The 72,089-nt window shown below is 43.9% G+C and overlaps 1 protein-coding gene and 1 long non-coding RNA gene across 2 annotated transcripts; both read left to right on the top strand.

Annotated features, from left to right (window-relative positions):
- Positions 1–21,727: 21,727 nt before the first annotated feature.
- Positions 21,728–45,838, top strand: LURAP1L (leucine rich adaptor protein 1 like). Its single transcript, XM_028713040.2, has 2 exons — positions 21,728–22,701; positions 45,057–45,838. The coding sequence occupies exons 1-2, from the start codon at positions 22,438–22,440 to the stop codon at positions 45,432–45,434; spliced, it is 642 nt and encodes a 213-aa protein (XP_028568873.1). The 5' UTR covers positions 21,728–22,437; the 3' UTR covers positions 45,435–45,838.
- Positions 45,839–57,850: 12,012 nt separating this feature from the next.
- LOC144326038 (uncharacterized) lies at positions 57,851–64,073 on the top strand. Its single transcript, XR_013391196.1, has 4 exons — positions 57,851–58,017; positions 59,205–59,557; positions 61,773–61,932; positions 63,960–64,073. It is a non-coding gene; the product is annotated as an uncharacterized LOC144326038 (long non-coding RNA).
- Positions 64,074–72,089: the final 8,016 nt, after the last annotated feature.

Here is a 72,089-nt window from a genome sequence, read left to right as displayed (position 1 = left end):
ATTCAATATTTGGAACGATTTTCAGACAAAGGACTTGAACCTTTCATTTTAAAGAAGACACTGTTGTAATATGTGCTGTAGTTTTGAATAATCACAGACTATTTAAATAATCTTTAGCTCAGTCCATAAAGCATGGGTTCAAGTCCCACACTGGGTGAAAGATTCCTCCATTGCAAGGGGGTTGGATTAGATGACCCTGTGGTCTATTCCAATTCTACAATTCTGTGATACTATGACATTTCAGTTGTTCGAGGCTGCCATGATGTGAGGCATGAGGGGCAGGAATGCAAGACTGGGGTAAGGGTGTTGGTGTTGGTAGCAAAGGCCGACTCACAGTCAAGGTGCTGCAGGCACATACTGGGACGGGGCCAAGGTTAAGGCAGTCCAAAGTTGCCGGCAAACGATCAACCCAAGTCGCATCTCAGGCCGCAAGCAAGAGGTAGTCTGAGTAGCCAACAACAACAACAACAACAACAATTTATTATTTATATCCCGCCCATCTGGCTGGGTTGCCCCAGCCACTCTGGGCAGCTTCCAACAAAAGATAAAAAAAAAGATTTAAAAAGATTTTTAAAAGATTTAAAGATTAAAACGTCAGTCATTAAAAACTTCCCTAAACAGGGCTGCCTTCAGATGTCTTCTAAATGTCAGATAGTTATTTATTTCCTTGACATCTGATGGGAGGGCATTCCACAGGGCAGGAGCCACCACCGAGAAGGCCCTCTGCCTGGTTCCCTGTAACCCCGCTTCTCGCAGTGAGGGAACCGCCAGAAGGCCCTCAGCGCTGGACCTCAGTGTCCTAATGCATGAAGGAGCTGAATATTTGTTATGTTTTATTCAGTGCTTTTTTTCTGGGGGGATGCAGTGGGACACATACCCCTAAGCATTTTGTGAGTCTAAGTTTGGCCTCATTGAGGGGCAGTATTTCAATATGAGTAGGAAAATGAGAGTACCTCAAAAAAAAATTAGGAAAAAAAAAGTACAGTGATACCTCGGGTTAAGAATTTAATTTGTTCTGGAGGTCAGTTCTTAACCTGAAACTGTTCTTAACCTGAGGTACCACATTAGCTAATGGGGCCTCCCGCCGCCGCCACGCGATTTCTGTTCTCATTCTGAAGCAAAGTTCTTAACCCGAGGTACTATTTCTGGGTTAGTGGAGTCTGTAACCTGAAGCACCTGTAACCCAAAGTACCACTGTGCTGTTTTTATCTATTTCATTAGCTGTTTTGAATCTGTTAGGGTACACCCACACCCACACACGCTTACCTGAGAAGAGCTGCCATGAAACTCAGTGGCATTTACTTCTGAGTAGAAATGCTGATGATGACATTGTGAATATGCTATTACCAGGGCAGCCCTAATTGCCATGTAGTCAGTGTATTTTACAGTGAATGGCTAAAGAGCCTACTAAGAGTTGTCTAGTTCGTCCTAGTTTGAAAACCCAGGTTTGGTTGAATAATGCATTTTTAAGCAGAAAAAAAAGATTACACTATCCATAGAATCAGAGAGCTGGAAGGGACCCAATGGTCATCTAGTCCAACCCTCATCCAATGCAGGAATCTCAGCTAAAGCATCCATGACAGATGGCCACCCAACCTCTGCTTAAAAACCTCCAAGGAAGGAGAGCCCACAACCTCCTGAGTGAGACCGCCAACTTCCTGATGTTTAGTCAGAATCTCCTTTCTTGTAACTTGAAGCTCTTGGTTCGAGTCCTACCCTCCAGAGCAGGAGAAAAACAAGTTAGCTACATCTTCCTTCTTTTTTCTTTCTTTTTCATTTCAGGAATGAAAAAAAAAAAAAGGTTTGCTTAACCCTAGACAACAAGTCATTGGAATAAGGTTTTGCTTTTCTGAAATATGATTCAGGTGCCTTGCCTCATTTCAGGGTAAACGTTGCCATTAAACCAAACATATTCTTATATTGCAGCACTGAAAATTGTAAAGGCTCTTGAGAAAGACATACGCAGAACACACAAATCTGCAGCGGTGCAACGTATACACCATAATGATGTGCTGGTTGATGCTTGCACTGTGTTGGAAGCCAAAAAATAAAATAAAAATGTATTCTTTTGCATTATTTGCTTTTTTTCATGATGTTCTTGATTCCAGAGCACCAGATTCCACCAGTCTGATGTCAATAAAAAGTCAAAGAGCACAGCTCGTTTTTAAATACCACAAACTTCTCTCCGTCCCGCCCAAAGGAATTTGAGAGGCTTTGCAAATAAATCATTTGCTCATTAAGCATTGCTCTGGCAAGTAGAGTCCTCTTGTGTGTTCTTTGGGTTCTCATGGATTGTGATGTATAATTGCTGTAGTCAGTTTATGCATTGATGACATCATTTCCCAATCTCTCTTTTCTATCTCTATCTCTCTCTGATGTGAATTTAACTATTTCACAGGCAGCACTATGCAAAGCTATCTCAAATAGAGATGGATGAGGTCCCCTCGGGGTTGATTTGGGTTGGGACAAAAGTGCAGAAGGAAACAAGGGTGGTGATGGAAGTCCTACAATTAAAATCCAAGCTGTAAAATAACCTGGGCGTCTTTACGCTTGCATTATTTTTATTACAAGTTGCAGAGATTTGTATTTTGAAGCCAATGAATGATGACGCTTGGTGACATCTCCAGCCATTCATGAGGCTTGTCTTGTCTTCTTTCACTTTCATTGAAAAAAATGCTTGTTTTCTGAAAGGCAAGCTAAGAACATAGCAGAGGTATGACGGCAGGGACATATTAAAAAAAACATGAAATACTGGCATGGAGAACAGATCTGACTATGAGATGGATGATCAAAAGGGAATGCAGTTCATGGATTTAGAATAGGCAAGGACCTGGACAGCATTTATATTTCTTGGAAGCCCACTTTGAGAAGGGGCCAAAGTAAATAAGCTGAGATTTAATCTTTAACCACAAGTGTTACTTCCCCCCAAACTTCTCTGGTGGGAGGGCAAACTGTGGGTTGATTCTAGTACAGGGACCATAAGTTTTTGACCTCAAGTATAGACCAACAGTTATTTAATAAGAGTTGAAGGGCCCCCAGGGCAACCAGGTAACTGAGAAAAGAAACCAAGGACTCTTGTAGCTTTAATGTTTGCATAGGATGTGAAAATTTGGCAGGTGTAACCAGACCAGAGCTGGAACATCTTTGGAGGACTTTTCAAGCTCAAATTGATCTGGGGGCTGGGAGGAGAAGAACTGATACATTTTGGTGCCTGACACAATGGACAAGATGGTGCCTCCTCTCCCTTACATGTTCAGAATCTGACCAGACTTGAACTTGGTTCTTTCTTCAGTACTGATGATGGGGCATCTTCCCCTCTACCTGAGGGCAATAGGCCAGTTCGTCAGAGGTAGAGAACTTGTGGGCAGGTAGAGAACTTTGTGGGCACGGTGGGATAAGCTGTTCTTCAGCAGCTCCCCCCCCCCCCCATGAAGCTACTTTGCTCTTCAGAGATGACCCTGGAAGTCACAAAACTGCCCACGTGCCCTTTTCACCTCCCTGCTTATGTAACCCTTGCAGCAAATGGAAACTTTCATGCTCCCTCTCAAATGTACATTTTCCAGCGTTCCCTGTGGGATCATAGGCACTGGCGGAGGAAGAGGAGTGGGGGGGCAGCGCGATCCCAGTAGGGTGCCATCATGGCTGCCCCCCGCCCTGCCCCTGGGACATGCGGCAGCCCCGCCCCCACCTGCTCTCCACCACCCACCCCCCCCCGGTGCCGAAGCATGAAGCTCCACCACTGATCATAGGAGCCAACTCCTAGGGGCTGAGGTTCCTTCAGAGGGGCGGAGGGACAATAAAATATTTTAGGTGGCTACCACCCAAAAAAGTTAATAGGCATTCAAATGGTGTGTGTGCACCCCATCATATGATTGCTTATGCAGGGTGGAGCTTACCTGGGCCTGATGGGAACTGATTGTTGGAGATGTGTGGAGAGACACAGGTTGCCCATCGATGCAGCAAGCAGTGGATTTCAGTACAGTGCTTGCTCCTTTGGTTATAAAAATGGACTGTAGTCCCCATTTTATCTGGGATTGGAACTGGCCTGAGTTGAACAAAACATGCCTGCCACTGCCACCGTGTGCAGTTTGAGCCGGAGACTTCAAAAGCCTATTCATCAAGCTATGCAAGACCCGTAATTTCTATAAATGCATATTATGAGTTGTGTTCTTTAAAGAGCAATGAACTAACTATATAATTTGGCAACTTTCAAAGGCAGACCTAGGCCCTGTAATAATACTGGAATCGGTAACAGAAATGATATGTTTGGAGGGTGTAAAATGATTACTCCCTTAGGTGCAGTACTAAAATACTTATTTGGTCCATTTAGCAAGTACAAATAACAGCTGCTCGATACAAGATACGGTTTATGGAATGCAGCACAACTGAGTGAAAAGATAGGCCTTCAGGGCAGTTATGGAGAAGAAATTCTTTTGCATGCATTATCTGGTTCTGATCATCCTAAAACTAGATGTTATGTTGGGACCATTCCAATGTTCACTGAGTCCAGCCTTCCTTGATGAAGCTGTGGCCAGGCCAAAATCGATTCCCCATTGCTTAAACAGCAAAGGCTAACTAGAAGGGCTTTCCCCTTCACTCCTCACTTCTATCCCTAAATAGAGTTCTGATGGGCTAGCCAAAGCCAAAGTATGGCAAAATATAATAAGAACTGTCCTATTACAAGGCCATTAAAAGGGGGGGGGAGGCTTTGAGAGCTCATTTGTTCCCATGGGATTTTTTCATATATAGCTGTGTGTGTGTATATGTGTGTGTGTGTGTGTGTGTGTGTGTGTGTGTGTGTGTGTGTGTATGTATATATATATATATATATATATATATATATATATATATATATCGCCATGATGCAACCGATCAATGATGCAACTCACTTGAGGTCAAAGAAAACTTTAACTTGTTAAGTTTGGATGTGCATCTGAAGTCCTGGGCATTTGTCCAAACCACGAATGAAAGGAGACAGTATGGGTTGTTGTTTTTTAAGCATACATGAAATCTACAACTTTTAATTTATAGTTCCTAAGAGAATTGTAGTAATATAGGCCATTCGAGTGTGTAAAATACATGCTGTCGGTGCACATTTAGTTTGTCCATTGGATAGGTACATTTTCTAAACACCACAAAATGCTCCGTGATTACATATGCTTCCAAAATAACTCTCTCTAATGTCATTATATCTAAAATGAAGGGCTTTATAAGCAGTTTAGGGCATATATTATCTTTGTTCAACTCAGGGGGTGGGAGTGAGGGACTTCATCAACACAGAAGAAAAGACATGGGAGGGTTCAAAGAAATTTATTACTACTACTACTACTACTACTACTACTACTACTACTACTACTACTTTATTTATACCCCGCCCATCTGGCTGGGTTTCCCAGCCACACTGAGCAGCTATACTACATATAAAAGCATAGTAAAATGTCCAGCACTGATCACTACTCATAAGTGGAGAGATGAGGAACTAATTTATTATTCTAGATCTCTCTGTATATTGCACCTTCAACAAAAATTTCCCCGGTTTCTTACTTATAAAAAAACTATAAAACAATTAACAAATGATGCAGGTGCAAACCAAGATAAAGGCACCAGAACTACAAAATCATATGCCCATTGCTGTGGTGTTCATTTGGAAAAGAACTGTGGGTTGGATCCAGCTCATTTTTGCTCATTAGACAAGAACTAGCTGGAACTCAGGGTTCCTCAAGATTTGTTTATTAAACAGCCATCCTAATTTGCTTCCACAGAGGTTAGGCTGTGCCCATTCATGACTGAGCATTTGTTCTGATTTGTTTGAGGGTTGGTTATACAATAGTGAGCATGCACCCTGAATTCATCCTGATTGGCCTAAGGGCCAGATACAGCGAAAAAGCCCCATCAGTGGAATGTCCTTCAAAGACTATTGCAGATACTGATATTGGACAGCATAAAGCAATTGGATGCATAAAAACTGACTCCTTTGGAAATAAAAATTGTCCAGACCAATAAATATGATTCAAAGCTTTACTAACGAGAACTTCTTCAAAACAGATACAAAAACAATCAATGATACATCCAGAAAGTTGTATAAAGCACATGCATATTCAAAGAGGCAGCTCCCTTCAAAATGAAGATTTGTAATTGAATATCTTAATCACATGATATAAGGTTAAATACTCACGTGAAAGAGCAGAGACCATCAACAGTTAACTAACCTGCTTCAATGGAATTTTCCAATGCTAAACATTTCAGCAATATAAATACAGGCATTCTCCATTTCAGTGTGCAATTAAACAATTGTACTTCACAAGGATTTCCACTAGTGCAACTGGTCTGCCCCCCCCCATGGCTACCCACACTACCCTAATTGGTTTGGGGAGTTGGCATATCCCCTGTAGCAGTGTGCCAACAGAATGATCTGCTTAGCACTACATTTAATTTATCCCAATGACTTGTTCATCCTGTCACTTTCCTAACTGCAAAAAGTCCATGTTTGTTACTTTAAGTGGGTTTGTTGTGACAGGGCAACAGACTGCTTTAATACACTTTAATTGTGCAAATCTAAATTCCCAATATGCACTGGAAACCCTCCTCCAAAATACTGACAATCTAGAGGTGGCCTCACTTAGGAATACAAAGAGAGTTTGCTAAAAAAAAATGGGAATTCCTTCTCTTCCGCCATTTTGTTTGTTACCACTGCATTGGACATGTATGTTATATTCTGTTGGTGGCAATTTCTATAACATTATTGCAACACATACAAATTAATTCAGCGCTATATGACATGGAGACAGATTTGGCTAGTGGTTCAGACAGCCTTCTGCATCCCTAAAGAATACCTCACATCTATGCTCTGGAGAGACATTAAGCATGCACAGCTTCTCCAGCACATTGTGTAATGGCTATGGCTATAAAAGGAAAAATGGAAACTTCTGAGATCAAGAGCTGAAAGACAAATGATGTGATGTATTTTAGGTTTCACCAAGTTTCTCTAGGGGTCATTACTTCCAGAACACGACTGCTGCATTGCTTAATTGATTTAAGTTCTGGGGTTTCAACCAAAGATGTGGCTACAGCACAGTGACCTGAAGTTAAGAGGGATTAACAGGCCCAGACTCCCACATCATGGCTTCAGGTAGTGGGAATGTGAAGCTTCTGCTATCTTTGAAAATCTGGCCAAGTTCAGTGAAAGGTGTAGAAGTTCAGTTGACCAGAAATTTACAAAAGCCTGAGTCCTACATCACAATGTAGAAGGAATGGCTGTGAGACAGGGATTTGTTTATCACCAAGTGCCTATTATTTTCTGGCTGATGACTACAGCATGAAGTGAATGACTCTTACAATGTGAGACCGCAGACAGGCTTTCATCCCTCCTCATGTCATGTCAGATGAAATCCTTTTGAATGAGTCCACTTGCACATTTTCCAGCCAGATATAAAACCTATTCCTGAGGAGTATGGGTTGTAAAGGGGGAAAGAAATGGCGAAACATAAATACAGTCATACCTCGGGTTAAATATGCTTCAGGTTGAGCGTTTTCAGGTTGCGTTCCGCCGCGACACGGAAGTAACGGAACAGGTTACTTCCGGGTTTCACCACTAACACATGCGCAGATGCTCAAAATGATGTCACACGCATGCGCAGAAGTGGCAAATCATGACCCGCGCATGCGCAGACACGGGTTGTGTTCTGCTCAGGATGCGAATGGGCTCTGGAACGGTACCAGAGGTACCACTGTATTGCAAGACTTCATTGATGCAGAAATCAAATTATTTACAGCCTTGTTTGGATTGTGCCTTAGATTTGAGCTTCTATCATCACTGGGGCCAAATGAATCAGGCTGGGGTGTAAATGGTACCACAACATTCTGTACCATGTATCGCTTTCTCTAAAGGTGTTGAAAGTTTAAGTATAGTTAATAAATATGTAAAACTGAGTAAGGTTAATGCACCATTAATTTTACAAACATCTGTGTAGGAAATAAAGATACAACTTTGTCCTCTAAATCCCCGCCCCAAACAGCTGAACTTGTTCCTCCTTTATGTTTCATTTGAGAAAATACCCCCCAGGTTATCATGCAGAGGGTACACATACTATGCTATATAAAAGGTAAAGGTACCCCTGCCCATACGGGCCAGTCTTGACAGACTCTAGGGTTGTGCGCCCATCTCACTCAAGAGGCCGGGGGCCAGCGCTGTCCGGAGACACTTCCGGGTCACGTGGCCAGTGTGACATCGCTGCTCTGGCGAGCCAGAGCCACACACGGAAACGCCGTTTACCTTCCCGCTAGTAAGCGGTCCCTATTTATCTACTTGCACCCAGGAGTACTTTCGAACTGCTAGGTTGGCAGGCGCTGGGACCAAACAACGGGAGCGCACCCCGCCGCGGGGATTCGAACCGCCGACCTTTCGATCGGCAAGCCCTAGGCGCTGAGGCTTTTGCCCACAGCGCCACCCGCGTCCCACTATGCTATATACATTTGATTTTATTGATGTTTTTCAAAAGCACATTTGAACTATTCCAATTGATACCCCCCATAGGCAGCACTGAGTGAATTTCATGGATTGATAACACCAGCCAGCCACCTGTAATTGTATATTGTTACCGACGACAATTGGAAGTGATGGAATAGTCACCTGCCAGAGCAACATTATATCCACTTTAAATAGAGATGAGCAAGTGGAGAGCATCTGGTACAGACAACTCTCACCATTTCTCCAAGAACATGTTAAAGTGGCATCTAATGGAACATGATCTACAGAAAGCTGCTGTCCCTTAGATTCTGAAGCCAATGTTGTGGTCTCCAGATTTTGTGGACCACAACCCATCATCCCCAACCGTTTGATATGATGTCCACCAAGGCTGCTACTCCACCACGCTGTGTGGCCAATATCTCTTTGCCAAGGGCTCAAGAGGTGGGGGCACCAATACATCATCTTGCCAAGGGTACAAAGGAGCCTAGGTATGGCTGTGGCTGCCTCTGCTCTAGAAGAAACCTTGCTTTCTGTAAGCAATGTTTAATTCAGGTGAATTTTCAGAAAATTTAAAAATCTGTTTATTATTAAATGTGGATGTTGGCTTCAGAAATTCAGGACTCAATTGATGTTATTGTAAGGGGGTGTTTCCTGGTTGGTTCTCTAACCCATTCTTATTTGGTCAAAAGAGACTGTGAGCTCTTTGTCCATAGATGCTCCTCTTATTACCACTTTTAGTTTGGATCTGGTGGTAAAGGGGAGTACTGTATTTTTCCGTGTAAGTTTCCCCCCTAAAAATTAATGTCAAAAATTTGGGGGTGTCTTATTCACGGATAGATCTCCCCCCAATTTCTTAAATCAGAGTCCCCCAAAATAGGGGGCATCTTATACAAGGGGGCGTCTTATAGATGGGAAAATACGGTATATGTAGCAATATGTTAGATTATTTTTGCCCCAGGGGTCACTAACACAGTGGCCTCCAGATATTGCTAGACTGTTACTCCCATCATCTCTGACCATCAGCCCTACTGACTGGGGCTACTAGGAACTGAAATCCAACAACATCTGACAGACACAGCAGGCATCCCTCTGCTCATAGGAAAGCCATTCTGATCCAATGAAAATTTGCACCAGTGAAACAGGGAGGGAGGTGATTTTTGCTGTTAACCCCTTGCAGTGCCATCTGCCCTTCATCTGATCCAGAGATCCAGGAAGATCACCTCCCTCCCCTTTATGCTGATGGGAGCCTCTCCTAGATCAGTCTACTTTTGATCACTGGAGGGCCACCAGTAGATCTAACCCTCTTCTTTCATCTGCCTCCTTTTGTTGCACTCCCAGGAAGACACCTAATGAAATGTCACCTGCAAGCCAAATATTCTAGGGCTGCCATATTTTGAAGAGCAAAAAAGAGGACACATCTGCTGGCACCAGGGGGACGGGCTGGGGAAGCGGGGGGGCAGGAGCAGGTGCATTCTACAATGTCCCTTCAAAATATACAAAAGCAAGGACCTGGTCCTTTCCTGCATCGTGCAAAACTCACACAATATGTATATGTTGTGCACTTGGTTGTCTAGTACTGCATATACAACATAAAAAGTAGGCCGCTGCCACACCACTGGGCATTTTGGCAATTTTAAAAAAATCCTCCCGGACAGAAATTTTACCCAGAAAAAGAGGACATGTCCTGGAAAAAGAGGACATATGGCACAAATGTTAGGGGCGCAAAATTTCAACACCCGGTGCTGCCTCAGTACAGCTGTGCATTTCTGTCGCTGGGCTCCATTGAAAATGGATTCTCCATATGAACGAGGAAGTGACCTCTCCTGACAATGCAACACCTTTTCTTGTCTCTATGCCTGCAATCTCCTGAGTGATGTGGACACCATTAGACAGCTGAATGCACATGTGTACTCCATCCGTTTTTCTAGCCTCCACGCAGCCCAAGGTGCTGGCAATGCACTACGCCACTGCATGCAGCAACAATGCATCCTGGTTGCAACGCCTTCCTGAGGTGGGTCCACCTCACAGGAATATAGTTGTACTGAGCATTAGAGCCCCTGAGTCTTTCCACACACTCCTCTTTTATTCTTATTACCAATGAGTTACGAAACAGATATGAGCAGTGGCGCAGCAAAAGCACTTTCCCCCCTTTTTTTGTTGCAAGCGACAGGAATACAAAACTCCCTCATGGTCTGTGAAGCTATACAGAGTTGTGGGTGTAGAACAATACAGAAGAGCAGTAATTCAATGGCAGTGATGGCAGCAATTGTGTAATAGTCAATAGCTGCCTTTGATAAATCAGCCACACAAAGTCTATTTATAGCAATAGTGGACGGATGGCATGGCTGGACAGCGACACTCACCTGGCATTCTGCTGGCTGCATTTTTACTGCTTACCAGGAGGTAGAAGCTGGCATGGTGCAATGGCACAAGAGACAGGAAGAGAAAGAGAAGGAGAGAGAGAGAGAGAGAGAGAGAGAGAGAGAGAGTGTGTCCTGGATTGGCTCCACTGGATGTTTGCCCCTTGCCATCACCTCACCTGTTCTCCTCTACCTCTACCTCTCAGCACAATCGACTGGAGGCCTACAGAGACCAGGTAGGAAGGGGCTTGTGTCTGCCTCCTGAAACAGCATGTGGAGCCATTCCCAGCCATGCTCCTGATGGTGGGCTGGAAGAGATCCACTAGCTGAGAGAGCAGATCTGTCATGAGATTTGCTCAAGGACCTAAGCTTGCCATGCGAAGTTGGGTCACTGCTGCAGCTGAGGAACATGGGAAGCCGAGTCACATCATTGGACCATCTACACTGACTGCCAGCAATTCTCCAGACTTTCAGACAGGGAAGTTTTCCCACCCCTATGTAGAGTTGCTGCTTTTTTGAACTGCAGTACCTCCACAGGGCAAGGCTGCAGCTTCAACAGATGACTTCATCAGGAATAAGCACCAGAGCTTGGTGCATCACAGGGCAGTCTGGGATATTTATTCAGAAGTAATTCTTGCAGCATAAAGATATTCCCAGATGAGGTGTTATCGTTCGTTTCTCCTGGATGGTGTGAACAGATCCACGGGCTTGATAAACAGAGCATGAAAGATGGAAACACATGATAACTCTCTTACCCTCTTTTGCTAAATAAAAAGAACACAAAAACCGCAATGAAGGAAAGAAAGTAGGTAATGATGTTTTCACCAAAACTAATATAGCAGCTTTGATGACCTTAAATATCTGGAATGAGATCTTATCTCCAACACGGAACACGTTCCCGTGCCAAACTCTCCTTTAAGCTGAAAATGCTTTCATTAACTTAACCAAGATGACTCAGAGAGTTAAGTAGTATCTGGTATGACTCAGGATAGACTCCAGCCATAAAATTTTATCTGACCAAGCAAATGCCATTCCTGAATTCAATAGGCGTCGGCCAACTCAGCAAGCTGAAAAGCCTGTCACCCTCCGGTGGAGGAGCTTGTATGAAAGTTAAGTCCCTGGGTGTAAGAATTCTTTCTGCTGTTGCTTGAGATTTCCCAGACAAAAAACTGAAGACTTAGACTACAGTCCTAAAACCAGCATAAGCTTCACTGAAATCCATAGGACTTACTTCCGAGTAGACATGGTTAGGATTGTGCTGTAAGCCTGTGAGACATAAGGCGCCTCCAGATGGCCTGTTTATGGAACATTCAATGAATGTTTGCTTGCACAAAGCTTATCCAGAGTTAGACCATGTCCTATATTTATATATCCTCCAATATTTCTCCAAGGAAAATAGGGACGTCCTATTCCATCATCATCATCATCATTTTATTATTTATATCCCACCCATCTGACTGGGTTGCCCCAGCCACTCTGAGTGGCTTCCAACATATACAAAAACATAATGAAACATTAAAAAATTAAAATCTTCCCTATACAGGGCTGCCTTCAGATGTCTTCTAAAGGTTGTATAGTTACTTATTTTCTTGGCTCGGGAGTTGCATAACTCCACACCCTCTAACATTTCTCCGATGATAATATTGGACATCCTAAGGAAAAGCGGGGCATTCTGGAATCAAATCCGAAACCAGGACAGCTTCTGTAAATCTGGAACTGTCCCTGGAAAATAGGACCACTTGGGGGGGGGGTCTGTATTTATTCCACACCCTCCAAGTGTCCCTATTTTCCAGTGACAGTTCCAGATTTACAGAAGCTGTCCTGGTTTCAGATTTGATCCTGGAATGTCCCACTTTTCCTTAGGGTGTGCTTATTTTCATTGGAGAAATGTTGAAGGGCATGGAATAGCATGTCTCTATTTTCACTGGAGGAATGTTGGATGGTATGTTATTCTGAATTGCTTGCACAGTGTTTATAAATATTCCTGCTTATCATTTGTCCATTTCACACTTTTCTGTCATTTTCCTCTCACTTTCCTAGCTGCAAAGAGTCTGTTTGTTTGTTTTAAGTAGATTTGTAGCACCGAGGCAACTGAGAATTTTTTTCCACTTCTTGCACAAGCCTACTTTTCTGATAATAATAATAATAATAATAATAATAATAATTATTATTATTATTATTATTATTATTATTATTATTATTATTATTTATACCCCGCCCTCCCCAGCCAAGGCTGGGCTCAGGGCTGAATTGTTGTGAAGCTGAATCCCTCCTGCAAAATATAAACAGCCTGGAGATGACCATTACTGTATGAACAGCACATACCATCACTCCCATGTCTTCTTGTCGCAAAGAGCAGCTTGGCTTCCCTTCAAGGCTTTTAGAAGCTTGTTTCACATGGAGCCATTTTCCTTCATATACCCTTAAATCTGTATAGTGGCTTCATATCCACATCATGAAAAGATAGATATGGTTGATCACACAGCCTTCTGGACTAAGCTCCTTTCCAGATACATATTTCCTAATCCTCCCAGATGTCACCAGCGTAACACGATTCCTATTAAAAACACCATCTCTCCCAAGCACTTGGCCTTCTGGCTTACTGAGCACCAGTGAAGCATTTCCATCCCAATTTCACAGTTGTGCCACTATCACCGCAACGCCAGGATGAGTCTCTTGCATCTCACACCCCTCCCCCTTTCGAGGATTTGGAGAAGAAGCGAGAAAAGGAAAAACTGCAAGTCACACACGCGTGCTTCCTCACTTCTCAACAACTCAAACTGGCATCAGACATCTTGACTCCAGGTCAGGATGGGCTGGTTATTGTTTATTCACGAGGAAAGCCACTCCTGTTTGATCCAGAAGGTAATACGTGCCATGAATGATGAGCTATCTAAGGGCTGCTTCAGAGATGCATATTTATCACCTGAAGACTTCGGCATCAAGTAGTGACTTGCGTGGGTGAATGAGTCATCGGGAAGATCAAACACCACAGACAGAATTTCACAGTGCCTCACCTAAAGCACTGGGCTTTCCATTGGTTCATACATTCTGCTGAAAATCATCATGTTTATAATTCAGCTGATAAGAAACAAGTTGTGTGCATGGACTTGTGACATAGGAGACAACTCCTAAGGGCCTGGGTCCCTCTGGGCCCCCCGATAAAATATTGGTGGGTATTGCCATTGAAATAAAGGGGTGCACCGCATCTTGTGATCGATTATGTGGGTTGGGGCTTAAGGTAAAGGTAAAGGTAAAGGTACCCCTGCCCGTGCGGGCCAGTCTTGACAGACTCTGGGGTTGTGCGCCCATCTCACTCAAGAGGCCGGGGGCCAGCGCCGTCCGGAGACACTTCCGGGTCACGTGGCCAGCGTGACAAGCTGCATCTGGCGAGCCAGCGCAGCACACGGAACGCCGTTTACCTTCCCGCTAGTAAGCGGTCCCTATTTATCTACTTGCACCCGTGGGTGCTTTCGAACTGCTAGGTTGGCAGGCGCTGGGACCGAGCAGCGGAAGCGCACCCTGCCGCGGGGATTCGAACCGCCGACCTTTCGATCAGCAAGCCCTAGGCGCTGAGGCTTTTACCCACAGCGCCACCCGCGTCCCCCCAGGGTTGGGGCTTACCTTCCCCCAATATTTTATTCAAGTTGGTGCCCCTGACATGTGAAGTAATCTGACCTTGGCATGGAGGGATAAAAACAAGAGACTCTGGTAACCAAGGTAGATCCAAAAGTGTAGAAAGAGTAGCACTGTGGAACTCGCAAGTCTTTCAGAACATGTGGGGAGAAAGAAACTCCCAGTTTCTTTATGTTTCTCAACATTTATTGATTGCCCTGTGCAGTAAGACTATGGTAATGAAATATACTGGGCAGTTATTAGGAGCAGGCTTTCTAGATGAATCTGTATTTTTGTTTGGTAGGCAGTTGCTTCATGATATTTGTTCTCTAGGTGGCAGAGTGTTTGTTCTCTAAGTGTTTTAAACATCAAATCTGTGATGGAAGCCCTCATCACAAACTGATAGAAATCAGTTCAAGAAAATTAATTGCTTAGATATGAAATGTGAGATTGGCACGTCTGTGTATTAAAGCTTCCTGCATTTCAAGTGTGATGTTTTATTGTGCTTTTACATGTGTTGGAAGCCACCCAGAGTAGCTGGGCCAACTAGCAATGATTGCATTTTTTCCAGCTGGAACTCGGTGGAACTCAGGTGGGGTGCTATTGCCATATGAGCGCTGCATCCCATAGTCAAATTTGACTGGACTTACCGGTAGTTGTCCTGGGGTCCTTTACCTGTACCTTTATAAGAGAACAAGGGAGGTGTTCATGGTGAGTTCCGGCACCTTTTTTCATAGAAAAAATAGCACTGAATATTATTAATCATCATCATTTCCTTGCTGGGCGCTTTCCACCAGTGAAATATGGCTGCTTAACTAAGGCCTCTTAGGAACCCAAGGAATTGACCTACTAATGGCTTTTGACCCACCAGTTGAAGACCAGTGACCTATATTGACTGGCAATGGCTCTGCAGAATTTCAGACAGTGGTCTCTCTCCCAGTCCTGCCAGGAGATGCTGGGAACTGAATTTGGGGGCTCCTGCATGCAAGGTTGGGGACCTGCTCAATTGAACATCTTTTTTTTTCCCCTCATTCAAGAATGGTTAGGTCTGAGCCTACAATTTTAATAAGTGTCAAGAAGTGTAATTTGGAGCCACACAAAGCAAGTCTATTTGATTACATCAGTGGGAAAAGGAAGAGTTGAAGAGCAGAGGCTGCCTCCAGAAAGGAGCCAGTCCCCCCCCCCCCCGCATCAATATCCATTTCAGCATGATGTAATGCCAGGTTAAATATCAACTCAGCTATCCTCTGAGAAAATCTTTGACCCCAAACTAGTAGGAATTTCTCTGAAACAGACAAAAGAAAAAGGGGAAATAAAATCTTCCGTGGAGCCGTGTATGTGCTGCTGTTAGGTCAAGACACAATTCTAACACCCGCTGTTTAGACTCCCCTTCATCTCCTGCCTCTAAGGATCTTCCAGAAATCACTTTATAATGGGCACCCAAAGCTCAGCTGGAGAAAAGAAAGTGAATATAATGCGGAAGTCTGGAGCTTCATGGGGAAGGCTGAAGGAGTGATCAAACATGACCTGGCCAGCTGTTAAACTCAGAATCACGGCCAGCTCTACCATTAGATAGTGTGAGCCAATGGGCAGCAGGTGCATTAATGTCAGCTGCCATGACCACCAACTGGGATGGCTTTAAGAGGGGATCCCACAAATTGATGGAGGGCAAGGCTCTCCGTGGCTGCTAAACCTGATGGATAGGTTCTATCTCCGTTGTCAGAGACAGCACGCTTCTAGATACAAGTTGCGAGGAAATGCAAGAAGAGAAAGTGCTTTTGTGCTTAGGTCCTGCTTGGGGTCGCCCCCCCCCCCTCCGGCATCTGGTTGGCTACTGTGAGAATGGGATGCTGGACCAGATGAGCCACCGATTCAGGCAGCTCACCTTCTGTTCTTATAAATGTTTAATGGCATCAGCAATTTCAAGGATAGTTATAAATGCTGTGAAAAGAGCAAATTTCTGCTAAGACTAAACCGAGAGTGACAGCGTGGTAATTCAAAACGCGTCCATCCACTTCTGTCTAGCTGCCACTTCATGATATCAGGGAGGGTTTTAGTGTCAGTCCTTTGTCCAAACTTACCTTCCTTATCTTGTCCTTTTTTTGGGCAATGCCTGTTTCTTCCTTCTTTGGAAAGGCTGCCCGTGAGATGTGTGAGTAAACAGGAGCTTTCATGCTCCTCTGGTCGTATCATCACATGCTCTGAGATATCCCGTGCATCATCAAAGTTTTGCCAAACAATAGATAGCTGACTGATTCCAGTGGGAATTTTCCACAAAGGCGAGATTCTGAATTATCTCAAGCCAGGGTGGGGCATCATTTTCAGCCGGGTGTGAGCATTCCCTTGTGGGAAATCTTCCAAAGGCCACATGCCAATGATGGGCAGGACTACGGGCAAAGGCAGGCAAAACAATAGAGGCGATTCTTTCCTTTATTTAGTAGTCCAAATTCCTGCCATGCAGATTCAGAGGTTTCTGCACACACAAACACCACCCCCTGTCTCTTCACCCAGGTAAGCAAACCAAAAGGCAATGTCACGGTTCAAGGACAAAATCCAGCCAGGCAAAAATGGTCAACAAGGTTGTGGAGCAGAGCCAGGGAAAGGTGTGGCTTGTAGAAAGAGGCATGCCTTGGGAAGGAGTCCCAAGAGACTGATATACAGGTCTGTTGGGCTGCATTTGGGCCTGATGAACTCCCCACCCCACCCCTGAACTAAAGGCTATACTGCCCCTAGCTACACAAAGCAATAACAAACCTAGACAGCATCTTAAAAAGCGAAACATCACCTTGCCGACAAAGGTCTGTATAGTTAAAGCTATGGTTTTCCCAGTAGTGATGTATGGAAGTGAGAGCTGGACCATGAAGAAGGCTGATCGTTGAAGAATTGATGCTTTCGAATTATGGTGCTGGGGGAGACTCTTGAGAGTCCCATGGACTGCAAGAAGATCAAACCTCTCCATTCTTAAGGAAATCAGCCCTGAGTGCTCACTGGAAGGACAGATCCTGAAGCTGAGGCTCCAATACTTTGGCCACCTCATGAGAAGAGAAGACTCCCTGGAAAAGACCCTGATGTTGGGAAAGATGGAGGGCACAAGGAGAGGGGGACGACAGAGGACAAGATGGTTGGACAGTGTTCTCAAAGCTACCAACCTGAGTTTGACCAAACTGCGGGAGGCAGTGGAAGACAGAAGTGCCTGGCGTGCTCCGGTCCATGGGGTCATGAAGAGTCGGACATGACTAAACGACTAAACAACAACAACAACAACAACCCCTAGCTTTGGGTGCTCTTCCCTCATACAATTACAGATTGTGTGGTGAAGAGAATGGGGTCACACCAACCCTGTATGACTTTGAATTGTGTGTTCTAAATATTGCAAGGTGTCTACATGTACAGAGCAGGTTGCAATCCCAGCCACAGCACCACCCTCCCATGCGCAGTGGCTGTAGCCAAAGCTATTCTTCTAGGAAAAGAGGTGCCAGAACTCACTGGAAAAAAACCCCTTGTTCCCCTAGAATGGCAATAGAGCCCACCTGAGAGGTGCTGGAACCCTTGCTGTTGGGAATGGACAGACAATGCACTGGCCTTTCTTGTGCTTGCTGTGTGTAAGGCCTGCCTGGGAGCTGAGTGTCTGGTGCTAAAGGCAAACCTTTACACCCACTGCTGCCACTGCTGACTCCTAAGGTGGCCTCACTTTAACCTTTGACCAATCTAAGGCTGGGGGTATTCTCTTCCCAGGCCCCTGTGGGGCAGTGTGAGGAGGTACCTCTTTTTGGAGTCGGAGGGGGAAGCTCAGAGACCAGGGGCAGCAGCAGCAGCTGCTGCCCAGAAGACTCCCAAGGAGAGAGGAGAGAAGGCTGAGGGAGGGAGTTTGGGAAAGGGTGAGAGGATGCTAGCCCTTCAGGCAAAGGGTGACATAACTTGGCTCCTGAGCCCCACAGAGGTGCCACAGAAAGAATGTAGATGGTCAAGGGAGCCATGGACTCAAAAAGGGGGGTCTGACCCTGGTTTTTTGTTTTTGTTTTAATTGCAAACTGAGCAGCTAACTAAAGAAGAGCAATATGCAATGAGAAGTGTGGTTTTTTGGGGAGGGGGTGATATCTAGAGGAAAACAGGAAAGGAGCAAAAGGCGATCGGCAGGGTGTACAAGTTTTTAGATAGATAGATAGATAGATAGATAGATAGATGATAGATAGATAGATAGATAGATGATAGATAGATAGATAGATAGATGATAGACAGATAGATATATAATTCTTTAAAATCAATGCATATATAAAAGAGCATGCTCACACGCACATGCGCACACACACGCATGCATACGCACACACACACACTGATCTTACACTTTGGCTTTTATTTTTATTTTAAAAAAAGAAAAGGCAGAAAATTAGGATCAGGCTATGCACGCAACTGAATGTCACATGTAGTTTGGCCATAACCATTTACATGTGATACTACAGATTATTTTAACAATGGGCGTGTGCCTCAATTATGTAAAGAGATTAGCTGCCCTGTGATGTTTTGGATTACAGTATTTCATTCTCCATGGCAAAGGCAATATCATGTTTCATCTGTACACGGTGCAGAAGCCTCGAGAGGAAAAGAAAATCCCCGAGCAGGTCAGTGGCTGTCCTTTTAAAGGGCAGCAGAAGACCGTGTGCAAGATAAAAGCAAATAAAAACCAGGTAAAGCTGTTTAGCCTGTTCCCCCTAGTCCAGTAGTAATGTAGTAAGACCAAGGCATCCCTTGTTCCTCAGCCCGGAGTTTGGAGGCTGGGGGATAGACAGCAAGCAAATATGGCTTTAGCAAGCCCAGAATCCTGTTGCTATTCTGAAATAATGGAAACACTCTCTGTTAAATATTTTCAGTTGTGTAGCAATTCACTTGTCCTTCTTATGGGCCAGGATTCTTTCATTAACAGCAGTTCAGAAACTCATAGTTTCTTGTGAGAAGCTTCAGAAAGATGCTAGCTGTCAGTCATATCCAATTCCTGTGTTGCAGTGGGAGCTGATTTGGTAATGTGTGGTATTTTCCGCAGATCCAATCCCTGGGACAGTTCTCCCCCCAGATTAAAATTGGTGGCACTGGAAAAGTGGTATTTGTGGAGGCGGGTTGTATTCAGTTTGTTAGCCACTTTGGGGCATTTTTTTACAAAAAAATAGGGTGCTACATATAATTAAATTGTGTGTTTGTGTGTGGGTACTGCATGCACAGATTTGCTGTGAACAGCTCTATAAAATCCTATTTATATTGCTGGATTTTTAAAAATAAAATAAAATATGGGGCTATCTGTGTACATGTCATTCCAGATGACCTGTTTACTGTGCATTCATCCTGATTTGCTCATGCAAAGTCTGCTGGGGGTGATTCAACATCCACTGTGTACTGAAAATTCATTGGGATTTTTCTGCAGAGAGGTTACATCAAGCAAATGCTGTCTCACACATTCCAGTGCCTTTCCCAATCACTTTCCTTCCTGCAAAGGGCACTTCCAGACTGTTGCTATTTTCAGGTGGGATTCAATCACATACTGGCAAATACGGTTTGAGCACTTAACATGGGTGGAGAGGCCTGTGCAACAAACCCACATACCCTAAAGATTGGAACTTTTTGTGGTTAAGGAAAGTGATGGGGAATGGCACTAGAAAGTGTGGGATAACTGTTGTTTTGCTGTAACATCATCTAACCTCTCAGCAAACAAAGCAGAATGGATGCTCATTAAATAGCCAGCATTGTTTCATCTCCCTGCCAGCAAATCAGGATGAATGCTTAATAGGCCGGACGTCTAGAAGCACCCAAAATGCCAGATTATTTTTGGAAGTGGATTCATTGCCTAAAAGTGCAAAATCTATTTTAATTGTGCAATGTGAAGTTGTCAGTACGCAATTGAACCCCTCCCACCAATGGGTCTGGAAGCACCCATACTGAATGATTAGATCCTACATGGAATCATAGAATTGTAGAGCTGGAAGGGACCACCAAGATCATCTAGTCCAACCCCCTGCAATGCAGGATTTTTTGGTCCAGTATGGGGCTTTAACCACCTGACCCTGAGATTAAGAGTCTCATTGTGTACTAACTGAGCTATCCTTACTAATAACAAACTCGTTGTCTGCCTGTGAACCCTTACGAATCCAAAAGGGCACAAACCAAGCACCAGAGGAGACCTCTTGGGGAATGCCAAGATTCCCAGAAGTGGGGAGGGAGGGGGACCTAAACTATCCCAATGAGGACTGAACATGATCAGTGTCACCACTGATCTCTGAAACATAGCTGGAGAAATGAGAGGGAATTAAATGGTGAATCCTGTAAGAATGCAGCTAGCTAGAACCCTGAACAGGATTACTGAATCCTGCAATTTTTTTTGTCGTAAGTTCCACCTGCATTACTTTATGACAAACCCCTGAACTAGAGAATGATAGAGCTATCCTAACCAAGACTATGCTGCCTTTGGACTGTAATGCTATTGGATCACAGCTAGATAGGAATAAAAAGGTAAAGGTACCCCTGCCCGTACGGGCCAGTCTTGACAGACTCTAGGGTTGTGCGCCCATCTCACTCAAGAGGCTGGGGGCCAGCGCTGTCCGGAGACACTTCCGGGTCATGTGGCCAGCGTGACATCGCTGCTCTGGCGAGCCAGAGCCGCACACGGAAATGCCATTTACCTTCCCGCTAGTAAGCGGTCCCTATTTATCTACCTGCACCCGGGAGTGCTTTCAAACTGCTAGGTTGGCAGGCGCTGGGACCGAACAACGGGAGCGCAACCCACTGCGGGGATTCGAACCGCCAACCTTTCGATCAGCAAGCCCTAGGCGCTGAGGCTTTTACCCACAGTGCCACCCGCGTCCCTAGTAAATTGCTATTGTTATTTATACCCTGCCCATTTGGCTGGCTTTCCCCAGCCAGTCTGAGCGGCTTCCAACTCATTAAAAAAAACAACATTTAAAAAAACATTTAAAACTTTCCTCAACAGTACTGCCTTCAGTTGTCTTCTAAAAGTCAGATAGTTATTTATTTTCTTGACATCTGAAGGGATGGTGTTCCACAGGGCTGGTGCCACTACCGAGAAGGCCCTCTGCCTGGTTCCCTGTAACTCACTTCTTGCACTGAGGGAACCACCAGAAGGCCCTCGGAGCTGGACCTCAGTGTCTGAGCTGAACAATGCTTCAGGTACAGAGGGTCATAAATTAACAAATGCTGGAATCGTTTAGGGAATATGAGGAGTCCCCTTTCTAAGTATTACGGTAAAGGGCTGTCTTTCCTTTGGTACACCTGCCTTTCGACAACACTCAGACGACTTGGATCGAACTGGCTGCACCGTATAGACGAGCCAGTAGGACCGGTTGCATCGGAGGAGGAAGCGGAGTTATTGCGTAATTGTTGCTGGGGGATATAGAGGGAGCTCTCTCCACGCGCGCGCGCCGGGATCGGTCAGGAGCAGCGCTGTGCGTGCTTATTAATCCGGGAGGGCGCTCACTCCAGTTGATCACTCAAGTCTACCGGACTTGAGAAGGGATCGGGCTCGGAAGGAGCAGGAGGGCAGCAACTCTCCAAGAAGTCCCTTCTCCCTCCTGAAGCCAAGTAGCTGGCTTCTGCTTCCTTGCAACTTCATTGCGGGGGATCTGCACTCTGCAGCCGCCCGGCTCGCGGTTTTTGGTTTTTTTTTCCGGCGCAGGCAGCTGGTGCAACAACCGCAAGGGCTGGAGTTTGCAAAATCCAAATAATGCAGCTGCCGGGAAGCGGCGACAACGGCTTCTCCTGCTGCTGCTGCCTCCCGCGGCGGGTCACCTGGCCGGCTTGTCGCTGCTCGGCTGCCGTGCGCCCCCGCGTCTGACTGCCGCGGGCTGCGCGCCTGGATTACCGAACGCGGACTGGCATGGAGAGGTCGGCCAGCGCCGGGCGGCGCGGCTGAAAAGCTCGGCTCTCTGCGCCTCCCCTAGCCGCCGAGCGCAGCTCGCTTAATCCGAAAAGCCTCCTTTTTCCGCTTGCCAAGCCATGGAAGATTGCTCCGTGCCAGATCTCCGAGACGTCGAGCTCAAGCTGGGGCGCAAAGTCCCCGAGAGCCTGGCGCGCTCCTTGCGCGGGGAGGAGCCCGCCGTCTCCCTAGCCAGGGAAAAAGAGCCCGAGCGGCCCGCCGGAGGGCCTGCCACCCCCGGCTTCTGCACCTCCCTGGGCCCCAGAGCCGCCATGCTCCGCAGCAAGAGTTCCAGCGCCTTGGAGAGACTGGAGACCAAACTGCACCTCCTTCGGCAAGAAATGGTGAGTAGAGTACGCAGCTCAAGCGCCCTGGCGTACCGCCGCGAAACAACAACAAAGGACAGGCAGGGATCTAACCATTACTCCGCACTCCTCCTTTGCGCGCCGCTCGCTGTCTGCAAGCCTTGGCTTTGCGCTTGCTGGGAGACGCGCCGAAATGGTGCGATTCTCGTGCAAATCGAAGAGCCGCGCTCCTTCTTTTTGGAGCGCCCCCCTCTTTTTTCTCCGCCAAAATAAACGATGTCAGAAACCAAGAGTAAAGTTCTCAGCGACATGCGTTACAAAGTATTGGAGCTAGGGCTGCTTAAGATGCTGAACTCAAGCTAGGACCCGTTTTTGAGGTGTTTTCTTTTTAAGCAGTAGAATAAAAAAGGAGAGTGCCTCTGAGCAGGTGAAGAAAGCATTTCTCGCACCCCATTTTTTGGAGTCAGGAGCCTACAGACCTAGAGTTAAATATCCAGGCTTTGTTGCTCATAAGATAAGCGGGGGGGGGGGGGGTCCTATCAAGGCTGAGACTCGGCATTCCTGTTTTTAGAACTGAATCCCGGAGGTGTTTTATTTTTGCCACTGTGCTGTGCTTGTGTGTGGTTGGCGTAGGCGTGAGTGGGAGAGCGTGGCTGTGCTCTCAGTGTTCATTTGCAGCACTTAATCCTCATAATAAGGCACAGCTAGTCACCTGCCCACAAAACAGCTACAGGCAATTGCCTGTAGGCCTGGCAACTGAATCTAAAATGTGAGAAGTGGGTGTGATAACTCCACAGGAAACTCTATGTTGCATGGCTCCACCTGCGGTCTTGCTCTGAAAAGAATGGAATCAAGAGTGGAGGAACAGATCTTGTGGCCAATCCCTATAGGTTTATATGAAGAAAGAGAGAGGGGGGAGGGGGGTGTTCAAGTAGCATTTGTTGATAATTTGTGCCTGCTACTGGATTCCTCAATATTTATGTATTGACTCAAACAGGATTCAGTATACTGTATTGAGTTTGGATGCTGTCAAATATAAGAAACAGTCCTTATGGGAAATAATATACCTTGAAAGTAAGGGATGATGCCCAGTTGTGGGTTTGGCATATTTTTTATCACTGTCAGATGTAGTAGGGGCAGGATAAAAAACTATTTAAAGAGGCAGTGCATTCCATGAATCAGATTTTTCCCAGCGAAGAGGCTTGCCAACAGACATTTTTGTCTTTGTTTGGAATTCACTTATTTCCATCCCTTTGCCCCTGGAAATGAACTCCACCCACCCATTCCCTCCCTTTTTTTTCTGCCCCTTGCCCTGCTCTCAAGGCCTTGATTTGGGCTTGGTCTTAATTTTGAATCTTTTCTCAGTACCATGGCTAGTTCCTGGAATAGCATGATGTCATCATAAAGAAAAGGAGTCACCGAGCACGTGCAGAGTATACTGCTCCCTCCATTGAACTCCTGCAGCCACATACTTAGCTTGGGACCTTACTTTTGAAGAGGATAGATAACTTGCAGAATCAGGGATTCATATGTTACTTGTCGCACGTGGGAGATATGTTACACATTTGTGCAGGGAAAAACTGACAGTGGAAATTTTGAAAGTCTAATGGGTTCTCAAAAATAAGACCTCTCAAGGTGCTCACTAACACTGAATTTTACCCAACTCCCATTGAATTGAATTTGCCTGGGCTGGTTGTGTCCATTCAATTCACAGGGTCTGATAATAATAATAATAATGATGATGATGATGATGATGTATACTCCACACATTTGGCTGGGTTTCCCTAGTCACTCTGGGTGGCTCCCAACAGAATATTAAAAACACAACAAAACATCAAACATTAAAAACTTCCTTAAACAGAACTTAGTAGAACTTAGATTGGATATAATCCACTGTTTTCATCAGTGCACTGGCTTCTATGTGCAAAAATCTGATCCTGCTATAATTTAAAAGAAAAGAAAAACTTTTCCCATTTAAATATATTACATACTCTTTTTGAGGCTAGTTGTATACCGGTAATTACTAGTAGCTATCCAATAGCCCACCATACACTGTCCCTCAGTGGTCTCCATTTATTTAGTCAGAGCTTGCTTGGAATTCCTGCTCAAGATCTTAGTGGGCCTGATTTGCTACAAACTCAGAGAAACAAGAGGAAAGAACAATGGCCACTGAAGGGAGGTTCAGACCTTGGGCCACTCTTCTCCAGCTCCTGCTTAAAGTGGTTATTTGGTCAAACGAGTTGTTGGCCAAGGCTTTCATGCAGCTTTTCCACACCCTACAGGTGTTTTGCTGCAACTCCCATTCTCCTTGACCGTTGGCTAAGCTGGATGAGGCTTTGCATTGTAGGGGCTAGATGGTCCTTTGGGTCCCTTCCAACTCTAATATTCCGTGGTTTGGCAAGGCTGGTGATAGCACCAAACAGCTGGAAGACATCAGGATGGCTGCCCTATTGCAAGGAGTGGAGGAAGTTCGCCATCAGCATGCGGTGGACCTTTCAACTTCAGACTCACACCATTTTTACCTCTTCCAGGAAAGTAGGGGTACTCTTGACTGCTTAAACATAGGAAGCTGCCTTCTCCTGAGTCTGGCCACTAGTTCACCTAGCTCAGAATTATGTACACTGAGTGGCAGCAGCTCTCCAGGGTTGTCCTAGCCCTGCCTGGAACCTCTTGGGCTTGCCAATCAGAAGGTTGGCAATTCAAATCCATGCAAAGGGGTGAGCCCCCATTGCTCTGTCTCAGCTCTTGCCAACCTAGCAGTTCGAAAACACGACAGTGCAAGTACAGTGGTACCTCGGGTTAAGTACTTACTGGTAATTCATTCCAGAGGTCTGTTCTTAACCTGAAACTGTTCTTAACCTGAAACACCACTTTAGCTAATGGGGCCTCCTGCTGCTGCCGTGCTGCCAGAGTACGATTTCTGTTCTCATCCTGAAGCAAAGTTCTTAACCCGAGGTAATATTTCTGGGTTAGTGGAGTCTGTAACCTGAAGCGTATGTAACCTGAAGCGTATGTAACCCGAGATACCACTGCAGATAAATAGGTACCACTGTGGCAGGAAGGAATCACAGAGTTGGAAGGGACACTGCGGGTCATCTAGTCCAACCCCAGGAGTCTTTTCACCCAACATGGAGCTCGAACCCATGAACCTGAGAGTAAGAGTCTCATGCACTACCAACTAAATTGTCCCTCAGCTGTGGCCCAGTTTCCCTTTCCACCCGGCGCTGGTTCTGCGCGCACTCATTTATTTAATCCTTTAGCAATCCACCATGACCTGAAAGAGGAACAGCAGCAGGAACCAGATTAGTTCCTGGCTGTAGTGGAGCCACCAGCAATATTTTATGGATGTGGTTGAGCAAGGCCATCTCAGTTCTCCGTGGCTTCTTATGCAGGCTACTGAGAAGAGCACCTTGAAGGTCATGCTCAAGGCAGGGGCATGGCTAATGCTACTCCAGGCCATAATTGCAGCTGCAGTGTGGTGCCAGGAGGGCAGCAGTTGCCAAATTGGCAGTATTATAATTAATAATAATAATTATCCACTCTTCACCAGCAGGTCCCAGGCCAGATCACAACAATTCGAAATTAATAGGAAAAACAGTTTGAAACAAATTCCAATCACAGGAATAGTGTGAGTCTTGAAAATGTACCTCTCACATGTCAAAAGATAGGGTAAAGAGGCATGTCATCTGCATATGGCAAAAAGAATGTAATGAAGGTACCAGGCAGACCTCTTTGGGAATGATGGAGTTCCACAATTTTGGAGCTTGTGCAGAGAATGCTGTCTTCCAGACCACCACCTGGTGAACTTCTGAGAGTGGTGGAACCATTCTCTGCTGACCTTAACACCGCAAAAGGTCTGTGCCATTCAGCCATAGAAAGTAGTACCCAGTCATGTGACTCTGAAGATGTGTGTTGTGTTGTAAGGAATGATGCAGTCAAATGTGAAAGCTTATGGTGTTCTGGCAGTTTATCTGACAGCCCCACGGAGCTGATGATGGTGATGATGATAATTTTATTTGTACCCCGCCCATCTGGCTGGGTTGCCCCAGCCACGCTGGGCGGCTTCCAACAAAGATTAAAAATACATTAAAATGTCACACATTAAAAACTTCCCTAAACAGGGCTGCCTTCTTTTGAATGTCAGGTAGTTGTTTATCTCTTTGACATCTGATGGGAGGGCATTCCACAGGGCGGGCACCACTATCGAGAAGGCCCTCTGCTTGGTTCCCTGTTAGCTTTGATTCTCACAGTGAGGGAACCACCAGAAGGCCCTCGGCGCTGGACCTCAGTGTCCAGGCAGAACGATGGGGGTGGAGACTCTCCTTCAGGCATACTGGGCCAAGGCTGTTTTAAAGGTCAGCACCAACACTTTGAATTGTGCTCGGAAACGTACTGGGAGCCAGTGTAGGTCTTTCAGGACCGGTGTTATATGGTCTCGGCGGCTGCTCCTAGTCACCAGTCTAGCTGCTGCATTCTCGATTAGTTGTAATTTCTGAGTCACCTTCAAAGGTAGCCCCACATAGAGTGCATTGCAGTAGTCCAAGCAAGAGATAACTAGAGCATGTACCACTCTGGTGAGACAGTTCACTGGCAAGTAGGGTCTCAGCCTGCATACCAGATGGAGCTGGTAGACAGCTGCCCTGGATACAGAATTGACCTGCACCTCCATGGACAGCTGTGAGTCCAAAATGACTCCCAGGTTGTGCACCTTGTCCTTCAGGGGCACAGTTACCCCATTTAGGACCAGGGAGTCCTCCACACCAGCCCGCCCACTGTCCCCCAAGAACAGAACTTCTGTCTTGTCAGGATTCAACCTCAACCCATTAGCCTCCATCCATCCTCCAACCGCCTCCAGGCACTCACACAGGACCTTTGCTGCCTTCACTGGATCCAATTTAAAAAATAGGTAGAGCTGGGTATCATCCGCATAATGATAGACACTCAGCCCAAACCCCCTGATGATCTCTCCCAGCGGTTTCATGTAGATGTTAAAAAGCATGGGGGAGAGGACAGAATCCTGAGGCACCCCACAAGTGAGAGCCCAAGGGTCTGAACGCTCATCCCTCACCACCACTTTCTGTACACGGCCCAGGAGGAAGGAGCAGAACCACTGTATAACAGGGCCCCCAGCTCCCATCCCCTCTAGACTGTCCAGAAGGGTGTTATGATCAATTGTATCAAAAGCCGCTGAGAGATCCAGCAGAACTAGGAAACAGCTTTCACCTTTGTCCCTAGCCCGTCGGAAATCATCAACCAGCACGACCAAGGCAGTTTCAGTCCCATGATGAGGCCTGAATACAAACCCATGTAAAAGGATAATATTGAGAAACAAGGACACACAACATATATTTTTTGGACTTCTCTCTTCTCAGCTGCTTCTGCTGTTCTCAAAGTCCTGGTCTGGGAAAGGCTCCCAGGGCTGGAGGGTGGGGCAAGGCAGGTGGACAAGCCATTGCCTGATGAGCAGAAAGTCCTTCCTCTGGAGCAGAGCATCTCTCTTAGGAGCTCACTAAACTTTATTTACAACAGACATTGACAGTTGCAGGTTTCACTCATATTCAAGCAGCCACAGAACTGTCTGAAAATTAACTCAGCAATGCATAGCCCATGAACTCTTTCGCCAGTAGATGCAGGCCAAATGAAATGAAGTAGTCCCAGTCCAGCAGAAGCTGGATTCAAGAAGTTGGTTTGAGGGGGACATCCCCCCCCAAACCTAATTGCCCCATTTGTGCATGTAGTTCTGAACTTGAGGCATTGTTCTTAAATTGAAGTAGAAGGCTTCATTCAGGCAACAATGTTTCTGTTCCTCATACATTGGCATGTATGAATTCATTGTAGGTATCTCCTCCTTCCTCCTGTTCACTGACATAGTTGAGGAGAAGATTGTGGTCTGTCAGTGTGTATTATCCATTACAGCTAAAAAATGGAACTTCCATGTTCAAAGAGAGTATATTTTTAAACACCAGATCCAGGTTGTAATCATAGCATAGCGTCCAACATTTCTCTGATGAAAATTGGGGCATCTATCCCTGTTCAGCTCATAGGCTTCTTAGGTATGTTTGGCTGGTTTCTGAAGAAGCTGGTCTCTGTGGTCTGATCCAGCAAGGCATTTGAATATTCGTATAGCCCCTGTGAGGGCTACTGCTCTCAGATCTCGAGATCAGGCCATTGTTTTGCTTATCTACTTTGAGTTTGTTGATAGTCAGGACTCTAAAGTCATTGTGCTGAAATGAGGACTCCTCACCTGGAACAAGAGATCCAAGGTTGTTTCAGGTACACACCCTCGCTGACTATTTCAATCTTCCCTCTTAGATATCATTGTGTTTCTCTAAATATGAACATCTTTAGAGATAACAATCCTCCTACTGTTTATGTAATTCCTTTCCTGGAATGAAAGAAGCCATTCCTTCTCTTCCAGCTCACATCAGCTCAACACCTCTTTGAACTTAAGAAGACAGAAGTTGAAGTGTGTTTACACATTGATATCCCAACACAGCCAATAGTCCTGAGCAGGCCTGGTCCCTCCAAGATTGCTTTAGGATCTTCCCTGAAATGTTCAGCTTTCACATTTAGAAAAGCCTCTGGCTTTTTTTACTAGGGAAGGTATGGGAAATGCAGCAGCACCCTTGGGCAGCAGCTGGGACCCAAGCACATGGACAGGGTTCACCAGACTGATTTTGGGCAGTCTCCTCCTCCTCCCAGCCCCCTGGATACAGGCTTATGGTGGCAGTGGCTGGGAGTCCACCTGCCATTTTGATTTTCCCACAAAGCTGTGGGACAGCGGATGTAGCCTTTCAGAAAAACTAAAATGGCAAATGACTTCGGTTTCTGGGCATCTGGCAGAAGAAGCAGGTGGGCAGGGGGCACCACTTACAGAGTCCAGGCCCACTCGGGGGCACTTTGCTGGAGGACCCCTGCAGACTCTCTAGATGTCTCTATTTTCCGCGGACAGTCCTGGATTTACAGAAGCCAACCTGGTTTCTGATTTGATCCTGAAATGTCCCCCTTTTCCTTAGGAAATCCCAATTTTTATCAGAGAAATGCTGGAGGGTGTTATGCGACCCCCGAGCCAAGCCGCCCAGAGTGACTGCGGCAATCCTGTCAGATGGGTGGGGTATAAATAATAAAATTGCTGCTGCTGTTGTTGTTACTGTTGAGTAATATTGAGTAACAATATTTTTGTCAGAGAAATGTTGGAGGATTTGTGGTGGAAGTGGTTGGTAGTCTGCCCGCCATTTTGATTTTCCCACAAAGCTGTGGGACAGTGGCTGTTGCCTTGCAGGAAAACTAAAATGGCAGCTGACTTCCTAGGCTTGGCATCTGGGAGAGGAAACAGGTGAGCAGGGGGCTTCACTGATGGAGTCTGAGCCCACTCTAGGGCACTTTGCTGAAGGACCTTTGTTGTCCCTGTGACTTGGAACCAGCCCTGCTATAAGACAAAGCATGCAGGCAATATTACCCCCAGTTCCTTAGGACAACGTACTGTGCCTTCTGCTGTCTGGTCAATCAGCGCAAACATACTGGAAATAATACACACTTTAAAAAAAAAAGTTATAAAATTAATTTGTATGTTATTAATATTCAATGTAATAATGTTTTTACATTCTGGCTGTTCTGCAATGATCTCCCAACCCCTTAGGCTCATTCATAACAACATTTCCACTGACAGGTGTGTCCCCAGAAGTCTTGACGATGCAAATGGGCCGGGTTACTCAACTACCCTAATCCTTCCCAGTTTAATGTCAACAGTAGTAGTTTAGGGAAACAAACAGGTTTGTGGCTGCTTCCCAATCCGTAATTGCTGCTGTGAGGAATTGCAAAACATTTCGTACTTGTCCAAAGCCTTGCAGAACATTTCCTTTGCTACAGTGGTAATGCATAGTCTTCATTAAAACTCTTCAGGTTGTTTTCAGAATAAATAAATAAAGTAATCCCATGTCCAAACCATGCCCAAAACAGTAATAGCTCCTAAATATATTAGGCCAAAATGCATATATTAGTTTGCCTCAGTTGCATTCAGAATTTGCACCGTCTTATTCCAAGCCTTTTATCAGCCATCTCATGTTAGCATTTTAATATTGCATACCGTGCTTGTAGTAATTAGTATTACTTTTCTTGGCTAATTTTTTTGCAAGGGCCTCTGGGTAGAACAATTTAATACATGTAATGTCTAGCAAGAAAATGTACATTCACAAAGCACATTAACAGAACAACCGAGTAAGCACAAATTTCAAGAGCAGAGGAGGGAGTAGGCTGCAATGTTCTTAGAGCTATTTCTTACCATGATTTGAACATGTTTGTTTTCCATTGGCCCTTATGAAAGATATCAAGAGTGTTGGACTAGGAGACCAAGATTTGAATCTCCACTCACCCACGATGCTCACTCGGTAACCTTGAGCCAGTCACTGTCTCTCAGCCTAACCTACCTCACAGGCTTGTTGTTAGGGTAGAGTGGGGAGGAGGATATGATACGATATGATATGATACGATACAATACGATATGATACGATACGATATGATACGATACAATGATCTTTATTGTCATTGTCCCATACAGAACAACGAAATTGAAAAAAATCTACATCAGACATTCAAAAACCAACAAGCCTATCCCAGCTAGCCCAGCCTGGTCAACTTCCTAAAAACTCTGATACCCCATAATTAAATACAATACACTCCCATAGAGACTACCTTACACTGTGTTTAAAACCAAAATCGCATTTGGATAGAAACTGTTTCTCAGGCGGCTAGTTCTATTCTTTGTAACCCTGTACCTTCTTCCAGAAGGCCGAAGCTGAAAGAGATAACCATGTACACCACCTTGGAGGGGGGAAAATATGGCATATAAATATAAGAAATAATAAATAACATAACATAAGAAGGGTGTGGTAGAGCTAGAAACATGTGCACGCAATAGATTCTTTTTGCTAGGAAGCTTATGATGCTTTATGTTACACATACGGGGTCTGTGGCCCACCAAGCCTCAGGGACTGTTACTAGCAGCAAAAGAACAGCAGTTGGGGCTTTAATATGCCTCCCCCAGCACTCAAAGTGCAGCCAAGTTCACTGTCCCTTTGCTGCTAACAGCAATATGGGGACAATGAATCACAGAATCATAGAATTGTAGAGTTGCAAGGTACCATGAAGGTCATCTAGTTCATGGCAGGAATCTTTTGCCCAACATGGGGCTCGAACCCATGACCCTAAAGAGGCTCATACTCTATGGACCGAGCTCCATTCAGGCTGCATCAGGTCTTAATGGAGAGCAGAGGCTTTGACCTTGCGCCCCCAACAAACCCCATTTCTGACCTCAGGCAAGTAGCATGGTACTTCAGAATTGCGGGAAGGGAGGTTAAACATGGTTTGTGCTGGAGAGAAGAGGGTAGGGGAGGAAGAGATCAGGGGAGGTTGAATCTGTGTGAAGGTTGTGTGTCTGTGTGATTGCGAGGGAGCAAGGCGCTTAAGATGTCTGTGTGAGGGAGGCTGGGGGAGGATGGGTATTGGCGATGAGGAATGAATACGTTGCCTGAGTGAGATTGTGCAAGTGAATGTGTGTGAGAGAGAGTATGCATGTGTATAAGTGTGAGGGGAAGCAAGCGGGACCCCAGACCTGGCCCTGTCCACTCCCAGGTCCTGGTATATGGCCCCTGACTGACCACCCACTGCTTTATGTGGCCCACCTCGACTTTACATTGGATTAACTATTTCTACAGCCATTTCTAAAGGAAGTTAGATCAGCTTCCCTTAACCAGTAATGCTCCCACGGAGGAAAATCTTGCCAAGAAAATTATAGATCCAGTACCCTTAGGATTCAGAGAGTTGGAGGGCAGGGAGAACAACCCTATTTCCTGGAGATGTTATTACTGACAAACAAAAGCTTTGTGTGAAATGGCCCCTGGTATCTCCAATTAGAACAGTGTTGTTGTTTTTTCCAACTGTGGGACCATGTTGCCATTTGGGCAAACATGCCGAGAGTGGCTAGGGAAACTTAGTCAGGTGGATGGGGTATCAATAATAAGATTGCTGTTGTGGTTGTTGAACAGGACATCCCTATTTTCATCAGATAAATATTGGAGGGCGTGAGCTTATTGGCCAGGTATGTGTTCCTGGGATATTCAGTTGGGAATATCCCTCCAACCATCATGCTGTGTTCTGTACGCTCCTGCTAACGTTTGTGCCTATAAGTATCTATTTTTACATCTTAATTTAGCAGTTTGTCATGAGCCAACCCTCTCTGAACACAAGTCCACAGTGCAAGGCTCTAAACCAATTGGATTAAGAGGGATCAGCAGCTTGAAATCCTCATTCACCTGTCCAAATTCAGGCACACACAAAAGTTGCCCCACTCATAACACATATGGTATATATTGTATGTGCCGTGACTCCAAAGAATGAGCTATGTTACCGGGCCAGGGGGGTGGTGGTGCTAGGGAGAATTTCATGTCAAGGCAGGCATGGATAATGTGCAGATTTAAAGTCTATCCCCTGGATGTTTATATGACTCAGCCACAATTCAGCCTTCTTGCTTGAGACAGATGTCTAGAACACATAATAATGAATTGATCGTGTGCCATCTGTTCCAAAATTTTCTGACACCAGCAGCCACTCCTTATCTCTGGGCACTGACCTAAATGTTTACACTTGTATTACTGTGTCTGACAACATCGGTAAGTTTGTACTAGGGATTTTCTAAGCACATTTCTTGCTCCCCTACGAGGAGAAATGTGTGCCGCATAAAATGTAGCCTTCCCTCGTCCTAGTCTTATTATTAAACAACTGCAATGTCAACGGCACTAATTCGGGATAGCTTTGAAGATCTCCAGTCCACCTGACTTCATTCATCCCTGTTTCCCAAGGACATGAAAGGGGGAAAGGAAACATTTGAGTTTCAATAGCTGTCTTTTCATGCTGCCGATCTTTCTGGTGCCATATGCTAGACATCTGTCTTTTATTATAATCAGTCCAGGCTCGTTCAGGGATAGATGCGATGAATTAGCCCCCTGTTTATACTAGTTTTCATGTGTAACTAACCTCTCCTACAGATCTGAATAACCTTCGGATGCAACCTTGACGTTACACGTGGGCTCTTAAATCCGTGGATTTTGTTAGGCTATAAGGGCTGCTCAAGTCTACACTTCATACAGCTAGGGTTTCCAGTCCTATGCAAAGAATTGTGACGTCAAGTGCCTGGCATCTTTGCAACTGCAATAATAAAAAGTACAGGTTGTTGTTGTTGTTTTTTAAGGGAGCAATTTTTCTGGGTCCAGAGTCCTTCCACCCTGCCTCCCCAGACATGAACAAACTAATTAAATTTAAAATGAGGAATGCTACAGCTACAAGTTAACAGGACGGAACTAATTATCCAAGTAGTTAGCAGCTTCTCTGCTCCTTTAAGGGTCACAGTCCTTGAAAGGCTCCCAGTAGCCAGGCTACACCGGACAGGTTGGCACTGCAATTGTGTTTTAAGACCATTTTAAAATAAGGAATGGGCAAAGCCAATATAAAGATTACTCATGCTTCGGTGGGGTGTGTGGATGGGGGTACTGGGTCTAGATCTGGTTTTCAAGATTCAGGGCAGCAGTGTGACATGCAACAGCATATTTTTTAACTCTTGTGCTTGAAACCATTCCTTTGTGTGCTTTTCTAAGATAAAGGTAAAGGACCGCTGGATGGTTAAGTCCAGTCAAAGGCGACTATGGGGTTGTGGCGCTCATCTCGCTTTCAGGCCGAGGGAGCTGGCATTTGTCCACAGACAGCTTTCCAGGTCATGTGGCCAGCATAACTAAACTGCTTCTGGCACAACAGAACACTGTGATGGAAACCAGAGCACACGGAAACGGCGTTTACCTTCCTGCAGCAGTGGTACCTATTTATCTACTTGCACTGGCATGCTTTTGAACTGCTAGGTTGGCAGGAGCTGGGACAGAGCAATGGGAGCTCACCCCGTCATGTGGATTTGAACTGCTGACCTTCTGATCAGCAAGAAGAGTTTGGACTTGATATCCCGCCTTTCACTCCCTTTAAGGAGTCTCAAAGTGGCTAACAATCTCCTTTCTCTTCTTCCCTGACAACAAACACTCTGTGAGGTGAGTGAGGCTGAGAGACTTCAGAGAAGTGTGACTAGCCCAAGGTCACCCAGCAGCTGCATGTGGAAGAGCAGGGAAGCGAACCCAGTTCACCAGATTACGAGTCCACCGCTCTTAACCACTACACTACACTGGCTATCCAAGAGGCTCAGTGGTTTAGACCACAGTGCTACCCACATCTCTTTGGCGTGCTTTTCTACTCCCATGTAGGCACTGCATTGTTTTAGGCATCTGGTGAAACTTTTTTTACAATTCTAGCAAGCCTACCCAGAAATATAATGTCGGTATCAGTGTTAAGCTTTCAAAGTTTTCTTGCTTTTTTCGCTGCGTTTTATTGAGTATTATTGATTGATCGATCATCTTATTTGTATGCCACCTTTTCATAGTTCTGACGATGCTCAAGGCAGCTTACCACATAAAAAAAAAATACCCAACTGCAAATGGAGCTAAAGTAGTCATAAACAATAAACAAAACAAAACAAACTGAACAATTTCCACATAAATCGGAAGATACAAAATATTAACAGCAGCAACTGCACTACACAAGAACAAAAGACCCAAGCAACACTGTTGTTGTTTTAAAGTGGATTTTAGAGGTGTTTTTATCTATATTTTTTACTATGTACACAACTTAGCAGGTTTTATAATTAAGTGGTCTATGAATCTTTTTAAAGATAAAAAAAAAAATGTGCCAGCAAATGTAATTCATAGAAGAGAAAGGAGATAAGATGCACTCTTATAGCATCAGCCTGAAAAGCACTGTCATTGCTGCAAAACTCTGCTTCTTTCAGAGCTCTTATTCTGGCAAAGTAGGGTTGCCAGCCATGCTCTCTTGCCCTGAAGTGAGATGAGCTCCGCACCCCATAGTCAAATTCGACTGGACTTAACAATCAAGGGGACCTTTAGTGTGTTTTTTTTCTAAAAAACCTTTTACAGTGGTACCTTGGTTCTCAAATGTCTTGGTACTCAAACGTCTTGGTTCTCAAATCCCAAAAACCCAGAAATAAGTGTTCCAGTTTTCGAACATTTTTCAGAAGCCAAACATCCAATGCGGCTGTCAGCTATTATTTTCAGGGCACCTGCACCAATCAGAAGCTGTGCTTTTTGGAATGGATTAAGTTTGGTGCTTTGTTTTTGTTGTTCTCCTCCTCCTCCTAGTTTTAGCTACAGCCTTCTGGAACAGATTAATCCATTTTGCATTACTTTCTATGGGAAAGCACGCCTTGGTTTTGGAATTGACTTCCGGAACGGATTAAGTTTGAGAACCAAGGTACCACTTTACATGATTGTGACTTTACACTTGAGTAAGTTCCAGTTGGATAGCATTTTGCTGCACAGATGTTTAGGATCAGGGAAAAGGGCTTAGTTAATTGATAAAGATGATTGAAGCCAAACTTCATTAACCATTTTTTATATAACCAAGGCTGAAATGTATTTAATGAATATAATTCCATTGGCATCATGTATATGTATGCCACTGTGCCAGCAGAAATGCAAAACATTATTCATCTCTTTGCAAATGTAAATCGTTAGCTAATCCAAAAGTGAATTGCCTATAACTTTTAAGTTCTCAGTCCCTGCCTTTAAAATAGGTGATGAATATCTTGCAAGTGAATTTTCACCCTATGACGGCACTTATTCTGATTGCAAAACATAGGTTTTTATGAGCCATCTATGCTATTATTATTATTATTTATTAATTTTAAAGTTGGCAGATGTTTGGATGGGTGCCATCTTCAGGTGTTGTGCTTCCTTGCTGTAGCTTTAAATTAGGAATGGACAGATAACTCTACTTCCATTTTATGTCACTTCTGTCCTATAGTGGAAACTATGACACCCATCAGTCCTAGAGACACATCCAATGACTAGGGATGGTGGGAGTGGGAGTTCAACAACATCTGGGGGGGGGGCAAAGATTCCCAGTACCTACACCAAGAAGGTCAAAGGCTGTGACAGAAGCTGTAACAACTGCTCTTTTTAAAGAAGCAGTTGCTTCAATACCTAGTACTCCAAGGAAGATGTCAGGTTACTTGATTGGATGGGGAAATCCATGAGTAGCATTGTCCTACCCATTCATTTTTGTGTAATTTAGTATGCCTTCAGCTGTAATTCCTCTTACTATATGGAAAAGGAGTCAAAATGAGGCTCAGAAGCCATCATTACGAGTTTCTATGAAGTTTGCATCGTATAATTTAATTGGAATGTTTGGGCGACTAAATAGGTTAAGATTGCAGTGATTCAGTCCCCAATCACACCTATCTGAGTTCAGGTCTATTAACGAAATGGCTCCAACACTGGTCCACAGCTGTGAAAACGTTGGGCTTATGTTTCAGTCCTTGCTGTGAATGGCGGCATTCAGTCTGTCCAGCTACAAGCAAGTTCATGCTGCACATAGCCAGAGAAATTAGATGTGCTGCTGACTGCACGATACCCTTGTATTTCCTTTCAAAGGCCTTCAGGATGGAATGGGCTGTAAATCTCGCTAATTAATATAAACAAATACATTAAAAAGGTTGTACTCAAACCTTCAAGCCATGCTTAAATCAGGCCTCTCTCCTCTGAACCCTGGAGCTGGATTCCAGAATAAGGAAGGGGATGAAGTCCTTCCCCCCGCTTCCAGTCTCTGTATAAAGCACTGCTGTCTTTCAGTCTTCTCCAGAGCTTCTCCCAGTGACCTTGTCTTGATGTCCACACTGCAGCTTCCACCTTCTTCTGTCAGTGCTTTTCAGAGCTCTAGGGTGATTGTTGCTCCATACTTTTCAAAGATGGCAAGTAGTACGACAACAACAACAACAACAACAACAACAACAACAACAACAACAACAACAACAACTCTAGGCATCTGCCTCATTGCTTTAAAAAGTTTGTACCCTTCCTTTCAATGGAAAGATCCTCATGGTAGCTTAGAACCAGGCAGTTGTTAGTCTCCTGGTTGATTATTGGGGTCAGAATGGCCTTGCCCTTGCCCTGATGTCCTTTCAGAGAAACTGGGGGTGCTGATGGCATGAGCCAATGGGAACTTTCCTTCAGGTGTGCAGTCCAAATGTAACTCATTATATGGCAAATCTTTTGCAAGTAAAAGAAGATTAAGGCTGCATTGCTGTCACCCACTTATCTGGGGGTATTGAAACCAGTGGATCTTACTTCTGATTATACGTCTGTAGGATTGTGCTGTACATAGAGAAATACATGGCATCATAGATGGAGGCAAACGTACAAGAGGCTTTGAGAATAATACTGTGACTTTCAAAGACAGAGAGCAGGAATTGGTGGGGGGAAATACTAGCCCTTCTTGAAGCTGAGATTATAGGAATGAGGTAGACCAAATGGAGTCTTAGACCCTAGCATGCCATCATCTGTGGCACGATGCAGGCATATAGTAGTCTTCAGCCACCTGCCTTCCTTAGTCATCTATCATACGAACTGCAGATATCCGCATACATGACTACGTGTGGCTGCCATTATTGAATAAGGTTAAAAAAATGTAGTCTATCCATCGAGGCAGCTGCCTATGCTTCTGGTTCACACATTAGTTTGAAAGTGAAGGGAAAGAAGCTATCATCAACTCGGCCTAAGTCTCAGTGCTGAGCTTTGACTTTCATTGGTTCCTTATGCTAGGATGCTCAGCCCCAATCCATGATAAATTAACACCACTGCAGATGTGAATGAGCTACATAGACCTCTTTCAATAAGCAAAAAGAAATGCTAATGGGGCAAAACATGAAACCATTCCTTAAAAAACAGTTTGCTCCTCAAATGGATGTTTTGCATGTGCAGAACCTTCCCATTCATTTTTGAGGCAGCTGTACCAATAATTGCCATACCATGCCAAGATCTAAGTACCAGAGGAATAGTCTTATTGTTCTGTGTATGATCTTCCACTCCACTTTTATGCAGCTCCACTGATTCGAATTGAAGCACCCTGATACAGATCTAATTCAGCGAAGCCATAATCGATATGTAGCATTTGGTAATAGTAGTATCTTAGGGTTGACTTGCATGCCCTTGTTTCCACCATTGGTTAAACCTTTGCAGTCACCTGTGTTGAAGCCAATATCCTGGTTGGTCTCAGCACCAATTTGGCTTCCCTTTCAGTTAGCCGTCCTATGTAATTATAGGTTAAAGTTCTAACATGCATGCTCATCACTTGGCCATCAAATGTGTACACTATCGCCATTGAACTCATCACATGCTCCGCAAGCCTTATTGGGAACAAAACAAGGAAATACATGTGTGATGAACCCTTTCATGGGACGGGGTTCTGTATGGCTTTCCTGCAAATCTTAGATGCTGCACCCCAGAATGCACCATTCTCCAGAATATATAGAGCTACCACTGAAAATGATACTCAGCATCTTAATGCACTTGTAGTTGATCCAGATTTCACAAAGTTGTTGCTTCATTGTTTAGATTGTCATAGTCTAAGGCTCGGGGGCTGGATCCGGCCCAATCGCCTTCTAAATCCAGCCTGCGGACGGTCTGGGAATCAGCATGTTTTTACATGAGTAGAATGTGTCCTTTTATGTAAAATGCATCTCTGGGTTATTTGTGGGGCATAGGAATTTGTTCATTCCCCCCACCCCCCAAAAAAATACATATAGTCCGCCGCCCCCCCCAAGGTCTGTGGGACAGTGGACCGGCCCCCTGCTGAAAAGGTTAGCTGACCCCTGTTGATATTCAGTCCCTACAGTCCCTTGCAATATGAGAAAAAGAAGTGATGGTCCACACTGCAGAAAATCAGCCAATAATGAGAGAAGTGTTTATACAATGAATAGCAAGCATTTAAAAAACAACAAAAAACCAGCAGAGGTATAGCTTGTGGTTATTGCTCACATCCTACATGTGTGTGTATGAGTGTGTTTTAAGGTGTGGAAAATTTAATTTATATTCCACACAAAACTGGTCCAACCTAGCTATAAAAATAAAATTGGAACTCTGTATGTGTGCTGTCAGAAATATTTTCCATATAGATAAGAGAAGAAATGAAAAACATAATAATAAAACATAATAATAGGAAAATAAAGCACTGATGGACAAACAATATGAATGGAAAACAGTAATAAAACAGGACATGAGCCAGCCAAAATTAAAAACATTTCAGTTTCTTTGAGTTTATTGAAGCATGTGCCTAAATCTCTCCAAGTGAAATCATCAGGACTTAATAGCCGTGAATGGTTTGTGCCTATCGTTCAAATGCAGTCTTTGAACATAGCATTGCTTATGTTTTGCAGGGTTCTGTAGACTTGGGAAGTGGAGGGGAAACTTGTAGGGTGACAGGGAAGTAGCCGCCTGATAAAGTGGATTTTAACTCAAGTTTTCCTTTTGGTTTCCACCACTGCTTGGGTGTGCTGGTTTGAGGCGTCCTATATTTCATGCCATTTTGTGAAATCAACCCTGGCAGCTCCATATTAGCAAGCCAAGCCATCTTAGGCATGTTGGCACCAATAGGTAAAATCAGTGCTATTTTTCAAGAAAAAGAGACTCTGGAGCTCGCCGTGAACTTCTCCCTTGTTCTCTTAGAATGGCAACAGTGCCCACCTGAAAGTTGCTGGAGCTGAACTCCTGTGAGCTACAGTCGAAGGGGGGAAAAAACCCTGGATAAAATATTAAAATGATACCTCTGCTACAGCAGAATAGTCGTGTGTGTGTGTGTGTGTGTGTGTGTGTGTGTGTGTCGGGACCAAGGACAGCCTTCTTCAACCCTTCTACTCCCACAGAAACACTTGCCTGCTGAAACCTTGAGCTTCAGTCATTTTTCCACACCTGTAAACAAGACCGATTCACTGGTGCTTAGCCGCTCAGCAGAAGGCTGCTAGGAAATGCTCCCTGCCAAGGGTACCAACTTGAAGAAAATATTGAATATCTTATTTTTTAGTGTTAAAGATATAGAAAGGCATCTTAAAGGTAAAGGTAAAGGGACCCCTGACCATTAGGTCCAGTTGTGGCTGACCCTGGGGTTGTGGCACTCATCTCGCTTTATTGGCCAAGGGAGCCGGCATATAGCTTCCGTGTCATGTGGCCAGCATGACTAAGCCGCTTCTGACGAACCAGAGCAGCGTACGGAAACACCGTTTACCTTCTCACCAGAGTGGTACCTATTTATCTACTTGCACTTTGACGTGCTTTCAAACTGCTAGGTTGGCAGGAGCAGCGACCGAGCAACGGGAGCTCACCCCGTTGTGGGGATTCAAACCGCCGACCTTCTGATTGGGCAAGTCCTAGGCTCTGTGGTAAACCACAGTGCCACCCGCTTCATTTTACTGTATATCAAATTTATAGAATCACAGTCAAGAATCACATAGTTCCATCCTTATTTCATACATTGTTACATATTCATATATCACCATGTTTAGCTGGTGATATTGCCCAGCCCTACTCCAGGCCATGTATGAGGATTTCCCTCATTGCTGCTAATCATAGAAATGGACACAAAGTTGGTGTGGAGAGGACTGAGAACAGGAGGCTGAATGAGATGAGCCGTTGGCTTGATCCAGTAGGCTCTTCTTGTGCTTTTATAATTTTGAAAAGTTACATCAGTTCCTAACTGATCATACCATGGCTGCTGTTATTGTAGTAGTTACCCTTTGAGAAACTAGGCTCCATTCCCATGCCCGCTTACTTGGAAGTAAGCCCTGTTGACCTCAGTAGGGTTGTCTTTTGAATAAGCAAGTATTGGAATGCACTGTGCTCATGTTGCTCCCAAGCTATTATTACAAATGGGAGGAAATTTGCTAATGTGATAATGATCACCCTTTAGGCTTGGGTGCCTCTCTCTCCCCCTCTCTCTCTCTCTCTCTCTCTCTCTCTCTCTCTTTTACATGTATTACTGATTGCACATGGAAGACTGTTTAGGCAAGATGGGTAGAGATAGGCGAGTCTTTAATCACGATAGCATTGCATTTCTAACATAATGATAGGTTGGAAGTACAATTAGAGCTACAGATGACAACACTCTGGAATCCACCATCCAGCTAAGTGCTTGTGATGCTGCCCTGTTGGCAGTTTAAAATTTGTTTTCCATAGAGGAGGAAGGCAATTAAAAATGACACTTAAAAAAATTCAAATGATATTTGTGATATGCTTGAAAGATCTGTGTTTCTGCATTCTAAGATGTCCAGTCCTACGTGGCAAGGAAACAGGTGGGAAAGCATCTAGAAACATAACTGTAGCTCCTCTTTCTGCCACCATCTCCCAAACAAGACTTCAGGATTCAGTCGGAAATTATATAGGTTTCTCCTTCAAAGGCATTTCCACCAGTGTCTCACACCCCAATTCCTTGCTTTCTTGCTCATCCTACTGCACCAGTCACACTGCTGGTCTATACCACTGAGCCTCTTGGGGTTGCTGATCAGAAGGTCCGCAGTTCGAATCCCTGTGATGGGGGTGAGCTCCCGTTGCTCTGTCCCAGCTCCTGCCAACCTAGCAGTTTGAAAGCATGCCAGTGCAAGTAGATAAATCGGTACCAATTCTGCGGGAAGGTAAATGGCGTTTCCGTGCTCTCTGGTTTCCATCACGGTGTTCCGTTGAGCCAGAAGTGGTTTAGTCATGCTGGCCACATGACTTGGAAAGCTGTCTTCAGACAAACACTGGTTCCCTTGGCCTGAAAATGAGATGACTGCCACGACCCCATAGTCACCTTTGACTGGACTTAACCATCTAGGGGTCCTTTTCCTTTACCTTACCAGTCACAGTACCTACAGGGATGGAGAACGTTTTTCAGCCTGAGGGCTGTGCAATTTTTGTGTGGGCTATGTACCAACAATGGCCAGGCCCAGAGGCAAACGTGGGCAAAACCGAATAGAAATGTCACCTTTCTGCAGTATGCTAGATTCTATACACCCCTCCCTGTCTTCCCACTAGGTGAGTACATCCATACAAGGCCATTTCGGGGTGTGGCCTGCGGAAGGTGTGGTTGGAGAAGGTGTTTTGCCAACCAAGTGTCATCATAATCAACCTTTTATTCGACCGTCAGTCAGAAAAAAGTACATTTGTCAATACACAGTTAAAACATCCAGGAAGATTTTAGAACTTAGCCAACACTAAAATGGGCTAAACAGATAGCCCCATATCAATACAGTCAATTATAGTCTTGCGACGCTTAAAAGCTAAAAAAAGAAATTTGGCCACCAAGGAAGGTATAGCTCTAGTGACATTATTCAGCAAGTGTAAAACCTGGTTTTCTCCGGGTAGGAAGCTAAATTGACATAGGAGTGGGTCTATAAAATTTTGTCTAAGCTCTGCATAAGAAGGGCAAGTCAAGAGAATGTGTTCGGTGGACTCAACCACACCCATGGCACGATGACAAGTTCTCTGGGCGTATGGTACTCCCCTGTACCTTCCCCACAATATTGCAGAGTCAAGGACATTTAATCTAGCCGCTGTAAGAAGTCTGCGGTATTCCACATAGTGGATTTCTGCAAGGTAGGGGGCTGGTATGGTCCGATAAATCTGGTCCCCTAGGAACATCCCTGGTTTTACCTGGGCTATGTCCTCTTGTCTGGCAATGTCACTCAGTCTCCGGGAGATCACAGCTTGATTGTACGTCATAGACTCAAAGTAAAGGTGAGACAATCCGCAGGATTGAACCTCGTTAATGACCTCTCTTTCCCACGATGATTGGAAATCGTCCCTCAATATCAAGGGGGCAATACCCACTGGTTTAAAACAAAGCTTGAGCCATAGCCAGAGCTTCGTCTTCAAGGCCACATACCGTAGAGCTTGCCAGCCGACCTCTAATCTCATAACCGCACCCGCTACCGAGGGGGGAATCCTAAGGATGGCTCTAATGAACAACCAAGTGTCCAGAGGTCAGATGCAGAGACCTGGAAGGGACCACAATGGGTCCCCAAGCATGAGCTTCAATCTTCACCCCTGCTTTTCTGACTGACTAGATCCAGGAGGGACTTGCAGGGTGAATGAAGGAAGTTGTAGGGTGGAACTAGGTTCCTTAGAAAGGCGGGTTGGTGATGCAGAGGACAAATGTGGGGCAGGGAAAATGAGGGAGGAACAGTCATGGAAGGTTCATGAAATGTGAGAGGAATATAAGGGGAGGAAGGAGCGCAACAGATGTGGGAATTGTGGAGGAACAGCAATAATGCACCAGTTCTTTGGCCAGCAGTCAGGAACCATTGATCCAAACCACCAGAGCAATAATTTTTAAAAGAAGACAGTGTATAATTCAGGATATTTTGACAGACTTGAGATTTTAAAAGAATCTATGGAAAGAATTATATGGGGGAAAAAGAAAAGAAAAGGGAGGAGGCTTGCCAAAACAAGATAAAGAGCTCACTTCCTCAGAGTCTGGAATGTTTTTTTCTTCCTCCAGTTCATTGTGAGTGAACAATGCAGATGTTATATTCATATATAGAAAAACAGAAGGCTTAAGCGAATAGTATAAAAGACTACAGTACACAATAATTTGTATTCATTTTTTTATATAAAAAACCTTGTTGACTGAAATCGTTTTGACTATCAACATGTATTGTGTACCATTATACTATGCCACAAAATATTGTTTGCGTGTGTTTGTGCATGTATCTGAATCACAGCATATCTAGTGCATATCTTTTATTCTTAAATATTCATTTTAAGATTAGTCTTCTTACTCAAAATGAGTCAACAGGGTGATGCAGCAGCAGCAGCAAAAAAAATCCAATGCTGTTCTAGGCTGCATCAACAGAAGTCTGGTGTCCTGTTCACAGGAAGTTATATTTAGGCTTGCCATACATCAGGAAAATTCCTGACATGTCCTGGTTTTCAGGTGTACAAATGACATCAGGGGGGAATGTTGCCAAATTGGCCAAATGTCAGGGAAAACTTGGATGTATGACAACGCGATGGGGGGTGGGGAAGCTCCAAAAGCTTAAAATCACTGTTTTGGGGGGGAGGATTCCTCCAAAAAGCTCAACAACCCTAGTTACATTCCCACTGTATTCTGACTTGGTCAGATCCCACTTGGAATACTGTGTCTAGTTCTGGGTGCCACAATTTATGAAGGATATTGGCAAGCTAGAATGTGTGCAAAGAGCGACCAGGATGTTCAAGGGTCTGGAAACTAAGCCTTATGAGGAACGGTTGAGGGAGTTGGGGATGTTTTGCCTGGTAAAGAGGAGACTGAGAGGAGATAGCCATATCTCAAGGGCTGTCACATGTAAGATGGAAGGGAGGACTCGAACCAATGGGCTGAACGTTAATGCATTACTAAGAAAAGCCTGTGCTGAATTATTACAATTGTGTGTCAGTTTGCGTCCGTGGATGAGTAGATCGATCTGAATCCAGTGTACTGATGAGTTGTTCTTCTGCACGCAGGTTGATCTCCGAGCCACAGATGTCAAACTAATGCGGCAGCTACTGATCATCAATGAAAGCATCGAATCGATCAAGTGGTTGATTGAAGAAAAAGGAACGATCACCAGCAGGGGCAGCAGTTTGAGTGGCAGTCTCTGCAGCTTGCTAGAGAGTCAGGAGACGTCACTGAGAGGCAGCTACAACAGTTTGCAAGACGGCAGTGATGGGCTGGATGGAATCTCCGTGGGGAGCTACCTGGACACTTTGGCGGACGATGTCCCTGGCCAACGTACTCCTTCAGACATGGACCAGTTCAGTGACTCTTCTCTTATAGACGACTCACAGTCCCTCCATAAACATACCAAGATTGAGTCTGATGAGTACTACTGTTTTGGTTGATGAAAGGGGAACTTTAGGAGGGACACATGTGCACTTGTATTTATGATTCTTCTATGCTGCTATTTGTTTTAAGCATTTTGAAAGCACCTTTTTAAAATACTATCTATTTTAAACCTGCTTTAGTCTCTCTGCGGTTGCTCCTAGATTTTGTTTTCCCCTCCTGGGTGGTTTTCCTCGTCTCTCTCTCTCTCTCTCTCTCTCATTCTGTCATCTTAATTTATTGCTGTGATTTCTGTCTGTCTGTCTTTCTTTCTTCTCTTTTATAATATAACTTTTGACCATTTTTTTACAAAAATATATCTATATATAAAGGTGAAGGAAATTAATTTTAACTTCAACACAAAGTGTGGAAATGAACTTTTGCTGAATTCTACATCTGATTGACAATAAAACACTTTCTATTATCTGTTGATTGGAGGTAAAGAATCCCCCCCCTAATGGTATAAGTACATACTTTTTCATAATTCAGCTGGGAGTTGTCAAGGGAAACAGCCAAGCAATGTGGTGACTGGTGGAGTTTGCTTATTATGGGTCAGAAGGAAATGCCACAAAACTCCTCATAAAGCCAATGCACACATTTGGGAGAGAAAATATGTGATAACGCCCTCGTGGGCCTTATTGACTTCAGAATGGAAATCACACATTTCGGGAGGGGGGAATCTGTTTCTTTAAAAAAAGAAAAATCTATACATAAATACGAACGAGAAGGCCAAACCACAAACCCTTTCCCATGGCTTACTAGCTTTCCACATACCAGGAAATTATGACATAGAAGATCATTCAAGAATTCAGCCTGTAGTCCTAAACACATTTACTAGGGAGTAAGCCTCATTAAATGCAGTGGGGAAACATCTGCTAACATGGTGCAATTTCTCCCCTTCCCCCCCCCCCCACCTGCAGCTCCCCAGCTCCCATGTTGTTGTTTAGTCGTGTCCGACTCTTTGTGACCCCATGGACCAGAGCACGCCAGGCACTTCTGTCTTCCACTGCCTCCTGCAGTTTGGTCAAACTCATGCTAGTAGCTTCGAGAACACTATCCAACCATCTCGTCCTCTGTTGTCCCCTTCTCCTTGTGCCCTCCATCTTTCCCAACATCAGGGTCTTTTCCAGGGAGTCTTCTCTTCTCATGAGGTGGCCAAAGTATTGGAGCCTCAGCTTCAGGATCTGTCCTTCCAGTGAGCACTCAGGGCTGATTTCCCTAAGAATGGATAGGTTTGATCTTCTTGCAGTCCATGGGACTCTCAGGAGTCTCCTCCAGCACCATAATTCAAAAGCATCAATTCTTCAGCGATCAGCCTTCTTTAGGGTCCAGCTCTCACTTCCATACATCACTACTGGGAAAACCATAGCTTTTACTATACAGACCTTTGTTGGCAAGGTGATGTCTCTACTTTTTAAGATGCTGTCTAGGTTTGTCATTGCTTTTCTCCCAAGAAGCAGGCGTCTTAATTTCGTGGCTGCTGTCACCATCTGCAGTGATCATGGAGCCCAAGAAAGTAAAATCTCTCACTGCCTCCATTTCTTCCCCTTCTATTTGCCAGGAAGTGATGGGACCAGTTGCCATGATCTTCATTTTTTTGATGTTGAGCTTCAAACCATATTTTGCGCTCTCCTCTTTCACCCTCATTAAATCACCCAACTCCCATAATTGGCTCCAAATCCTCTGCGGCAAATTTGGGGGTTGCATAGGGAATCCCTTGAGCCAATGGTATCTGTTTTGTGGGCAGATGGATGCCATTGGATTCCACCCTGTGGGACTTCACATTTATGGTACATGTGGCACTCTTTGCCACATGTAGAATAAATATCATCATCATTTATTAAATTTATGCTCCACCTTTCAACTCAGAAGTGCCCTGGGACATATCAATCTACTGAAATACATGAATCAGTACAAGAACCATAGAACCAAGTAGAGACTATAGTGATTGAGCGGTATACAAATTATACAATAATAAATATACAAATATTTGTGTGTGTGTGTGTGTGTGTGTGTGTACACAAACTATTGAAATAAAACCAACAATATCAAAACAAGTATCAAAAAAAGACACGCCTCACATACACTTGGTGAATAATCAAAGGCATCTCCAAAAAAAGATATATTTGGGACAATTTGGTGTCTTTTTTCTCCTTTATTAAAGAAGAACAGGGTATTTCAATGCCATCATCATCACAGAGGTGTCGGGGGGGGGGGGGGAATATAATGGTTGAAAATGTCTAGTAAACCATATCAGTAGGTGGTCTCGTATTGAGTATATTTGGTGAGGCAACATGACAGTGACGGAGGACTGAGGATTGGACTGGTCGTTCTGTGGTGTTATGGCAGTGGACGAAGCTGAAGTGCAACTTTTGAATAAATGTGTTTTTAACAAATTAATAAATTTTAAAAGACAAAACATCAGACCATCAAAAAAAGGAAAAAGTCAATAATAATCCAGAAGCAGTCTAGGTCTTTCCTCAGTCATTCCAAGAGGCCTGAGAAACAAGTACAGGTGGTACCTCAGAACTGGAACGTAACTGGTTCCAGAAGACCGTTCGACTTCTGAAATGTTCTGAGGTGCAGCTTCCGATTGGCTGACAGCTAGGATTTTGCACAGTGGAAGCCACAGTGGATGTTCGTGTTCTGAGGACTGTTCAAAAACCAGAGCACTTCTGGGTTCTTGGCATTCAGGAGCCAAATTGTTCAAGAACAGAGCCATTCGAGTTCTGAGGTACCACTGTATACCATAATCCAACTCCTAACAACAGGCAGGAAATCTAGCCATTCCAGGCATGTCAGCCCCAACTCGACACACATTTGGGGTAATTAACTTTTGGTCCTTTCTTCTCCTGTGCAATCTCCAGTCTTCCTTAGGCATGATAGTTGGCCTTCAGTAAGTAGTTCCATCTCAGAGATTAAATACATTTAGTAAATTATTTGACCCAGTCCTTAAATGCATGAACACCTTCTTTCTTTTCTACTGTATGCACCAGGGAAAGGGAACTTGTGGCTTGTACAGTGATGCTGTTCAGCAATCCCTGACCATTTGTTGATTGGCACCAATGGAAGTTGTAGTCATAAATTCAAAGAATCGTAGAATTGTAGAGTTGGAATCCTGCCCACAGCCATCTCTGGGTGGGCTCTAACCACCAGGCAAGACGTGCTGACCCACTGTGCCACTGAGATGAGGATCTAGAGGCCCACAGTTTCCCCATCCCTGATATATTCCAATAGCAAGCAGATTTCCCAAGTGCTGAACCATATGGGGCCAAAATGGCATGCCCCACATACACAAATGTTAAGGGGTCAACAGGCTTTGACTGAGCATTCTCAGTAACCACAGCGAACACTGAACATCTGGTAGGAGTGGGAAACAAGGGTGAAGTGAAACGAGAGACTATTCTGGGAGAAAGAGGGCTTGGCTGCTGAGCTCAATCCCTGAGCAGGAGCACGTGACATGGCAACATTTCTGTGCAGGCCCCACTTGTACAGTGGTACCTCGGGTTACATATGCTTCAGGTTACATACGCTTCAGATTACTGACTCCGCTAACCCAGAAATATTACCTCAGATTAAGAACTTTGCTTCAGGATGAGAACAGAAATCGTGCTCCGGCAGCACGGTGGCAGCAGGAGGCCCCATTAGCTAAAGTGGTGCTTCAGGTTAAGAGCAGTTTCAGGTTAAGAACGGACCTCCAGAATGAATTAAGTACTTAACCCCAGGTACCACTGTAATTGTTAATCTTGCGGTCCAAGACCATGTGCGGTATTTGTCTCCACAAAGACAGGAAAGCCCTGCCTCTCCACGTGGACCACAGAGCTGGGAGTAGGGAGACTGACATTCACTGCCAGCCAATGAGGGCCAAAGGGCCTCTTGCTCTGTGTTCAGCTGCAGGGAGCGCCACAAAAACCCCATGGAAGGGAGTGCGAGAGGCAGGAGGTGCCAGATTTTAGCATTGCAGAAGGCGCCACTGAAATTTGAGAGCCCAGGGTCTGCCTCTGGCCTTGAGCTTTCAAACAGTTGTGCAGGGGGCATACGAGAGCAGAAGTCATAGAATTGTACAGATTCGCCTCCACCGCCCGGCAAGAGTATTCAGGCCAACTGTGTGAGTACAATCAGAGGAAAATCACATTCATTCTGGGAGAATGCTACAAACTGTTAGTATTAGGAAATGCTAATCACCTGAGACGTAGGATTTGAAGCCTGGAACACTCATACCTGCTTATTTGGAATCTTATAAAGACATGTCGATATCTGCTGGCTTTTGGGTCACTGACTTTAACTGGAAAAAGTGGGAGGCTTTTAATAACCCCATGAAGTGAAGGAATTTGTTTCTGATTTGCCTGTGTGTGTGTGTGTGTGTGTGTGTGTGTGTGTGTGTGTTGCTTGACCAGAACATCTTTGAGATGAGCAGGTCTGAAGCTTACTTTAAAAAATAAATTTTAAAAAGCACCATGTATTGAAAGTTTAAAGGTAAAGGGACCCCTGACCATTAGGTCCAGTCGTGGACAACTCTGGGGTTGCAGCGCTCATCTCGCTTTATTGGCTGAGGGAGCCTGCGTACAGCTTCCGGGTCATGTGGCCAGCATGACTAAGCCCCTTCTGGCGAACCAGAGCAGCACATGGAAACGCCATTTACCTTCCCGCCGGAGCGGTACCTATTTATCCACTTGCACTTTGACGTGCTTTCAAACTGCTACCTGCTAAAACATAATAGCCCTCAACTAAGCTAAAAGATTCTCAGGTTATAAAGGATTATCATAAACCTGTCTGACTGCGTGCAGGAGAATCATCTTAAAACAAGCAACTGCTGAGGCTTCTGCTAATCCTAGTGATTGCGCATAGATAAGAACAGTTAAGGGACATCCTATCTTTATTTAAACATTTTAATGATGAGGCACCTGAAGTTCTGGGTGGGGTTTGTTAGTTTTTCAATATGGCTAGTCTAAGTATGCCTCATGTTCTAAGCATGGGATCTCCCTTCACCTTTGTCTACCTGGATTATATGATTTCAGATTAGATGTTCTCAGGCCACAGAGAACACACCTGACCAGCTCTATGAATGGAGTAATGTACACAATTTCTACTGGGAGCTGAACAAATTTTCCACTGCATTGGGTAACCCCAGGTTCAGCTATACAGCTGCAAATAAAACGTTGTGTGCTTTAAGTGCAATATACATTGTGACACTAGATCGTGATAGTGAGCCTTATGGAAAATTCAATGTATTTTTTAAAAACACTTTTTTAAAAAAACATTTTCAGAACATTTTTAATATGTGTGTGGATTCCAGCCCTATGTGTAAGGAATGGAAACTATCACAAACCACCAGCAGTTTTTTTGGTGGCCAGAAAACAGTTGGATTGTACCTGTAGTAACAGGAGGAGGAGGAAGAATATAGCACGGAAAACATACATTCAGAACAGGAATGCTACCACATCTTATTTTTTATATAGCCAGTTTTTTTACCTACCCATTAGAAAGCTCAAGGTTTCAGTACATGGAATTTATCATACTTTAAGTTAGGTTGATAGAAAGTGACTTGGGACCAATCTGCACTATATATTTAAAGCAGTATCATACTGCTTTAAACAATCATGGCTTCTCCCAAAGAATTCTGGGAAGTGTAGTTTGTTAAGGGTGCTGAGAGTTCTTGAGACCCCCCATTCCCCTCGCAGACCTACAATTCCCAGAGTTCCCTGGGAAGAGTGATTGACTTGGAACTGCAGTGCCGTAGATGGTGGGTTCCAACCAGTTCTTGATGGAGCTGCGCACCCCTTGAAGGTTTGGAGTTTGGGAAGGACATCAATCAATAGGAATCCTTGGTAACTTGAAATGTTGCAGTGTGTGACATTTTAACTGGTTATACTGTTACTTGGGGGAAAGGGAGTTCTGGCTACCTTCAAAAGCCCAGGCTGCTGAAGAGGCCAGAGTCCATATTGGCTGTGAGTCCTGGAAGACCTGTTCCCTGCCTTGCAGGCCTTTTTACCTGGTCTGGGAGGGTGGTACCCGGACTGACTCCAGCTACAAAAGCTGAGGCTGCTGAACAGAATCTTTGGCAGGTTGTTGTTGTTGTGGGGAGTTGTTGCTGTCATTGACTTTTTTGGATCTTTATTTTGGATCTTATGATTTTTGTTTTTTAAAAATTGTTTATGACTACTTTTGTTATGTTTACAGTTATGTAATTTTTATATGTTGTAAGCTGCCTTGAGCGTGGTTTTAACTTTGGAAAGGCAGCATACAAATATAATGATTGATTGATTGATTGATTGATTGATTCTTAGATCTGCACATGTTTTACAAAACAAGTTGACAGTGTGTGTTCTCCATTTTCCACAAAGTATGAAATGAAATATTTTACTTTTTGGTATTAATATTTTATTGAAAAGTTTTCAATTACCATATAAAGAAATAAAGTGATACAAAGAAAAGAAATAAAAATAAAAAGGCATTGAAGTGGATAGAAAAAAATATGAATATATACATAAAATATTCTAACCCATACATTCTTTTATAAATTTGATATTATTATCCTAATAAATATGTAAATGTTAATAGCCTACTACATTTTGTATAAACGCATTCCAAATATTGTCATATATATCCAAGCAAAGTCTACATCTGTAAGCAGCCTGTTCATAAGTTGTGAGTGTTGTCATGTTGTTGGTCCATTTATTAGAGAGTATCATTTGTTTATTCTTCCAGTTAATCAATATCTGTCTCTTGGCTACCATTAAAGCAAGTGGAATCCATTTTCATTGCCCCATTGTTAACTTCTATACAATAGGGTAATAGGTATATAGTTCAGAAGAATGTTCTCCACTAAAAAATATTAACTTTTTTAAAAAAGCTAGGCCCTTGCTAGGGTCTTATCCCCCACCCATCAGTTCATAACCATCAGTCTGAGAAGCATAAGACAATATTTCTTTAAAAATACATCTATTTGGCAAAGTCAGTGTGTGCTTTTCAACTTCTGGCGGACAATCAAGACAAAAGAAAAGTCTGTTGCATTTATTATATTTTTAGAAAACAATTCAGCTTCTAGAAGTTCTCCAGTTTCACAAAATAATTTATTCAGGCACAGATCTACCAACTAATTACTAACCTTGCCTTTAAAATTAGGTACCTTTGGAGAATCCATGCAACAGAGCCAAAAATGTACTGTTGCATGTTTAAATAGGTGAGAAAAAGAAAACTGCACTATAAAATGTTATAGGTTTTAATCACTAAGATAAGTCAAGATCTGATCTGAAAATGAGACTTTCTTTGGAACACAAATACCTTGGAAGGGTGTGGATTTGGCTTGTTTCAAATAGAAAACTTTCAAACTATAGCATGTTGTTTTTGGCCTTTCATGCAGCTGAGTTCCAAGGTTTGAAAATTATTTAACTCTGCAAGTGGAGAATACGAAGGCATGCTTAAGTTTCAGTCTCTGTTTATTCTGCAGCAGGTTGTTCATAAGTCATATGCAGAAGACCTATTCACCTCTATTTCTGTTCGCACATCAGGAGTCACAGTTCATCCTCACCTCCCTCAACAAAGACCCAAATTATGAACCGCTTTTTGATATACTGTAGAAAAGTTTTCAGCAGCTTCATTTCACTAAAGCAGTTTCACCTACATTGGGATGAATAAGAATTGGTTCACAATGTAAAAGGTGTGACCGGAAAGTTAGGTGAATGGTCACAGAAATTGGACAGTGAGAAATATTTGAACATACATGCCTTATAGGCCTTCAAAGTAGGCCCCCTCTGATACAATGCACCACTGACAACGTTCATACAACTGTTGGAAACTTCTGGAGAAGTCCTCTGCTTTCAGTTCCCTCATCACAGCAGCTTGGACGTGTGAAATTATGGGAAATCTGTGCCCTTTCAGTGCAGATTTCAGTTTTGGAAAAAGAAAGAAATCCAGTGGGGCCAGATCGGGAGAATATGGAGGGTGGGACAACTCAGTAACCTCGGTAACAATTTCACATGGAATATGCAATTATTCCGCAATCATTCAGACAGACAAACGCCGATCCCACATCAGTAACTCACAAACTCTGTTGACATTTGCCACCTTTCTGCTTGTTGACGGTCTGCCAGACCAAGGGTCATCTTCGATGGTTTGCCGCCCTTCACGGAAATGCCTAACCACTCATACACTGTATTTTGGGTTACAGCTTCATCTCCATACATAATTGTGAGCATTTCGTGGGTTTCCGATGCCGATTGTATGTTCGAAGATTTCTCGCTGTCCGATTTCTATGAACATTCTCCGAACTTTCTAGTCACACCTTGTATATGGCACTATGGACTCATCCACATATGTAGTGGAGATGTGACCTGCATCTCCATCCTAGGCAGCCATAGGAATCAGAGCTCCCTGTTTTCACACGACTGCAATGTGTCCCATTGCAGGGGCAGCTCCAAGTTTGCAGGGGCCCTCAGCAAAGATACCTGTGACGGCCCTTCTCCTACATCATCAGCAGAGTGCTGTGAAACCAGAAGCCATCATTAAATTCCCCACACTGTTCGCTGAGGCATTCCAGAGGTTGCTCCTAGGCCCAACCAGTTGGGGAAAATGAGTGGGTCACATACCCTCCAACACAGTGACAACAAAATCTGGAACTTCATCTTCCTGGACACCATATTCCCATTTTCTTCTTACAAGAGCATGGCAGCCATTTTGGGTCAGTTGTGGGGAGAAAGAAATGTCCCTATTTTCAGTGCTTTTTTCCAAAGGGTACTCAAGGGTAATAGGGTTGACATTTTTCAAGAGGTAAAAATCTGGACACAGAAAGAGAGGACATGTCCGAGAATTCCTGGATGTATGGCAATCCTACCTGTGCCTTTTTTTTTCTAGAAGAAAAGCACTGCCGATTTTCATTTGAGGAATGTTGGAGGGTATGAGATTGTGTTTTGCCCCTTCATATGCTTATGTAGTCGGCTGCATATCTTTAACATCCAATTTCTTAGCAGAACGTGAAGCAAGCTGGAGTTAGGTAAGGGTTTCCATATTTCAAACCAGGATACCCCAAAAGTTGTTGAGCTTTTGTTAGGAATTCCCCTCCCCCCCTCTGGACGTCACTTCGACCTTTGAAGTCCCAGTAATGTCTGGGAAATCCCAGACATATGGCAGCCCTTGTTACATTTTTATCTTAGAAAACAGAGAAACAGGCATTTCTGTCCATTAAAATAGAGATGTTTTCTCCCCATTAAGAAGAAACGTAATAGAATGCTCTTAATATACCCAAATAGTTGTTTGCTATAGTGACAGAGAGCAGAAGAACATTCTGCCCAGCACTTTAAAAAAAAATTAATGCTGATAAAAACTCGAGAAATATGCACAGCACTTAACCTTTGCTTTAGACATGGTTTAGAATCCAGCTTGCAACAACAAAGGAAGGGGGAAGCTCTCCCATTATAAACGAGGGAAAATAACTGGAGCCAGTAGATTTTTCCCCCTCCCTACAATTATAAATAAACAGAGGTTGGGGTTGGTCTCTCCATTGTGTTTTGTTTTGAAAGGAATATATCCACCAAAAAAGCTTCCCCCAAACACCACCCTGCTTTCTTTCATTCCTACAGAAGCATGAATATCTGAACTGTGAACCTTTGCAAAATCACTTATCAAGGAATAAAATCAAATTCTCCAAGTCTGGCTAAGTGTTTTAATTTTTTGCTTCCAATATATAAAGTCAGTTGAGCAGGAGACATGCACACACAACCCTCGCTTTTCCTAACAATTCACAAGAAGGGTAAAATATGCACTGAAGAATAACCAGTAAAATGCCAACCTTTTCAAATGAGTGACTGGGAGGCAATCTATCAAGGTAGATTCAGTAGTTTAACTGGAGGTGGGGGTGTTTTTTGTTATGGCAAAGAGGGAATACCCAACGACAGCAGAAAGCAGGGAAGGTTGGCCAAGTCTGAATCCAGCCAACCTGGAGGCTCCCCAAACCTAATTTACCTATGAATCCTTGTCTTAAAAGTTCAGCAGGCACCTCAGTTATCGACCAACATGAGACAACAGTGTGATGCAGCAGCAAAAAAAAGCTAATGCTATTCCAGGCTGCATCAACAGAAGCGTATTGTCCAGATCAAGGGAAGTAATAGTACCACTCTATTCTTCCTTGATCAGAAGACACTTGGAGTACTTGTATCCAGTTCTGGGCGCCACAATTTAAGAAGGATATAGACAAGCTGGAATGTGTGCAGAGCGGAGTGACCAAGATGATCAAGGGTCTGGAAACCAGTCCTTATGAGGAACGCTTGAAGGAGCTGCATATGTTTAGCCTGGAAAAGAGGAGAGCGAGAGACATATTCAAATATCTGAAGGGCTGTCACATGGAAGATGGGGCAAGCTTGTTTTCTCCTGCTCTGGAGGGTAGGGCTCAAACCAATGGTTGCAAGTTACAAGAAAGGAGATTCTGACTAAACATCAGGAAGTAGTTTCTGACAGTAAGAGCTGCTTGACAGTGGAGAGGGGTTGTGGACTCTCCTTCCTTGGAGGTTTTTAACTTAACGAAATGAGCTGTGCATATTCAGTTTTAATGACACATGGAGCTTACCCACAATTCCTCTTGTGCCACTGCTTTCCACCGGGAGGAAACCGCTCTTTAGTGCTCAGTCGGAGCAAATGGCAATTCAGGTTTCCCCTTGATCACCATTTGTTCCGATCTATCACTAAAGATCAGGTTTTCCCTTGGAAAGGAGTGAGGCAAGGGGGAAACTGCTTTCTAGGCACAGCACAACATAAGTGTGCATGAGCTCCTGGAGAGAGGCTCAATAGACTTCTTCTCAGGCATCTGTTCATTCAGCACCCTTGGGGTTTTCATCAGCCTGTGCTGAGCTTGAGTAATCAAGTATAGGCTAGTGACTATAACATGACCGATTCAGCTCATGGCAATGCATCTGAGAGACTAGGCAGTACTGGCTGACAAAAGGCATGCCTTTGCTGGGCTTAAACTTTAAGCCTCCAAGGGTCATGTGAGAAGGTCCAAAAATATGTGCCCAAGAGCCTTCAGTCTATCATGTACAAAATGATTCATATCTGAATGTGAAGCACCCAAATCATCCCATTTACCCAGATAACAGCATAGAAATGAAATATGTCAGTGCTGAAAAGCTCACAAAACACTCCAGATAAATTTCAGAGGAATGTGAAGAACATCGTGTACTGTGATGTCTCTTCTATTTATTTAGAAAGATGGACTGGCTACTCTGCAGAGAGTAGTAGGGACCAGTTTGCAATCCCAGCCTTGTTGTTCCAGAGAATGTTCTCAGATCAATGCAGTTTCTCAACACTTTAGTGGGTGCAATAATTGGTGTGAGTGAACCCAAGGCCTGGTTAATAGTTAAATGCCCTCATGTTTGTATGCACTGAAGTTCTCATTACAAAAGCCAATGAGTCAGTCTTTCTTTCTTTCTTTCTTTCTTTCTTTCTTTCTTTCTTTCTTTCTTTCTTTCTTTCTTTCTCTAGGAAGGTCTAATTGCAAAGCACCTCAGAGATCAGCAAGTGCTTTTAAACAATAACCACAAAGTTAAGACTATGCAAAATTATTTCATGATGTCACACCATGATATCTTTATGATAAAGACATAGAGAAAAAATATGATAAAAATTGCCCAAAAGACAGAAACTCCGGACTGATGACATTGATGACCGGCATACAACTTCAGAAATGATTCCTTAGGATCCTTATTGTAAGATTTTCTCATGCTGGGCTTTTATATTGGGCTTTTTTTATTTTGAAAGGAACTTGCTGAAGTAGGCGTTTTTGTTTAATTTCAGATACTTTAAATTGCTAAGGGTGAAGGTAAAATTGTTTGGCAAGAGGCCAATTTAGCTTCCCCCCGCCCCCAATCATCCTACTCAGAAATGAATGACTGAACAGGACATAGAGCTTTTCTCAATGTATGCATTCCCCATCATCATAGTATCAGACTCTTCATCCCAGTTATGAATGGAACCCAGAATGTCCTGCTTTTCCTTAAGACATCCCTATTTTCCTCAGAGAAATGTTGGAGGACATGGAGTTATGTGACCCCCCTGAGCCAAGGAGATAAGTTAACTATACAACCTTTAGAAGGCATCTGAAGGTAGCCCTGTTTTTATATATGTTGGAAGCCGTCCAGAGTGGCTGGGGCAGCCCAGTCATATGGGCAGGGTATAATAATAATAATAATAATAATAATGATGATGATGATGATGACATTATTATGGAATAGGGCATCCCTATTTTCATTGAAGAAATGGTGTATGATATGTAGTATTTCTTTAAAAAAAGAGTTGTCCCAAGTTGTTCTAATTTGAGGAGTTATATGCTTCCAAAGTGTGCTGATTTCATTCTTCCAAAATCTTACAAAGGGGTAGGGTGGGGGACTGACAAAGTGAACCCTGTAATTTGTGCTGTTTTCATTAGGTTTCTGATTACACAATGAGAGTGGCCTCAGAACACAATATACAACTTGATGTCCTGTAATTGAATCCTGAAAATGTTTTACGGAGGAAGTGGGAATATGTGTAGAATGTTTTGAGCATTGACATAACCCACGCCAGAACAAAGATGACTTTCATTGGGCCACCCACCACTCTCCTGCATTGCAAAGGGTAAATATTTGCTTCGCATGCTGAAAGCATTTCAAAGTCAATTCTTGTTCAAGCCTCCTCAGAAGTATTCAGGATGCTGAAGTGGGCATGGAGGTTCCTAGAAAAAATTGTCTAAATTTGTGCTGAATTGTGGTGTAGTACACCCATTTCAGTGCTTTGTTTTTCTGGGGGTAAAACAAAAATCACTGGCAATTATTATTGCCTAAATCCAACCCCAAGTGAGACTTGTTTAAGCATAGGTAAAGGTAAAGGGACCCCTGACCATTAGGTCCAGTCGTGGCCGACTCTGGGGTTGCAGCGCTCATCTCGCTTTACTGGCCGAGGGAGCCGGCATACAGCTTCCAGGTCATGTGGCCATCATGACTAAGCCACTTCTGGAGAACCAGAGCAGCGCACAGAAACGCCGTTTACCTTCCCGCCAGAGCGGTACCTATTTATCTACTTGCACTTTGACATGCTTTTGAACTGCTAGGTTGGCAGGAGCAGGGACCGAGCAACGGGAGCTCACCCCGTCACGGGGATTCGAACCGCCGACCTTCTGATCGGCAAGTCCTAGGCTCTGTGGTTTAACCCACAGCGCCACCCGTGTCCCTGTTTAAGCATACCCTCCAACATTTCTCCACCAGCCACCATTCCTTCTATAACCCCTCACAGGTAGCAGATGGGGGGGGCAGAGATGTTCACTTGCCTTCCCTATGCCGAGTGTTGCTGCCAGTTCTGAGAGGGAGAGAGTGGGTTTCAGCAGATACTAATAATCTTACACAGCAGATTGGAGAGGCATGACTGCTTTGACTGTGTTCAGGCGAGCAATTCTGACTTGCGGATTTGCCATTATTCATTTCCTGTGCGATATCTCAGGAAGTGTTTGCTTCCTTGTGCCTGGTCCCAGGTTTACTCTTGTGATCTAATAACCTCATTATCGACCAGGTAATGAAGTTGGAATGGGAGTTGGAAGGGACAAGGCACCGGAGGACAGCCTGAAACACAGCCCTATAAGAACAAAGAGCACTTCATCCCTTTCATTAATGATCCATTTCCCTTCCGGGCAAATCATTTCAGCAGCATATGATAATCAAGGGCTTCAGTCAGACACACTTGACAAATCTGACACATTGTTGGACGGGCGCCATGTTCTCAGAAACAAATGCAGGCCTCTTTTCATTCTTCTCTCTCTCTTTTTGTCGCAGGGTTTTCTCACAACAGGTCTGGAACAGGAATGCATGCGCGTCTCCCTCAGTGCCACTTGATCTGATGCAGAATTTCAAGGGACCTCAGTGCATGCACTGAGAACAGAGACGGTCACTTGGAAAAAAGGCAACAGACCGCCATTCAGGCAGTGCTGAATCTGTTTCATCTGATACTTCAGAACCAACGTCTTCTTCTTCTCTTCTTCTTCTTTGGTGATCACTTGTAGCCGAGTAGGATTGTCTTCCACAAATATGGTCTTCACAGTGTGTCTGTAATGACTGTGGAGGCCAATTCTGGATCCACACATCCTTCCACAGTGGGGACATAGGTTTTCAGATGGGAGTTGACCATGGTGAGGATTTGCCAAATGTACCTTCCTTTTAGCTCGTTTCTCCTTTTTGTCTTGAGTTCATGCTTCCTTAGAGTCCATGACACCTTTGGTAGAGGCTATTCTCCACCTGAAGGCCAATTGGAGGCTTGCAGGCCAGTGTTTCCCAGTTGTTGGTGTTTATACTATTTTTTATTTTTTTTAGAGTTGCCTTGAGAGCATCTTTAAACCTCTGTTGTTGTTGTCTACCGGCATTACTCTTTCCATTCTTAAGTTGGGAATAGAGTAGTTGCTTTGGATCCATGTTACAGAGCAGAGATGGAGCATCTGTGGCCCTCTGGAGTTCTGTTGGACTTCAACTCCCATCAGCCTCAGCCACCGTGGCTGATGGACAGAGAGGATAGGGCTTATGGTCTAGCAACTCTTGGAGGGCTGTACGTTCCTCTCCCTATTGTAGAATGTTGAGAGCAGAGCAATCCTATAGCGTACATGCCTACTCGGAAATACTAGCCCCTATATAGCATACATGCTTAGAAGTAGATCTCATCAGACTTCCTCCCAGTCAAGATGTATAGACTGTTATACAATGTCCTTCGGCGTTGGGTCCCTATATGTTGTTGGATTATAATCGCTATCCATAGGAGCCAACTCCTAGGGGCCAAAGGGTCTACGTGCATGCCCCAATAAAATAATTGAGGGAGCTGCCCCCCCCCCAAAGTTGATGGGTGTTGCCATTCAAATAGTGTGCATGTGCATGCCATGTGATCAATTATGCAGGGTGGGGCTCATCTCACCCCTGCCAATATTTAATTCAAGTTGGCACCCATCATCCTCAGCCAATTTAGCCCATGGTCAGGGACAAAGGGGACACAGGTGGTGCTGTGGTCTAAACCACAGAGCCTAGGGCTTGCCGATCAGATGGTTGGTGGTTCAAATCCTTGTGACAGGGTGAGCTCCCATTGCTCGGTCCCTGCTCCTGCTAATCTAGCAGTTTGAAAGCACATCAAAGTGCAAGTAGATAAATAGGTACCGCTCTGACGGGAAGGTAAATGGTGTTTCCATGCGCTGCTCTGGTTTCGCCAGAAGTGGCTTAGTTATTCTGGCCACATGACTTCGAAGCTGTCTGCGGACAAACGTCGGCTCTCTCGGCCAATAGAGCGAGATGAGCGTGCAACCCGAGTCATCCACGACAGGACCTAACGGTCAGGGGTATCTTTACCTTTACCTTTACAAGGATGAAGGGAGTTGTAGTGTAACAACATATAGTATCCCAAGGTTGAAGGGCATGGCTCTAATGGATGGTATGCAGCTGAGAAACCAGAGTTCAGCACTACAGCAGTTGACCCACCGGCTTGGGGACAGTCATTATTCACTAGCTTCTCTACATTCTTTGCAAAATGGGAATAATGATGCTGATCTAGCTAACCCGGCGGGCGTGTTGCAATCATGAAGAAGATAATAAGCTTCACTTTTGTCACTGCCTGAAGCATAATTGTTAATTACTTGGGAGAGGGGATTGCTACACAGTTTATGCCACATGCCCTCCATCCTAAATAATCTAAATATTATGAACTGAAAAGTAGAAGGGGCAGGAACTCGAGGCCAGCTAGTTCAATCCCCTGTAATGAAAGACGAGCTTTGGAAAAAAGAGACATTGTTTGTTTGTTGATAGAAAGTGGTTTTGTTGGGTGTCATATTGGAGTGGATTAAGTGATTATTCTTTATATATAGCAGACAGATGAGAAGGAGAGAGGGAGTATCTGAGATCCCACTTGGAGCCTGCAGGGAACTTGTTGTCGGGGTTGGTAAGAAGCCCTGGCGCAGGTGGGACATGGACTAGCGAATTGGATTAGAAAGTGGGAGAAGGGGGAGGACCAGAAAGAAATGAAGGTTGCTTTGGGAGGCAGGAATCTGGGCAATAAATTCAGTGGAGAGGCACAGAAGACTGTGTACTGTAAATAAAACTACCTCCTGAAGCTGTTCCTTGATGAATTGGGTCATGAACTCCTTCAGGAAGTCATGTTCCACCAGGTGAACCTTGCAAGAAGGGAATACATTGGCATTCTGAACGCTTCCTTTATTGAACCTATAACACTACCCTTAACTATTTCTGTCCAAAATTGTTTCTTGAATTGTTTTGGGGTGGGGGTGGAGAGGGAGAGAAAGAGAGAAGGGGAGGGGAGGGGAGAGAGAGAGAGAGAGAGAGAGAATATGCTCATGTTTGTTTCCTCTTATGCAGCCTTGCCCAAACTGGTGGCCTACAGATGCTTTGAGCTACAATTCCCATCACTCCCAGCCAGGACAACAATTTGATCCACACATGATTGGCATGTCTGAATGGGTCATCAGAGATACTACCACAGACAGCAACCTTTGTGTTACCTTTATTTCCCTCAGTGGTAATGTTTTTTGATAGAATCACATCACACATTCAGGTACAGTCGTACCTTGGAAGTCCGTTTGACTTTCAAAACATTCAGAAACCAAAGCACAGCTTCTGATTGGCTGCAGGAAGGTCCTGCAGCCAATCAGAAGCCACGGAAGCCCTGTCGGACATTCGGCTTCCAAAAATAGTTCACAAACTGGAACAGTCACTTCCGGGTTTGTGGCATTCAGGAGCCAAAATGTTTGAGAACTGAGCTGCTCAAAACCCAAGGTATGACTGTATAGGTAACAAAATGTAGAAATATGTGTAAACCAATCACAGCTTGCACAGACATTTGTATAAAATGATCCGTATAATGTTCAATTTAATACATGGAGGAGGTGTATGCGCTGAATTCAAAAATATAGTGTGCAAAGGTCTCCCTTAATTAGTCAGCAATCATCTGGATTTGCCAGATATTTTTAATCAAAGAAACTTTATATTCCAAAACCAAAGAGTTGTGTGAGCCAAACAGTGCCTTACTCAGACAGTAGAAATAATCAGCCACATTATTAGAAGTTCCTTTCCAATTAGTGCAGTAATGGATTGTTAACAAATAGAAAAGAGCTTGGCTTTAATTTTTGGTTTAGTAATATGGCCTTCATAAGAAGCATTTCTTCCTGACAGGCCATCATTTCCCTGTGCCCTGATTAAAATTACAACCATACTGTTCTTTGATAAGCAGATGGGCTAGTTTTCTTAATCAAAGGGTATGAGAAACTACATTTTCATCATCTTCTTAAAGCAATGCTTTCATTTCAAGAAGTCTCCACATCCCTATCAATGATTTGAATACTATTTGTCATTAAATAAAGATAGCTCTCATGCCGCCGCCATGGGGACGGAGGGGGGGGGAGCACATCTCAAGGAGTCACTTACATAGCTCTCCTCTGCACCCAGCAGGCGCCATTAATATTAAAATACTTTGTGGCACCTGTTAAACATGTTTGTCTTTCTAAGTTTCTGGTTTCTTTGTAAGTGTGCCAAATGTCTTCAGCCATAGCCCCCTGGGAAAATGACCTACTAGTATTTGGTGTGTGGTTTTTTTTAAAGGGAAAAAAAAAATCTTCTCATGCATTTTCTCAGGATGAGATAAGGGAGAGTTCTTTGATCCTACTCTGACTTTCCAATTCTACCCCAGTCCTGTATGACTTATCATTCCTTTGTGTCCATTTACTTCTCCATACATGACACTAAAATATACTTTGATGATATCCACACACAAAAAAAGAGGGGAACTATTCGAAGTAAAATTAAAACGGAACACTATTATTATTATTTTTGTACTGGACAATTATTGTTGATCTTTCCCGGTTGATTTCTGTCCATTGCCTCCTCTCTTTATATCTCCAAACTGCTAGCGATTCCAGTTGCAAGCCAGATAAGGACATTTTTTGGCTATAGCTCCACCCTGAGAGTGTTCCACAGATGTCATGTAGGAAGTTCGTGGAACAATTGCTTCTTTCTCTCTCTCTATCTCTGTCTAAGGTTCTGTCCTGAGCAGTGATACAAATTGCAGAGGAGACAGAGAGATCAAAGGGAGAGGTAAATAGGCTTCTGAAGCTGAATACAATGCAAAAACTATGCTGAAGCTCCTGTTAACATTGAAGGGGTTCAGATCCACATTTCCCCTTCCTTTTTGTGGATGGACTTGGATTGCAAATGGAAAACCTCTTGGTTAAGGATGGATACAAATGACTATTTATTTGTTACATTTATTACGTATTTCCCCCCTCTTTTGACCTGCCCTTTGTTATGTATTATGGTCAGGTGACTATTAAATATGGATTGATCAATTAGAACATTCAAATCCATCCTGGATTCCATCTCAAGCTACTTTCTGTCCATCCTCAATTTCACTAATAAATAGACAGTGCAAAGCTGAACTGTATTCAAAAGCAAGTCCTTCTATATGTAATGGAGTCAATGTTTTCAGGAATACAAATTAAATGGTTGCAGTCCTTGTTCTCAGATTTAACATAACTGCATTTAATATTACAGTGTCCACATCTTGGTAAGGGGCAAACAATGAATCTGAAGGAGCGTCTCCATCCCCATCATTCTACCCGGACACTGAGGTCCAGCGCCAAGGGCCTTCTGGCAGTTCCCTCACTGCAAGAAGCCAAGTTACAGGGAACCAGGCAGAAGGCCTTCTCGGTAGTGGCACCCGCCCTGTGGAACGGCCTTCCACCAGATGTCAAAGAGAAAAACAACTACCAGACTTTTAGAAGACACCTGAAGGAAGCTTTTAATGTTTAATGCATTACTGTATTTTAATATTTTGTTGGAAGCTGTCCAGAGTGGCTGGGGAAGCCCAGCCAGATGGGTGGGGTATAAATAAATTATTATTATTATTATTATTATTATTATTATTATTATTATTAGCTGTCTCCAATAATTGGCAATAGATAAGCATTGTGTCTCCTTCATGGATCATTGCCTTGTCGAGAAGACTCCCTGGAAAAGACCCTGATGCTGGGAAAGATTGAGGGCACAAGGAGAAGGGGACGACAGAGGACGAGATGGTTGGACAGTGTTCTCAAAGCTACTAACATGAGTTTGACCAAACTGTGGGAGGCAGTGGAAGACAGGAGTGCCTGACATGCTCTGGTTCATGGGGTCACGAAGAGACTAAACAACAACAAGCATTGTGTCTGCAGAGAAACGGGCAGTTCTTTTAGAGTACATTAATATTGTTATTTCATAGCCTTTTAAAAAGGCGGAGGGGGAGAGATGATTATATGTATGATAGTCAGGGTCATGCCAGTTTTTCCTCATTATTATAGCCAGATAGCATGTTATAGAAGCCACCCTCTGGTTCATTGATCTTTTCAATGTGACCCTTTTGCACATGGATGGTTGAGTCACTCTGTGACCATAAGTAACAGATATTGAATTAATGTTCTTTTCAGTTCTATGAGTTGAAACACAATTAAACTTTCCCTTGAGTGCAATGGGTGTTTTGTCTTTAACTTCAAAGGGCAGCTTCTCTTTCCTTTTTAGGCCATATCCATTGTCAAATCTCTCCACATTTACCATTAGGCAATTAAATTAATACTTCAAAACTGAAATATGTGTCCCCAATAATTTTTATCAACCCCCCCCCCAAAACCCCACTGATTCTCAGCAGCTGGAAAAAATTGTCCAAAACAAACCACCGTAAGTTCTATAGATAAAGCACAGTCAGGATGAAAATATAGACTGTGGAGGTTTTTTTTGTTGTTTTGTTAAAAAAAGCCCTTGTTAAGACCAATACAAGACTTGTGAAGCAGCTATTCCACAGTATTCATCAACGTAACAGTCACCAAGTTACCCTAAAACCGATATGATAAGCAGGGTTGCCAGGTGTTCTCTTTTTCAGGGTTAAAATTTGAGACAAATTGGATTTATTTGCTTTGAATGGCCATCATATCCTCTTTTTTGCTCTTCAAAATATGGCCACCCTAAAGGGCACTGAATTAATTCAGGGCAATCCATTTACTTTATGCTTTGTAGAGTTCCAGTGGGACGCAGGTGGTGCTGTGGTCTAAACCACTGAGCCTAGGGCTTGCCGATGAGAAGGTCGGCAGTTCGAATCCCCGCGATTGGGTGAGCTCCCGTTGTTCGGTCCCAGCTCCTGCCCACCTAGCAGTTCGAAAGCACGTCAAAGTGCAAGTAGATAAATAGGTACCACTCTGGCGGGAAGGTAAACGACGTTTCCATGTGCTGCTCTGGTTTCGCCAGAAGTGGCTTAGTCATGCTGGCCACATGACCCAGATAAATTGTCTGCAGACAAACACCAGCTCCTTCAGCCTATAGAGCGAGATGAGCGCCGCAACCCCTGAGTCATTCGCAACTGGACCTAATGGTCAGGGGTACCTTTACCTTTGTAGAGTTCCATAAACATATGAAAGACTCTGCCCCAAAGAGCTCACAGTTTAAATTTAAACATGGCACAGTAATGGAGATGGTAGACGACAAAGGAAAATGAGAACGAAGCAAGGTTCAAACAGAATGCAGTTACACATACTCGGGTGTTATTTCAGTTTCAGATAACGATGGTTAATGTTTATGAGGTTTCTGTGAAATCCATAGTCTGCAGGGCTGGTTGCCAGTTCATTCCTTGGTCCAATTTAAGACACTCTAGCTAGTGTTTAAAGCCGTAAACGAGTTATGCCCCAATTATATGAGGGACCATCTCCTTCCCTACAGGAGATCCTTTTGGTAGTTCCATCAAGCTTGTGGCGGCAGGGATGGGGGTGGCCTGGGAGATGCCATTCTCTGTGGCATCCCCATAAGTTGTGGCATTCCCTCTCCACAGAGGCGCACCTGGCTTCTTCCCTATACAGCTTTTGGAGAATCCCAAAGAACTACCACTTAACCCTTTAACACCCTGCATGCATGTTTTCACAACCTACCGGTACCCAATTCCTGTGACTGTAATTTGTTTTAAGTGTTTTGATTTTTATGAAATTTTAAATTGTTGTAGCCTACCCTGGAACCCTCTGGTTGTTGTTGTTGTTGCTGCTGCTGCTGTTGTTGAATATATACACCCAGTGCTTTTTTTTCTAAGAAAATGTTTAGGAGTACTCTCATTTTCCTGCCCATATTGAAATACTGCCCCTCAATGAGGCCAAACTTCGATTCACAAAATATTTAAGGGTATGCGTCCCCCCAGAAAAACACACGGTACTATCTGAGAGTACATCACACTGAAGTCAATGTGCTTTTTTCTCAGTAGACATATATAGGATTGTGCTGGAATGACAGCATAATGCAATTGTGTGTCTAGTTATGCTTACTTGAAATAAGGGATGCGGGTGGCGCTGTGCCCACTGAGCCTCTTGGGCTTGCCAGTCAGAAGGTTGGCAGTTCGAATCTGCACAATGGGGTGAGCTCCTGTTGCTCTGACTCAGCTCCTGCCAACCTAGCAGTTTGAAAGCATGCCAGTGCAAGTAGATAAATAGGTACTGCTGTGGCAGGAAGGTAAACAGCGTTTCCAGGTGCTCTGGTTTTCGTCACAGTGTCTCATTGGGCCATAAGCATTTTTGTCATGCTGGCCACATGACTCGGAAAGCTGTCTGCGGACAAACGCCGGCTCCCTTGGCCTGAAAGTGAGATGAGCGTCGCAACCCCATAGTCACCTTTGACTGGACTTAACCGTCCAGGGGTCCTTTACCTTTTCTTGAAATAAATAGGATACCACTGCATAGCTCTAGATGCCAGACTGCTGTCTTACTTAACTATTTAGGGTATGCAGGATTCTCCCTCCCAACCTACACATAGATCCTGTCAATGTTGATAACTATCTTATTGTGCCAACTTGAATAAAATATTGGGGGGGGGGGGAGTTAAGCCCTGCCCCACATAATTGATCAGAAGGCACAGTGCATGTGCACCATTTGAATGGCAATGCCCATCCACTTTGGGGCCTGGGTCCCTCAAATATTTTAGGGGGCGGTGCGAAGAGACCTCAGCCCCATGGAGTTAATTCCTATGATGTTCTACCTTCTTTCTGATGCTGTCTTTGGTGCATCTCTCGTGCCACAAATTAGCTGGAAAACCCAGCAGTGCAAATAGTGTTCCCTCTTCCCTGTGCCAATTAAGTTTGTAATCACCATAACTTTCCAGGAATTTGGTAATAAATCATAGCTTTGCTTTACTTAGCTGCGTGATATAACGATAAGCATTCTCTGAACCAGCCGCAGCAAATATTAGAACCATATAATAACAGCACTTCTTCAAGGTTTGAGAAGAGTAATGAAGAAGAAGAGGAATGAAGTAGCTTGTTGTTTTTTAAGGAATGAAAGCTGTCTGGCATGACTTCACTTAGAACATGAAAAAGATTTGGCATCCCTAGTTAAAAGGGCTGCATTTCACTCCTGGATGTCTTTGGTGAACTTGATCAAACAGGCAATAAAAATGAACGGGTGACATTGGTATTTTGTCAAAGCTACCGTATCATGCAGAACACAATGTGCCTCACATTGAGGTTGTGCATTAAGCTTCTTCTAGGAATGATTTTTTCCCCAGAAATGTATGAAGCTTTAAGACATGACTGGCATCATGGTAGCTTGTAAGCTTAATCTGGAGCCAAGGCATGCAGAAAATATATACTTTCAGACTCCAGTTAAGTGAGTCATTGTGCCATATGGACATATATGCAGAAGTGAAAGGAATGTGTCACCAGAATAAGATAACTGTAGCAAAACCGAACATATAAGAATTGCAAAATCTGCTAAGTAGGCTCATGTAATGCAACAGTGTAAACTAATGAAATATGTTATTTTTTAGAAGTCGGTTAAACATGAAATGTGCTCCGCACATACACTCCAAACACACACACTAATAGCAGTCTTGTACCCAGAGTTTGTTGTGAATTCTAAGATACCAAAGCATCAGTTCAGTTTCGAAATCTGGTTAAAGCTGGTGCAGTTTTGAAAGGTTCACTCCACCATCTTTATTCAAGATGGCTTCCAATTGTATGCAAACACAGACGAAAGCCTGCTCCTTGATCTCAGGAACCTTCATGAAAATTGGGCTTTCGGTATCTTCAAAGGTGTGCAAATGCACAGCAAACAGAAAAGCAAACCACTTTCCAAAATATATACAGTTAAGCCCTCAACTTCTATGGGGGTTATATTCCAGGGATTGCACCTGAAGCTAAAATTGCATATGGACAAAACATACTGGGTGCAATGGTGGGTAGGACTGCAAATGTCTTTTTTCCTGGCTCCCCACTCCCTTTCTGCATTGCTACTACTACTACTACTACTACTACTACTACCTTTATTACCAAATCTGTAAAGCTGAATGCAGACAAATTAAATGTGTGCATGTCGTGGGCATACAGTAGTAGATTTATTAATGATATGAAACTAAATTGTGCTATGGAAATTAAAATAAAGTACGGCCAGGAGAAGGAAATGCAAAGGAAATGGTTGTTCTTTCTTATGCACACACTTTCTGCTAAAAGTGAATACAAGGGGGAGCAAGGGGCAGGCTGAACTCTGTTTGACTTAAAGCAAACTGTTCTGGGACTACCTTATGCTATGTTCTCTATTTCATATTAATGTATTTGTTTTGTGTTTTGTTCCCTATATGAAAGATGCCACAAAAGAGGTTTGAATAATGATAGTCTTTTTTAAAACAAAAAAACACAATTTTAAAGCCTGGTGTACTGTTACAGACACACAATCCTTGTATTTTCTGTATATGAAGGAGTGGTGTCATGTGAATTGAACTGTGGCTGTTTACTTTACCAGGTCAAGTGTGTGACCTCCACAAAGGCATTAAGGCTGTGCCTTGACCTTACGTTGCTACCCTCATTTTTTTCTAGCTCTGTGGGCCTCTTTTGCATTCACTCCCTGCCTCTCTCTGCCAGAAGAGGAAGTAAAACAGGAATAAGACGTGTCCTATCTCTCAGAAGCAAGGGACAGTTATGCCAAGGGACAACAGACAAGTGTTCTGTCCTCTAGACTGTAGGACTTTTTCTTCTTTTTAAGGGTTTCGTCTGGTTGGGGTGAAACAATGTCCGCCTTCACTGAATGACTGAAAGTATTATCATAAATGTGATTGGTGATTACATTTCTTTTCTTTTCTATTCTATTTTCTTTAAAAACCAACTCCTGGTTGGAAGGAGTTGTTCTCCCTCTTTGGAATTCTGGCTCCACATGTGAGACTAAACATGTGGATGGGAAGTGAGACCATGCCTCCAGAACCCATTTCTCGTATCCATGTACTGAATGTCTCCTCCTCCTCCTCCTCCTCCTCCTCCTCCTCCTCCTCTTCTTCTTCTTCTTCTTCTTCTTCTTCTTCTTCTTCTTCTGCTTTGGCAATCACCCGTAGCCAAATAAGATTGTCTTCCATAAACATAAATTGAGGGTGAAGTGCTCCTTCACCCTCAATTCCCCCCTGACAGCTTGTGCTCAGCAGAGCACAGGATAAGGCAATAGAACCCTTTAGATTTTCAAAGGATTGCCACTTTAGTGATTTAGACACATTGTTTGTGAGGCCTAACTTGAACGACAATCATTCCAGTCTGAAATTTGTTACAGAACCATTAGATATTTGAGATATTCAGTGCAGTCATTAGGGACTCAGCTACATTAGTCAAGAAAAAGTGTATAACAGTGTTATAATGAATATAAAACACTGTGACACCAGATGGTGCTGTGGAGTCCCATCTTTCATCAGTGTGATTTCCCCCTTTGAGGTTTACAACACGTTTTCCTGAAACGTGTGTGTGTGTGTGTGTGTGTGTGTGTGTGTGTGTGTGTGTGTTTGGATGTGTCTAGATCCAGCCCTGGAAGGCCTAAAGAATAATGCCCCTTACATAAAGAACTATTAAGACAGACATCTTTTTGTACAGTACTCCTGCAACTTATGCACATTTAACTTGCTCAATTTCAGCTATACGTGGGCAAGGTGGGGATGTTTTCGGGAGATGTCACAGGAAGTTGGACATCCTGTGAGATCACCCCCACCACTGCCTGAACCAGAGAGCCAAGCAGGCCTTGCACAGGGAGCAAGTCTGAGAGCTTAAAAGCTCTTTTCGTGCCAGGTAACCCCAAGCAGACCTGGCATGAAAGGAGCTTTTAAGTTCTCAGCCTTGTTTCCTAGGAAAACTATGCTCTCTCCCCACCCTTATCAGCTGTCTGTCAGGGACCATGCTGAGGAGGGCTGCACTGAGGAGGAATGGTGGGAACCTCCCTCTCCCCCTCCCCTGCTCCTGTTCCTGTTCCTGAATAGTCCCAGGAGCAGGAGGACAGTATAGATTTGGAACAGCGGTTTGCAGAGGGACATAGTTCAGAAGGCAGAAGCTGGGAAATACTAGGTGGGGAAGAGCTAGGAGAAGAAACGCTGGATGAGAGAGGGTTAACAGATTCACAGTCTCTAGACAGCATTCCTCCACTCAGCCCAAGGTCAAGAAGAGCTCAGAAAGTGTTGGAACAGGAAGCACAGAGCTTATAGGCTCAGATTACAAGATGTAGGAGTGACATAGTTTAATAGGGATGGAAGGGGGTGTGATCCTTAATTGGGAGCACAGCCATTTCTAGGAGGTGTGCTCTTTGTTCTCTCGCTGTGGTTATTAAAGTTTCTACTGGTAAGACATTCCTTTATTTGATCTTCTTATCTACAGTGGTACCTTGGGTTAAGTAATTAATTCATTCTGGAGGTCCGTACTTAACCTGAAACTGTTCTTAACCTGAAGCACCACTAAATAAATAGCAAAAACAGACAGACCTCAGTGTAACACTCAAAACAGAAGTGCGGCACTCAAAACAGAACATGTTCAGCTTCCGAAAAATATTCATAAACCGGAACACTTACTCCCAGGTTTGCAGTGTTTGGGTTCCAAGTTGTTTGAGTACCAAGGCGTTTGAGAACCAAGGTACCACTATACATGTTAACCTTGGAACCAAACCCCCAAGTAACATGCAGACCAACTGTACTTCTAAATACTCATCGCTTGAGTTAACCTTTAACAGCTTAATACACTATAAATATTACTACTTGGCAGTTATTTCATATCAGGGGGAAGCCATATATTGGAAACCAACCTATCCACTCATCCTCAAATATCCAAAACTGACAAGTGATAAACTAAAGACCTAAGTTTTTGTCTCAAGGGTAATAACATTTTTTCCCCTTCCGCTCTCTGTCTTTTCCCTTTTTTCCCTCTTTTGTTTGGCATCTAAAATTCTCAGGGATTAGTCTAAGCTTTGGATAGCAATGAGTTTTAATTAAAACTAGATTGACTAGATCAGTGGACTGTAACACAAAGTCCTTGTGTGCTAAGAGAGATACTGAACTGATTTTAAACATTTCCACGATTACGGCTAACACTCAGAAGTTTTGTTCAGAGATTCCCCCCTCCCCCAAACACAGGAAATGCATTATCTTTCGTGACAAGTTTAAGCTATAATCATAATACCCAGAGTATTTTAATCAGACTCTCGGGGCATAATAGTCTGAAGCCTGATTATGTGCAAACTTAGCCTCCCTCCTTTTCCCAGCTCTCCCCTGCTCCTCTACAACAGAAGCATCATTTATATGAAAATAGCTTTCGAGACTTAAGCTTCCCTGAAGTAGTGAGATAGACAAATGCTGTGGGAACACAGGGCTACTGGGCAAGGATGGAAACAACAA

This window comes from Podarcis muralis, chromosome 17 (assembly GCF_964188315.1).
Source record: "Podarcis muralis chromosome 17, rPodMur119.hap1.1, whole genome shotgun sequence".
Taxonomy (NCBI): domain Eukaryota; kingdom Metazoa; phylum Chordata; class Lepidosauria; order Squamata; family Lacertidae; genus Podarcis; species Podarcis muralis.
This window is presented reverse-complemented; position numbering and strand designations above follow the sequence as displayed.

Coding starts and splice junctions, on each gene's coding strand:
- LURAP1L (XM_028713040.2), top strand. CDS start 22,438: ATGGAAGATTGCTCCGTGCCAGATCTCCGAGACGTCGAGCTCAAGCTG. Junction 22,702..45,056: donor ACCTCCTTCGGCAAGAAATG/GTGAGTAGAGTA, acceptor TTCTGCACGCAG/GTTGATCTCCGAGCCACAGA.